This window comes from Halichoerus grypus, chromosome 5, assembly GCF_964656455.1.
Source record: "Halichoerus grypus chromosome 5, mHalGry1.hap1.1, whole genome shotgun sequence".
NCBI classification, from domain to species: Eukaryota; Metazoa; Chordata; class Mammalia; order Carnivora; family Phocidae; genus Halichoerus; species Halichoerus grypus.
In genome coordinates, this window is record NC_135716.1 from 44,859,253 (window position 1) to 44,920,200 (window position 60,948).

Sequence of the window (60,948 nt, forward strand, 5' to 3'; positions counted from 1 at the left end):
TAACTGCTTCCTATACAAAGATAAGAAAGATAGAATCCCATATCCTCAAGGAACTCACAATCTAGAAGGGAAAATAGCGTATCAACATAGTGTGACAAGTACTGAGATATTAGAGTAATGTGTAATGGTCAGTGGTAGTATAAAATGCAAGAGAGTGATCAATTCCACCTGGAAGTATTGAAAAAGATGTATAGATTTGCCTGTGTCTTAAAGTATATATAAACTTTCTCCAGACAGGGGCGCCAGGGAGGCTCAGTCATTAAGCATCTGCCTTCAGCTCAGATCATGAGGGGGTCCCAGGATCAAGCCCCATATCGGGCTCCCTGCTCAGCAGGAAGCCTGCTTATCCCTCTCCCACTCCCCCTGCTTGTGTTCCCTCTCTTACTGTCTCTCTGTCAAATAAATAAGTGAAATCTTAAAAACTTTTTCCAGACAAACAAATGAGAGAAAGCCTTCCAGGCCAAGACAACACATCCAAAGGTTCTAATACCTGAGTAAGCACTGCATATTTAGGGAAACACAAGTTATTGAACATTGGGTAAAAGAGTATAAATGATACTAGAAAATGCATACAAAGGAGTCTAAAATTTGACCTGAAGGCTACAATAAGCCATTAAAGATTTAAGCAGGAGAATAACATGGATCAGGTTTGTGTTTTAGAGGGAAAAAAAGGCTGGAATGAGAAAAAGAACAATTGGAACATGAATATAATAGGCAAGATATGATTAAGACCTCACTTAAAACAATAGCCATGGCATTTATAATGGCTAGAGTTAGGGCAGAAAGAATAGGACTCCTTACCATGAAACATAAGGCCTTGCAAAATACGGTCTCAATTCAGCAGAGTTCCTGGCACATAGTAGATACTCAATAAACTCAATAAATATTTGTTGAATAAATTAATTTACCTTCTGTATCTCTTATCTATTGCTTCATAAGAAACTGTTTCCAAACTTAGTACCTTAAAACTATAATGATTCTTACCTCTCACAATTCTGTGGGTTGGCTAGTTGGTGCTTCTGCTAATCTTGCCTAAGTTCACATATGACTGAATTCAGCCTGCTTATCCACTAGGGATGAATTCCTGTCATAAACTCATATATTCACATGGTCCCTTTCTTTTCATGGGTTCTCTCTATACATGGTGCCTCCCTCCCTCTCACTGGCTCTGTCTCTCTCTATAATATCTCTCTCTCCCTGTCTCTTGGATCTGTTTCTTGGATCTGTCTACATGTGGTCTGCCTACTTTCTTAGAATCTCTCTCCGTGTTGTTACTTCTTTTCCATGGGATTGCCCATCCTCAAGGAGGATAATCTGGGCTTCTTCAACCATGACAGTCTCAGGGCTCCAAGCAGGCATGTCTCCTGCATGAATATTTATCATGCCTCTGTATACATCACATGGTCAAACCTAGTCAATCTGAGAAGAGATTATACAAGATAGTCTTCCAGGAAGCATGATTCCTTGGAAGCCATTATTGTAGCAACCACACATCTCTTTATTTTACATCACTCCCCCCTCACAGGAACCCATTCGCATAGCCCACTGTTTTTCTCCCAGGTTCCCATACATGTAACCAACTTTTATGCCTTCTTAACTTGGGCCAGGCTTCTCCTCTTACAGTGCTCCCCTCTGCCTTGGGATATTCTCTGCCTCAAATAGAAAGTACCTACTTTCACAAGTCAGCTGCAATGTCTGAGAAGCCTTTCCTGAAATCCATACAGAAGGAAAAAGCTCTCCTTCCTTTCTTTCACTTTATTCATAAATTACAGTAGTAATCTCAATGTGCCAGAATTATCCACTGACATGTCTTTCTCTAGCAAGAATTTGAGCACCTCAAAGGTAGTCATTGTATCCCATTCATCTTTGTGTTATTCAACAATTATCATCAGTTATCTTCATTCTTTATGCACACTTTCTCAATAAACATTTATTGGGTGAATGATTCTGTTCCTAACCTATATGCAAAGGGTTATAAATCATTCTGTAGAGTCTTCGTGTTATTACAGAAATAGCCTAAAAAGAAATTATACATATTAAACAGATTTTACTCAGAAACAGAGACCTGAAAGAGGTCTTAGAACTTTACATTCCTTCTTGTAAACATGTAAAGAAGTGACGATATTGACTTAGGAGTTAGAACCACATTTCTCCTTAGAGAAGGAAATCTCTTGATAAGTCAATGCAAGATATAGCATTTCCAGGAATGAGATTCTGACTACCTTTCAAAAAACACTGATCAGGGCCCAAAACAATCATCAGTATGGAGAATAATTCCAGCATCCTTGGCAGAATCAGCAAAATGATCCACAACTAGAAACAGTTTCTATAGAACTTACTTGAGATTCCCTACTTCAGGGAAGAAAGAAGACCCTTCCTTGAAAAGGGGGAGATAATCTATCAGAATTCACTTCTGGATCCACTTTGGAGACCCACCCTTTTAGCCTCCAACAGAATTCACTACCTTGGGTCAATTTCCCCATGTGGTACTGTCAATCAAATATAGTTCAAAGAGCACTCTAAATCATGACTTTAAACAGTGTGACATTACTATAAATTTCCAGGAGTCCCTAATGAGTGATAACAGCAGCCTGCCTTACAGTCCTCTTAGGGGATGACTTTCTTTTCATGTCTGGAAATTTGTACCAAAGGGTTTAACAACAGTCTTAGGAGTGACATGCAGCAACTTCAGGTAACAATTAGTCACTGGTTTATTTATCATGTTGTAGCAGAGACAGTAACACTTACCGAATATCCAAATATTCTATCTATATATTATAAATTATCTATATCTATGTATTATATTCCCAGTCTCTCTGCACCTCAGTGAAGACATACAACCACTTCTGGCCAAAGATATAAGTGGGAAAAGCCTGTATATGATTCGCCAGTCTCTCTCTTCCCCTGACATGATGTCTGAATGGAGACCTCAATTCTAGATGGTGCCACTACAAGACTGGAGCCTCCATCAACCTGGGTGCAGAATCCTTTATCAACTACGGTGACCTGTTGCAGAAGCAAGAAATAAACTTCTGTATGTTAAACCATTGAGATTTGGAGGTTGTTTGTTAACAAGAATGCAATTTAGCCTAGTCTGGTTAATACATATTACTCAAATATTGGATTTTTTTCAGCCATCTTTAAAAAACATTTCATCATACATTTGAGTATCTAATGTATGCCAGGAACTCTACTGGGTATTTAGAATGTTATTAGTTAACATTAAGTACTGTCCTTGTGGAGTTGATATTCTAATCAAGAAAATCAAAATTACGAACAGTAATTGTGACCATTAAGTACACAGAACATTGTGTTGTTACAGGAGGTACATACAGGAGATATTGTAATAAAAATATTAAGGATAGTATTATTATATGTTTTTCTAAAATCTCAAAATTAGAATGTGTTCACTTTAGTGAGAATATATAATTTATTTACATTTGATTCAAGACTTGCTTCAAGTTACTTAAAATGTGCAGCATTTTGAAAGGAACACCAACAATTTTAGCAGGTTTGAGGAAAGGTAAATGAAGAAGTAAGTAGTCTACTACTTCACCAAAGGCCACTGTCATGGTGAGCATAGTAATCAGCCTGTGCCTCTTGAGAAAAGTCAATCAGCAGCAGCTTTCAGTCATTATTTGAAAGGTGTGTAGAGGGCAAAACCAGATTTCTGCTTTTCATTTGCTAAGATGGAACACTGAGTGAAGGATGTCAAATTCAAGTCCTTTAGGTTCCAGGAAGATAATAAAAGTGTAAAGTAAGACTGACTTAAAAAAAAAAAGTATTAACTGTTAATAAATATTGTTTATTTTTATTGAATTATAGTTTGAATATATATTATAATGCAAACATGTATTATAGTTGGGATTATATTTTAAATTGAACCTTAAATATATATATTTAATAAAGAGAAGCTATTAAGTATTAAATTTGTCTTTCCTAATGAATTGCTTCTTTGATTTAGAACTGGAAAACTCATCCTCTCTTCTACACCAAGATGGCCATGCCTAGTTGAGTATTTTATATTGCTACAGAATTCAGCCTTTAGTAGGGAGTTTTATTCAGAAAAGAAAATAGCTGTTCACAAACATAAGCACATCTGGACATGTATAAAATCTTTGCACAATGGTTTTTTACAATTAAGAAAATTACCGTACAAAGGCATTTGTAGAATTCTAGTATTCTAGAACTTCTATTTAGTTTTCAGAAAACATTTATGCAATTCAGAAACTTCCATTTGAAGCTCTCTGTTCTCATGATTAAAGTTAATTGAGAGAGCTTAATTTGATTAAAACTAAATGTTAGCACATCTTTATAAACTTTGAAATCAGAGAATATCTTCTGGAATTCAGTTCCTTTTGGGGGAATATAGTTTAAGCCATAACTGTTACTTCTGGAGCCACTTTCATCAAAGGAACATAAACCACAATATTCCTTGTCATATGAGTTTCCCATATGTTTTGCTTGACTTGGACACATAAATTCATTGGTAACCACTTGTGAAGTTCCTTTTAAAGGGTTTAGATGAGTTGTAACATTAACCAAAAAGCCCAAGATTCATCCCTGAGTCTCTGGTGAGCTGAAGTAGAAATTTTCCCAAGACGACATGAGCAAACCAATTTCTTTCAACTCTTGAAAATAAGAAACTTTTCAATGCAATTAAAATGTCACAACTAAGTTACTAGACTCTGCATACAACAGACAACTTACTCAATTGTGCTTCCAGGGCATCAAATCCAGCATTGAGCTCTCTACATTTCACACCACAGAAGCACTTCCAATTTGTGTCACTTATTCCAACAAAGACAGTCTCCATTTTTTTTTTTTTTTTTAACCATTCGGTACAAAGTAATTCCTGGCAAATTACAATGTGTCCCTCCAAATTTTACCATCTGAGATTTTCATCTCAGAAGTTTGATGTTAACCTGAATTTCCATGGAGGTGCCACCTTATATTAGTCACTCCCTAATATTTCTTAGCCAGTCTCCATTAAGCGTTTCAAGACTTCCTTAACACAGTTTGTTTTTTGATGTTATACCTCTTACGGGCTTTATATTCAAAATTTCTTCAGTCTCATGTATATTTTCATTTATAACACGTACAAATACTGCTAACCAGATGATATTTGTTACATCTGGGTTTTTGTCAGCTGCAACAGAACATGACATAAATATTTTAACTTCTTCCTCCAACTTATCTTTTAAGATATCAGCTATTTCTTTGACAATCGGAGCTAACATTTCTTGTTGGAATTAAGTCTTGATGCCAATTTATATTTTCATAGGTACTACTTAACTCAATTTTATGGCAGTATTACTCAGATTTTTTTTTTTTAATCTAAAAGCAAGCCCAGTAAAAAAAAAAAAAAAATTGGAATCTTTTCCCAGATCATTAAGTTCCTCATCAAATAAGTTTTCCATTTATCGATCATATTTCTTACCATGATTGCTTACATAATGGCATTTTAAGTTGTATTTTTGGACAAAAGCACATTTTGCACATCAAACACATAGGAATAATCTTCACTTTTGCAAAGAAGTATGCTCTCTCCCATATGCTACCCTCTCAGCTTATCATTCATTTTCCCTCTTTTGATAAAGATAAAAATACAAGAAATCATTCATCTTCTCTACAAAATAATAGAACTGCAATGATTTATGGCAACTGAAATTATGACTCTATCACATAAACAAAAAGGAAACTATGTTTCATTCTGCTGCTGATACTTAGCTCAAGAAATCTGGCCAGTGATGCCAGTGCTTCTAATTTTTCAATGAAAGGCAAAAGCCAAGGATTTTCTGTAAAACTGCCCAATTTTTACATGTTGAGAAGTAGTTCAAATTGTTTTTAAAACATTGTTCAGTCCAAACAACAAAAGAGCCGGGGCTGCATCTAGCCCATGGCTGGTTTGTGGTCTCTGTGCTGAGTCAGGTCTTTTTATCACATGAATTCAGAACCTTGTCCAACTACTCTACATCTTCCTAAACTTACATTTGGCTGCAGAGCCTGATCTCATAAATTCTTAAGCAAATCAATTATGCATAGCCATTATCCATCAAAAGCACTGCTTGGCATTTAAAGAAATGGTGAAACAAGGGATTCATCCAGTAACTTATCTACATTATATGAATATACCACCATCAACAGACACTGAAATATTTCAATGTGTAAAGGAATTTTAATAAGGAACAGTATTTCAGTAATGGCCTGTATAACCTGTCTCACAAATGGATAGAAAATCAACATACTGTTCTTCCCCCATTAAAACTAATAGCACTTTTCTTTCATCATATGCAGTCAAAAACAACTTGAAGAGTTTTCATCGTAAGTCTGTGCAGTAGTTCTTACACATCCATATACAAGCACAAAGAATATCTGACTTTTATATCCCATGAGAAACCAGCGTGCAAGGATTTGGCCACCTGAAATTCTTCTCCAAATAAAAAGCTAAGCTAGCAAGTTTATTATGATTCAATAATTTATTATCTGTAAGGTCATCAAACTCAACTATAATTTAACATGTAAACATCTAGGCCAATGTGGTCCAGGAGAGAAAATCTTAAGGAAAGGCCAGGTAATTAAGCTTAGAGAACTAAAAGATAAGAAGTAAAAAAAATACAGTTGATAGTGTATGTTACATATATATATATTAACTGTTTGTCTCAGAAAGAAGGAGCGTATTAAGTAGTATATAAAATATAGGTCTTGAAAAGTTACATTTCCCATTAACTACTAGTATCTAACAATATCTTCTATCATTAAATGTTTAGTCTCAAGGGAGACATAGTGTTATACAATAAGAACTGACCAATGTGATAATCCCTTCTTTCTAAGACAAGACTTTATCCTTGGGTTCATGGATGGACAACAGATTCATGAAGTCCCTGAAATTACGTATAAATGTTCAAAGTACTTAATAACACCAATTAGTTTAAACTTATTTTTATGCTAGGAACTAGAATCAAAGGAAGAATTTGATTAGTATTTCTAAGTCTAAAATAAACAAACCCTATTTAAAACAAAATAACTTTCAGGTAAGTCATTAGTCATTATTTGGCTACATGCTCATTAAACATGCAGTAAAGAATTATGGCAGTTCAATAAATTCATTAGAAAAGGTAGAATACTATAATAAACATGAAATCTGTTAACATTTAAAAAAAAAAAAAAAGAAAAGAAAAGAGAACATGTAGTGCAGGATGCCTGGGTGGCTCAGTCGGTTAAGCAGCTGCCTTCGGCTCAGGTCCTGATCCCAGGGTCCTGGGATCGAGTCCCACATTGGGCTCCCTGCTCAGCGGAGAGCCTGCTTCTCCCTCTCCCTCTGCCTGTCTCTCTGCCTACTTGTGCTCTCTGTCAAATAAATAAATAAAATCTTTAAAAAATCTTTTAAAAAAAGAAAAGGTAGTACACTGTTGAAAAAAAAATAAGGATTAAGGAGTCAGAGATCTATGTTCTATCTAAGTCCTGCCACTAACTAGTTACATGAAAAAGAATAAGGTGCTTAAACTGAGCTCCTATTCCTTCCTCTGTCAAAGATAATAACAATCCCCACCTCAAAATGACTACCTTTTGAGTTTTAGAAAAACCTGAAGAACATAGTACTTCCTAGCACCTAGTAGGAACTAACAGTAAGTTTCCTTCCTCCTCTCTTTCCTTTGAATACATGCTCTTCTTAATTGCCTAAAATATCCAGACCATTCATTCCTGGTAACTACGAAGCCCCGAGGTAAGTAACCTAAAAATATCCATAAGATACACAAACACCTCAACAATATCCACCAAAAAGAACCTAGTAAACTTTAAGCCATACTTAAGCCAAGAAAGGCCCCAATTTCATATGACAACTTTAAAAAATAGTAGCAAAGAAGAATAAAAACTTCACCAAACCTAGGGTGTGAACTCCACTTCACAAGCACAAAGTGAGCCACAAAGGTAAATGGAGAACATTCTGAAGGGTAGTACTAACTTCCTCTAGTACTAGTTTGTGGGGCTGAAAAAAAGTCATGAAGTCAAGAGTATCTTTTCTGACCAAAATAGGTTTGGGGAATCACTAAAGAGACTAAACTAATAGATTTTGGGAAACCTACCAAAGCCCCTCAAGTAAAGAATGTAACCACATTTGCACCCAGGCTTCACTTAATTATGTGCACCTGAATGAAATAGAGCTTAGCCACCTGAAAATATCCTCCACTGCTCATGGAATAGACAACTGTAAGTGAGGCCTGAGGGTGAAACTGTGACCACAGTAGCACCTAGTCCCTACCCCTCGAGAGAGAAAACGCCCATTAAACTATGAAGAGAGAAAATAAAGATCAATGTTATAAGAATGTATATGGCCAAATTTGCACTATTTTAAGAGACTATATCTTTCCTACTTCAGAGGAATTAAAATATCCTTTCTTTCATAAAGCTGTAATAGTAGATAATAGCTTTTCAATTAACTTATATATTAAATATAAAAATTAACAATACTATGTCTTTCCCCACTTTTTAAAACTGGATCTTCCATGGGAAGGTCTGGAACTACTAATCTACCTGCTAACATTAATTATGAATCTAAGTTAGTCATTTTCATCATTATCAACATGACAACAGCAGATACTTAAAAATGAAAAGAAAATCAGAAGCCAAAAAAGAAGGTACCAAACTAGGGGATTAGAACAAATTACTACCAGTGAATATGTAATTCTGGAAACAGGAGAGAACTTTTTAAAAATTCTAAGAAGTCGTCTCAATGAGATGTGAGAATATTGGATTGTATTTGGTTTTTTTGAGTAAACATCTATTTTTTAAAAAGAGCACAAGAGAAGGGCAGACATTTCAGTAATCTTAAAAAAAATGACTGGCTAAATAGATAAATCAATAGAAGTAATGATTTTTCAGAAGAGTATTGCTCTGAAAACCCAGCCCATGAATCAGATGTTGAGAAATTCTTTAGAGAAAAGGATTATGATTCTAGAATTATGTACCAGTGAACTATTATTTTTGTGTGAAAGTAAACATTTGTTCAATAAAAGAATGAATTAATATAAGATGAATGAATTCATTAAAAGGTACAAAGTATCACAAACCTATAACAATTGTGAACACTTGTAGCAAATGCTGTTTCATTCTTATTCAGGGCTGACTTCCAACTGCCAGACACCTGAATTATGTTTATTTGTTTCTTTTCTTAATGCTGGTTTTCTCTGTCTACCAGAGCCCACACTGATTGCAGACAAAACAGGCCAGAAATTCTGGAGAATTAATACCTGACAACCCTGGAGTGGGTCTCAACCAATTGACTACAGTGGATGCATAAGTATCCCAGCTCTCTCACCAACTTGGCAAAGATAACTCTGAAGTTAGTTTTCTACACTGGCTCCTGGGAGTTCCCAGAGGCAGTGAGCTACAGTTGCTCACAATGGTAAATTGCTTGCTAACGCACCCTTTAGTAGCCTCCCTAGTTTCTCTGTCCCAACTCCCCACTCTCTTACCTATACTTTCTAGAAACTGCTTGCCCTTGAATCCAAGCTAAAATAACACTTCTGCTCCAAATTTATAAAGAAAAGCATCATAAATACATGAAAGAAGATGGCATGCATAACTGGAAACTGAAAACTTCCTCAGAAGTTGATAGGCCAAGTAGGCATAAAATAACAAACCAGGAGACTTGAATAACAAACTGCAGGTTTGATATAATGAATTATAAAGATGAGGACATTATCAAACATCTACCTTTCCCCTAGAGCAACAGACCAAGATAATATCCCAGACAAATTCAAAGAACAGACTAATTCTAAGTCTTTTTTTTTTTTTTAAAGATTTTTATTTATTTGAGAGAGAGGATGAGAAGAGAGAGAGAGCACATGAGAGGGGGGAGGGTCAGAGGGAGAAGCAGACTCCCTGCCGAGCAGGGAGCCCGATGCGGGACTCAATCCCGGGACTCCAGGACCATGACCTGAGCCGAAGGCAGTCGCTTAACCAACTGAGCCACCCAGGCGCCCTAATTCTAAGTCATTTAAACTGTTATAGAAAATAGAGGTTTTCACTGTTGATTTATGAAGCTAGTATAACTTTAATAAAAAACTAATTGACTTTGTATACCCACCTGTGAGCTCACACCCACCCACATACTCAATAACTACAAAGAAATCTTTTGGGAGTATAATGGGAAAAAAAAAATCCTAATTAAAATATTAGCAAATCAAATCCACCATTAAATCAAAAGCACATTGCAACATGACCAAGTTGACTTTATTCCAGAAAAACAAAGATAACCGAACTTAAGAAATTCAATTCTGTAGTTCATTATGTTGACAGATCTATAGAAAAACATTTATTTCTAAAACTGATAAAAAGCATCACGTATAATTTACCTATTCCTATATTACAAATAAAACTTCCTTAATGTGATTCAGTCTAACAGGAAAAAATTAGCATCATCATACTTAATAGTGAAAAAAATTAAAAGCACTTCTACAAAAGTCAGGGATAAACAAGGATATTTGTTATCATTTCCATTATTTGATATTGCTCTGAAGTTTCTAGTCAATACAATGAAACAAGAAAGAGAAGACAGGTACATATAGATAAGGAAGCAAGCAAACAAATTATCATGATTTGCAAATGATATAATTTTCTACCCAAAAAAAAGGCAAGAGTAAAAATTCTGAAATCCGTAACAAAATTTAGTGACTAAATTACAGTATTAATACACAAAATTAGTAAATCCTAAACATTAGTAATAATTTTTAGATGTTTGAATTCAATCGTTGTATTCACAGTCCTATTGAAATATAAGCTATATTATTCATAGAAATAAACCTAAAAAGAACCATATAAAACCCCTGTGAAGAAAACTATAAAACTTTACTGATACACATAAAAGATTCTTAGATGGGAGAACTCAATACTGTAAAGGTTTCAGTTTTCTCCAGTACAATTTATAAATTCAATGCACTTTTAAATTCCTAAAGAACTAACAGAAATGGAATGTAGTAATGGTATGGAATATACCAAAACTATGGTTAATTTCATGAAGAAGAGTAAATTTATGAGGACAAGAAATTTTTGCAGGGGGAGAGAGAGAGCAGGACAGGAGAAAGGCAGTAGGGGCAGAGAAAATGGGAGAGAGAGTATCTCCATGCTGGGCATGGAGCCTGCTTAAGATGCTGGGCATGGAGCCCGACGTGGGTCTCAATCTCACAACCCTGAGATCATGACCTGAGCTGAAATCAAGAGTCAGATGCTTAACCAACTGAGCCACCCAGCCACCCCAAAGATAAGAAATTTTCGAAAGAGAAAAATAAGGAGGATATGTTCTACTGGGCAAAATTTATTAAAAGCTATAATTATTAAAACAATATATCATTGGCATAGGAATAAACATAGAAATGAAAAAAACTAAATAAGATCCAAATCCATAAATATATGAAAACTTTCATATTATAAATGTGGCATTTCAAATCAGATGGAAGAATGATGAATAAATATAATAAATAATTTTGCACAGCTGGGTAAACACTTGGAAAAATACTGAGTCTCTGCCTCAGACCAAATCCAAATGTATTAATATTTAAGTTATTTTATACATAAAATTATTATAGTCAAACAGAGGAGTATATTATTTTAATATTTAAGAAAAAAGAGGAGATCTTTCTTAGGTATAAGAAATCCAAAACTATAAAGTTATATAACTATACATTAATTTAAAAGCTTTTTAAGGCAAAACCATTATGAACAAAATTAAAAGATAGCAGAAATACATCACAGTGTAGACAGGCAATATACCTAGTATATAAGATTCTAATATTATGTACCATATTATTATGTTATAATAATACAGAACAGATTGGTGGCTGCCAAAGGCAGTAGATGGGGGGTAAGCAAAATGAGTAAAGAGGGTCAAAAGGTATAAACTTCCAGATATAAAATAAATAAGAGAAATGTAATACACAGCATGATAACTATAGTTAATAATAATGTTTGCATATCTGAAGGCTGCTAAGAGAATAAATCTTAAAAGTTCTCATCACAAGAAAAAAATGTGTAACTATGTATAGTGACAGGTATTAACTAGACATATTGTGATCATTTCACAATATATATACAAATATTGAATCATTATGCTATGCATATGAAAGTGTATAACATTAATTTTACCTCAATAAAAAAAGAAAAGAAAGAAAAGAAAGGCTTCTGCATAGCAAAAAAAACCCCAAAAAACAATATGATGAAAAAGTAACTTACTGAGTGAGAGAAAATATTTGTAACCATATATCCAATAAAGGGTTAATATCCAAAATATGTAAAGCACTCATACAATAACAAAAAAATCTGATTAAAAAATGGGCACAAAACCTGAATAGATATTTTTCCAAAGAAGACATACAAATAGCCAATAGATACCTGAAGAGATGCTCAACATCACTAATCATCAGGGAAATGCAAATCAAAAGCACAATGAGATTATCACATCATACCTGTTAGAAGACATATCTGCACTCCTATGTTTACTGCAACATTATTCCAAGACATGGAAACAACCTATGCGTCCATCAACAGATGAATGGATAAAGATGTCACTGATCGATCTCTCTCTCTCACACACACACTCACATGTGCACACGCGCACACACACATACACACAATGGGATATTATGCAGCTATAAGAAAAAAGGAAATCCAGCCATTTGAGACATGGATGGAACTTGGGGCATCATGCTAAATGAAATAATCCAGACAAAGACGACAAATACTGAATAATATCACTTATATGTAGAATCTAAAAAAGCCAAACTCGTAGAAACAGAGTTGCAATGATGGTTACCAGGGACGGGGGAGCAGGAGAGTCAGGGAGATGTTGCTAAAAAGGGCAAACTTACAGCTAAAAGACAAAGAAGTTCTGGAGTTCTAATGTACCACATGGTGATTAGAGTCAAAAGTACTCTAACTATATACTTCAAAGATCCTGAGACCAGATCTTAAATGTTTCCCACCACAGAAAAGAAATTATAATTATGTTATGTGATAGAGATATTAGCTAATACCATGGTGGTGAATCATATTGCAATATACAAATGAAATATGAAAAAAGAAAAGAAAAATTGAAAAATTCCTTAATCTTAAAAATTCAAATAAAAATAATATCATATTGTCTTTTAACCTACCAGATTAGCAGTTTTAAGACGCATGGTGTGAGACAATAGACACAGAAATAGTTGTGATGATATGCAGTTTGAAAACATCTTTTAGGATAGCCACCTCATTATGTTTCAAAATTACATACTATTTGATTCAGTAATATATGAGAAAATAGTCAAATAATAGAACAAAGGTATAAATACAAAGATGTTTATTGAAATGTTACAATCGTAAAAAAATGGAATGTTCATCGTGGAAATAATATTAAATAACTTCTCAAAACAATCACTTTTGTATTAACTTGAAAAGGGGTCTACAAAATACATTTAAGTTAAATAAGCACATGCATTCTTATATATATATATTATGTATAGTTATGATTATATGTAAATATATATGTATAATTTTAAAGGATGGAAGGAAATATACTAAAACATTAATAGTAAATAGCTTTATAAGGGGAGATTACAAGGGAACTTCAAATTTTTCTGTTTCATTTTTTACCATGGTTTGTATTATCAGGAAAATATCTTCCATTTTGAAACAAAAATAAGAATTATCAAATTTTAATATTTTGGAGTCATTTGACTCACATTTTTATCCCTGTCTTTCCAATGAAATCACTGACCTAAATAAATATTTATATCATCTATGAGCAGCAGTAATAGGGGACTTTTTAGAGCTTGTGAATAAAATTGTGATTTTTTTAAATTTTATTATGTTAATCACCATACACTACATCATTAGTTTTTGATGTAGTGTTCCATGATTCATTGTTTGCATATAACACCCATTGCTCCATTCAATACCCTCTTTAATACCCATCACCAGGCTAACCCATCTCCCCACCCCCCTCCCCTCTAGAACCCTCAGTTTGTTTCTCAGAGTCCATAGTCTCTCATGGTTTGTCTCCCCCTCAGATTCCCCCCCCCCCGTAATTTTACCCTTCCTACTATCTTCTTCTTTTTTTTTAACATATAATGTATTATTTGTTCCAGAAATTGTGATTTAAAGCAAAATAAATTTTTAATACTGGAGCCACAATAAAGCTGAGTTTTGATGGTTTTAAAAAAAAACTTCTGGGCGCCTGGGTGGCTCAGTTGGTTAAGCGACTGCCTTCGGCTCAGGTCATGATCCTGGAGTCCCGGGATCGAGTCCCACATCAGGCTCCCTGCTCAGCAGGGAGTCTGCTTCTCCCTCTGACCCTCCTCCCTCTCATGCTCTCTGTCTCTCATTGTCTCTCTCACAAATAAATAAAATCTTAAAAAAAAAAATTAAAAAAAAAAAAACAAAAAGAACTTCTAACAAAGTAAACATTATAGCTCCAAGGTATCTGAAATTCTTACCAAAGAAACTCTACATACAACAGGAAAAAATAATCAAGTTTATGTTTTTGATGGATTTGATGATTAATATTGAACAAAAATCAGCAGAGGATACAATCAGTGACTTAATATGTTATAGATAACAATGACTGAGTTTAATGTTACAGGCTTTTCAACTAGTTTGGGCATACCTACTCATTTGCTCATTTACATTTTCTAGCTACACATGGAGGTAATTTACAGGATCAAAGGAATGTGAATTTTCATTAGATTGATCAAAAGCACTGGATTTGTTCTTTCTGTCAAAGACACACATTAGTTTTAATGGAAAGAACATATGTAAAGGGGGGCCTGACTAGCTCAGTTGGAAGAGTGTGCAACTCTTGATCTTGGGGTCATGGGTGCAAGCCCCATATTGAGAGTAGAGATTACTTAAACTTGGAAGGAAGGAAGGAAGGAAAGAAGGGAGGGAGGGCATGTGTATGCCAAGTGACTATATTTTGTTAGTCTGCTCAAACATTATGAAACTACTGTAACATTTTCATTTATAATAAAATTTTACTAACACAACAAAAAGGTATGCACATTTTTCATACAAAAAGGAGTACACTTAACAGAGTGTATATTAACCTATATACAATTCTATGAAATCTAACCAATCAGCCAACCAAGTGCATCTTTTAAATAAATGTTCTATGTCTAGCAGTGTAAAATATTTTTATGTTCCAAACATATATTTACCTCCTCAAACACAACAGTTAGTAAAAACAGCACTGTCTGCTACATAAATAATGTTTAGTCTTTGAAAGTTTGTAGTTATATAATTATCCTTTAAATCAATCTCAGGTTTCATCTTGATAGACTAATAAAAGGGATTTTTGTGACAAATATAAAAAATATTTGAAACAGTATATTTACAACACATTCTCCAAGAGCAGAAATATTGAGTGGAATATTTTTATCTGGAAGATATGGGATGCTGTGTTTAAATTCATTTTCTGTGATGAACAATTTAGTTCCATAAACAAACTCTTAGTTGATTATTTCTATTTAGTAAACTAATTTGCAGATGTGACCCCAGGTTACAGAAGCAATATTCCTAACACCTAAGTCTACTCAATAACCAAAGTGCCTATTTGTCATTTTGATTAAATAGTGGAAAAAGCAGCCAATTTGATGAAAAAAATCAGCTAACAGTTATTTGATTTTAAAAGCCAAAGCAATAGGGTTCTTGAGTAAATTTCCACGTCAAATTTCTCACATTGGTTAACTCTAATTGTGTCAGGATAAAATGATTAATTAGGTTGGATTATTGAGAAATATTGTGGAGGAATAGAAACTCACAATAAATGTTCAGTTAGTTGAGTATGACAAAAGGTAGGAGAAGAAGAGAACATTAAGAGGAACACATGAACCTTCTCATTCAAATCTTTCAACAGCTTAGTTAAATCTTATTATCCCTATATTAGAAATAAGGAAAAAAGCATAAGAGAAGTGGAATAATTTTTCCAAATCCACAAAGGTGATAAATGCTGGATTCAAGTTTTAAACCCAAGTTTCTGACCCAAACTAGGTTTTCCCCTCTTCACCATGCTGCCTCCAGAGATCAAACCAGCCAGTAAGTACAGTGTAGACATTTTCAGCAATATAAATTCATTTTATCTCCAAATCTATTTGAATGTTACATATGAATTACTCTATTTTAAAAAAGTAGTACAAGTAGGTGGAGCCCAAGGCTCTTGGGTTAACAAAGAGCCTTTTTAAAAAGATTTTACTTATTTATTTGAGATAGAGAGAGGGCATGAGCAGGCAAAGCTCCAGGCAGAGGGAGAAGCAGACTCACTGCTGAGCAGGGAGCCCAACAAGGGGCTCCATCCCAGGACCCTGGGATCATGACCTGAGCCAAAGGCAAACGCTTAACCAACTGAGCCGCCCAGGTGCTCAGACTATAAGATTTGGAAATAATAACCCATCTCTTTCATGCACTTGGCTAATAATCTTTTAAATTCTCTATAGTGACAAAAAAAAAGAACAAAATATTAAGAAAATAAAACTTCCTATTTCAGGTTTATCAATAGTTGATTCAACTTCAGAGTAGGCTGGGGAAAATTACTTTGTCTGCCTCAGACTCAGTTTTCTCAGCAAGAAAGGATATAAAATATTGAGCATTTTATTGCTATCTCTATTTCTGCTAAAGAAACAAGAGGGAACAAAGTTAGACACTGGGAGAAATTATGACATCCTAAATAAAATATCTCCCTCTCAAGAGTTTTTTTTTTTAAGATTTTATTTATTTGACAGAGAGACAGCAAGAAAGGGAATACAAGCAGGGGGAGTGGGAGAGGGAGAAGCAGGCTTCCCGCTGAGCAGGGAGCCCAATTCCGCTGGATCCCAGGACCCTGGGACCATGACCTGAGCTGAAGGCAGATGCTTAACCAACTGAGTCACCCAGGCACCCCCCTCTCAAGAGTTTTTTTAAAAACAAAAATAGCAGTCTGTTCCAACGTCACCAAAACTTGATGGAAGAAAAGGAGAGATGGTAAAATGGCTGGCTTCACCTGATGCTCTCCTGGAATTAACAATTCCTTTAGAATTCCAGTTACTTCTTCTAGGGTATTATTAATACCCTACTGGCATAAAGAAGCTACTGCATCTTGTTATAGGGAACTGTTTTTCCATTACCCTTATTACTGCTCCTAGTACATTGGTTTGTTCTGAACTTCTTGAATCACAGTACTGTATTCTCTATTATTCTAGGTTCCTGTGGTTGCAGTATTCTGCCTATTTCCCAGTAAGCAATGTAATCTCAACTTTTTCCCATTAATAAATCACAGATTAGAGAAACTCACTTGCTAATTTGCACTAATGATGATAGGGAACATTGACAATTACATTTTGTAGATTAGAAAATACATAAGCAAACACGATTAGAACTCAAAGATACTGTTTCACTAAATGCATTTTTTCTCAGCAATTGTTTATTTATATAAATGTCCTCTGCTCTAACCATGCCATGATAGTGAAATATCACTAAGTATTAATGACACTTTAAACCATTTAGTCTTTCTAAGCAATGATATGAGACACTCTGATTTTAAAGTCTATGTGTTTCTTTTCTCCAGCGGAGCAAGAACAGAAGGAAAAAGATCTAAATTCTACTTGTAAGGAAAGTTTCATTTTAAGTGAAGGTCATTAAATGCTGGAATAAGGATAGAAAAAGGTCAAAATAGAACAAAGAGGTGTTTTAACTACAGAATAGACTTTCTATCCTCTGGTAGGATTCAGTTATGGTTCAAGGACTATCAATTCCTATAAATTTAAAAAGTCTTAATCTGCACCAACACATTAAAGAATGGACCATTCTTACTTCTTCAATTTATAAGTAGAGGGATGAGACAGAGGGATGGAATGACTGCTCAAGACAATATCATTAATTTGGGAATCACCAAAATTAGAATTCCTAGGTCAGACTTAATTTTTTTCACCTTGGAAAACACATTTTCACAGTTATAACTGACAAAAAATAAACTTGTGGTTTGGGGAACATGGGTTGGAGAGTTGATGAAAAACCTCAATATTTATCACTCTAGGAAATATTGAAACTACATTTCTGTTTTTACCCTTTTCTCTTTACACAGTACTACTCCTGTTAGTATTACTGTATGAACCCTTATTCTTCAGAGACCTGATTATATGCCAGTAGCACAGCTTGCTTGAATTTGGGAGTTTGTATTAAATAAAAATGACTTTGAATTCCAAATTTAAAGATATATGAAAGTACATGTTTCAAATTTTTACTTCATCAAGTTTTAAAATTAACTTTTAGAGCTAAGTCAAAGGAGTTGCTTTTGTCTCTAATTTGATGGATGGTTCCCCAAAAGAGTTGGCAATAAGATCCATCTAATCTAAATTTGAATTCATACTGTTATTTGGAATAAAGATAATTCAGACTACCATCAAGGAATTCATCTAATAAGGGCTTTTTAGGTAAAATTCACAACAATGAAACTGAGAAATTAGAAAAAAAGTCTAAAACTATGCATTTCTTTTATGGCAGAATTTTACAAGGAGAAGCAAAATTATTTTAACATGTAAGACTAAAGTAATAACAACAACAAAATCATGCTTCACTACAAAAGTGAGAAATTAACAGGAAGAAAACTTCAGGTCAAAGTTTTATGTATATGTAAAGCTACATATGTATACTGTTAAAAACAAGACAACTAGCCCAAAATGGAGTATTTATGCTAAGCCCATGTCAACAAACCAAGACTTAACTTGATCATAGTCTCAGCTCTCCTGGAAATGTAATCTTAAACTAGTAAGTCAGGAAATCGCCCAATCAGCATTAGTTCGCTAATCTGCCTGATAGACTTCTGCCATCCTCTAAAGGAGAGTAACCTTACAATAACCAATCTGCTTTTTTTGTGTAGTATGACTTCCTTGTTCCTGCTTCCTTCTGCCTGTAAGTCTCATTTTGTACAGCAACTCAGAGCTCCTTTCTGTCTGTTAGATTGGATGCTGCCTGATTCAAATCAATTTTTGTTCAAATAAATTCTTAAAATATTTAATATACTTCAGGTTATCTTTTAACAGTTCTGATATCAGAGGAGGGAACCAAAAGAGACTCTCAGAGGTCCCCAGGAACAACAAGCAACAAGATGTAGGTACCGGTGGAGCCCCTTGAGCTCGCTGCTTTCTCACTGTCTTTGAAGGTCATGGGTAAGTCCCATTCAGATCCTAGCTCCACAGCTTTTGCATTATGAGCATTCAGACTTTGAGCATTTCTTTTTCCAAACTGGGTCCAGAAACAGGCTGGAGTCAGACTGGGCCAACTTAGAAATCAGACTGGGTCCAAGGACAGAATGGGTCCAACTTGGAAACCAGACTGGGTCCAGAGATGGACTAGGTCTGAATGGGAAACTGGACTGGGCCTGAAGTCAGACTGGGTCCAACTTAGAAATCGGAAATGGTCCAATTTAAGCTGGACTGTATTCAGTGTGAGGTGAGGCCTTAGATGGATAAAACTTCAAGGCTAAGCTAGCAAGTCAACCTTACCAAAGAAAATCTTGAATTACAGGGGCCACAGTAGAGAACTTTTAACCTAGATAAGCTTACCCATTTATGAGGTGTCCTAGAGAGAAGGGAGTCTCAGCCAAATACTCACCATCAAGTGTGGAAGGAAATTTATTTTTCCTCCTCTACAGTTTCTGGTAATTAGGATGAGAACTGCTGGGACACCCCACTCACTCCAGAGCCTGCAGACATCCTGAGAAAACTGGCAGAAGCCAGCAAAGGATGAGAATTCTCATCAAAGTCAGCTCTCCCGGATCTGTCTCCGGTGCTGCTTGAGAGAGGAAGGTAAAAAATTTCATTTTGTCCCGTCCTTTCCAAATTCAGATTGGCAGACCATTGGAGGAGGTCATCAAGAAAACTTGACTGCCGGTTGACCTGTGAGCCTCACCTGGGTAATGAGAGATTCCTCACTCACTCCCCTGTCCTTGGAATGTATATTCTGCCCACTGTTCCCACATTTGGAGCCATTTTCAAGGACGCAGACTTGAAAGAACAATGTGTTGGTTAAGACCATCTAGATGGGGACATAACTGAACACAGGTTGAGTCCTCTACAGAAACTTTTAAGATTCTGGCAGGCAAGTGAGGAGATCTACTTGTCTTGCAGCCATCAAAGACAAACTTCCTATTTAAGTTCCCTTGCTCATAAAACCTGTCACTTACCATCTGGAGTGCCCTACCTCTTTTTGGTCTCCCTTTGCTCTCCATTATGGGGGCTAGTTTCAGATTTCACCTGGAAAGCTCCTGAGGTTTTAAATCAACAATTGGCAAGCCATCCAGGAGACCAAAGAAATGGGTCTTGGGGAAATGACCTCTGCAGGGCACATCCCAAGTTGGCCATCAGCCTCTATGGGGAGAGGAGTGGCCTGTATGCTAGATGCTTGTGGATCACCTGAAAATGCTGGCCAGTCTAATATGCTTGTTTAAGGAACTGTACATAGCACACTGTGGCAAGGAAGGGAAATGAATGGTTGCCACAGTGGGCTGGTCTCTACTGTGGACAGTATGGTGGCCAAAGATACCCAACGAGAGGCTGAAACTTGAATTAGAAAGTTGAAAGAAGAGCTGAGATAAGAGAAGGACATGCAGATGTCCACTGCTCTTTGCTAGCTTCAGGGCTGGAAGACAGGTGGGAGGGTGGCAAAATAAGTTGGAGACCTTACTGTGTCATTTTGCAAAGCTAGGAGGGTACAAACTACCTTGAATTAAGGTCTCAGTGCTTGTGACAAGACCTGAATGGGATGCTAAAAGATGGAATTCCTGGAAAAGTGAGGACAGCATAGGAGGGGATGTTGTAATGGACAGTGAAATGGACAAAATGCCCCATGCCATCCAACCACTAATACAAAGAAAAGCAAAAGCACAGTAACAACAACCCGAGCCAGTGAGACAGCTCCAATTCAGGAAACACTCATGATGAGAGAATATATACCCCCTGAAAAGCTTATTGATATAACTGCTAAGTTCCAGGAAAAGGCCAGGGAAATTATTAGGGCATGGTTGGTATGCTATGGGATATGAGGGGACAATGGCATTTCTCTAACTGGGCAGGAAGCAGAGAAGATGGGCAACATTATCACATACGCTGCCCTCTGGCAGTAAGTGCATGGCATTCAGGGGACTCAAGGTACTCACTCCCTCATAGATTGGATTTTTCTAGACTGCAGGGAGTCTTGTCCCAATGAGGGGAATCTCCCTGGGCACATGGGACCCTGAAATCTATGGAGGAAGTACAATAAATTCTTAGAAAGTTAAGAATGAGAAAGGCCATCTATAACCCTAACTTTGAAGGTGCTGATCCAGCCACATTTACTTCAGGAATGAAAGCCAAGACATTCCAGTCCTCCCCTAGCCCCTAGTATGGGATGCTGATCCATGCTGAGCCCATGGAACAAGACATTTATGATAGTGGACAACCCATTGCTGATCTGGGAGAAACTGACAAATTCTAGGAATAGGTACAGGGTGTGGGAAAGACCCAAGACAAATAGGGAACTTGAAAAACCAGAAGGCTATCCCAATCCCAGACCCTTTAAAGGGTCTGATCAACTCTTAAAAATTTTTAATGCCTCAGTCTATATTTTAACAGTTCACACACATGTGTATGCATGTACATTTATGGGTATATGTATATATGTAAATTATATATGGATATATATTTGCATATATAAACATACATAGTTCATATTTATGTACAGATTAAATAGGTAGATAAATCCCGTTCATTCTAATTTTCATCACATGTCAATCTTCTCTCACTGTATCCTAAATTTTATATTATTAGGACACTCTTAATAACCAACAAAATTCCTAACCAGGCTATGATTTCTGGTCACTTAATCTTTGCCTACATAAAACATTACTAATAATCATATAAGGTTCACAGATTGGATATAAAGTAATATTGAAAAATCTAGTCTTCTACTAACAAACAAAACTCCTCAGCGAATAAAAAGAAACCTATTTCAGTTGTTTTGCAAAGGCTCTCATTTCACAATTTCTGACAACTGCAAAAGGAAATAATTCTTCTCTATTTACACTTCACACCCACTAAGCTAATGAAAATGCCAAATTTGTCATGTTACTGAGCCCCCAAAGTGGCTAGCTAAAAATAAGTGTAGGTGATGACATGGTAAATTAATCTCTTGGGGGTAATTCCACAGCTGAGTAACAAATGCACACTAGCACATCCTAATTACACTAACTAGTTTCCCTATCATCCCCCATGGCAGTACTGACCTAGTTCAAGTTCACAGGGGTCAAGTGATGAACTAGTTAACCTTTTCAGGCTCTGTACTTTAGTTACTGCTTTTTTCCATGTAACATTTTATTGAAATGCCAGTCATATATTTGTTTTTGAATCACATGTAATTGACCTATTTCCATAATAGGAGCATTTGGAATTACACAATCCGGAATTTCCAGTATTTGTTTCAGGGCTGTTACTCCTTAGTAAAGATCCCTCTAGCTCCAATGTGTTACTAAAACGACTATTTTTCTCAAGGGATAATTATGACCTCTTGGAGGCCTAACTAACAAATACATTAATGGAATTATGTTATGTACATGTAAGCAAAACCTTTTATTTCATTAGTTGAAATCCAAATGTTCTGAACTCAAAATACTTTTGTTTTAAATTACCAAACGCATTTATTTTACATAAAGGCCAATGCCTTCTTTTGTCCTGAGGACTATCTAGTATATACAAAATTTATTTGGGCTAAATATTGGGAATATTTTTATAACTAGTCACAGTGATCTCAGTAAGCTGAACATAATGTAAACATGCTGATAACATAGCCCAGTCTCAAGTCCATAAACACTACTCAAATATATTCATTCTATGTTTATGATGAATGTTCTTCTCTCCCCATTTCCCTCTTATCCCCCATTCTCTCCATGTTACTCTTACAGGGACTATGTAGATAAGATATGGAAAGATCATGGGATGGATGTTCAAGTTGTGGTGCTCCAATGTCAAAATCCCCTTCAGTGGGGAAGACTTTCCAAGCCACTAGTTTCAGAATATCATAGAATTTTAGAGTTGGAGAGGACCTTAAATGCCAGTTAGTCCAACCCCCCTTTTGTTTCCTGAATTTCATCTTCAATGACCAATGACACAGAATATCTACCTACCCAGATTCCATTTCTGGAGAGTTTTTACTTTTAATCTTTTTCTCACCTTAAAATTCCTAAATTGTCTATCCATTTGGCCTTCTAAAGCAACTTTTTAATAAAAGGCAGGATGGCAGGCAGATAGTGTAGGACATATTAAGGGCTGAAGAATCCAACAATCCAGAAATGCCAATCAGAGCAGGAAAAAAAAAAAGAGAAGAAAAGAAAAGACAACTCTCTCTAGCCAAAGGATCAAAAAGGGGCTGCCTAGAAAAACAGTAAACTTTTAGACAATAATCACCATACTGCATGCAACCAAACATCACAGAGAAAAGAGAAACCTATGGCCACACTCCACCCCTGCCAGGAAAGGCTAGGTGAGAAATATTGACTTCCACCCTCTCCTGGCTATAACAAGGTACCCCCTGACTGGGGTGGTGCTGAAGAAGGTGGAGTGGAGAGGTAGAACCTTCATTCCTGCATGGCAGTGAGCAGCACTCCCCACAGTGTCAGTGCAGGCCACCTGGGCAGCAATAACAACCTCTCCTCCCCTCACAGCCAGTGGCGTCAGTGCAGATTTGGAAAGGAGCTTCAATTCTCACTGATCTCCAGCAATAACAGGAACTCTACCTGTACTCTAGGCTGTCAACAGAGGCTGAGTGGAGAACCTCAACTTCCACCCCCATGTGCCAATAATGAGACTACATCCCACTCTGCCCACAGGCACAGTGGCAGAAGAGGCCTGTGACACCATCAGGTTTAAATAAAATTTATAGTCTCATTATAAAATACCCAAGATGTCCAGATACAGCGGAAAATCCCTTCTCATACCAAGAACCAAGAAAATATCAAAATGAATGAGAAAAGACAGCCAACAGACACACACAGAGATGACCCAGATGATAGAATAATCTGACAAGGATTTTAAAGCAGCCACATAATAAAAAATGTTTAAATTAGCAATAACATACCACCTAGGTGGAAAAATGGAAAGTTTTGGTAAAGATATAGGAGGTATAAAATAGAATTAAAAGAAATTTTAAAATTAATCCAAAAAAATTTTTTTAACTCAGCGATAGGCAAAATAGCAGAATGGGAGACCAGAGGAAAGAATTCATGAATTTGGAGATAGAATAAAAATTACCTAAATTGAGTAATGGGTAGAAAATAGACTGAAAAAAAGTCAAACAGAGCTTTGAGGTCCTGTGAGACTGTAACAAAAGAGACTATAACAAAACATATTTATGCCATTGGAGTCCTTGAAAGAGAGGAGAAAGAGGACAGGCCTGGGAAAGTAATAAAAAAAAGATAATAATGGCCTAAAATCCCCAAATTTAGTAAAAGATATAAAACCTACATATTAAAGAGGCAAAACAAACAAGATAAACCCAAAGTAATCCATGCCAAGACATAGTATATTCAAATTTCTGACAACTACAGAGCAAGAAAAAAATTGAAAACACAGACACCTTACCTAGAGTGGAAAAACTATTGGAATGAGAGCTCATTTCTCGTCAGAAACCATAGAAACCAGAAGAAGTAGAAAAACCTCTTTCAAGTACTAAAAGAAAAGATCAATCCCAAATTCTATGTCCAGTGAAAGTATTTGTAAAAACTGAAGGAGAAAGGACATTCCCAGATGAAGGAAAACTAAGAATTTGTCACCTGCAGACCTACTCTAAAAGAATAGTTAAATGAAGTTTTTGAAACAGAAAGAAAACGATGTAGGAAACCTGGAACAACAGGAAGGAAGATAGAACAATGGCAAACATAAAATTATGAGTACGTTTAAGGAACTTCTCTCCACTTGAGCTTTCTAAATTGTGTTTAACAGTTAAAGCAGGACACTTAACATTGTTTTAAGAATTACTAATTGAACTGAACATGTATATTTATTGGAAAAATCCAGCTTTTAAAAAAAAATCAAACTTAGGAAAGAGCTTAACCTGAAAACCTAAAATGTTGAAGAGAGAACTCTGACACCAATAAAGGATGATATTGTAGTTCAGTTGAATCATATATATTTAGAAAAGGAGTAAAGAACTAAAATTTAGTGACTGACACTGTCAAGAAAATGTAGGGTTTGGAGGTTGCTGAAGATGGCTAACGTCTGAGCTGAGAAGGGCTGAAAAAGACATACAGGTTATATACGTGGCTCTGCAACTGTTAGTTGTAACCTGAGATTCAGTTTCCTGAAATCTGAGAGAATTATGCCCAACAATTTTAAAGATCCCTAAAAATTCTATGATTCTTAGTTTTGTCCCCCCACAGAATTCAAAATGTCACATAGTAAAATGAGATGATTTTGTGAGTATATAGGTATATATTGGTGTTGGGAAGATAGGGTTCAGTTACAACCTACAAAAGGAAAGTTTATTAAAACTACTGATGGATTACAATAACCAGTGCATCTGCCTCCCTCCCTCTCTAAAGGTGCCATCCTAGTATCAGATCACCAATCAAGATCTAGTATCTAGCAGCTGTGTGTCGGATGGAGTTGGCTCTAACTGGCTATCAAGAGCCAACACTTAAAGGCTGAGGAATTTTGCAAGGCAATGGTTAAACCAATGGCAGCATGAAACTGGCTACAGTGGGAGTACTTACACTACAGAAATGGACAAACAATATAAAACAGAGCACTTTATTCACAGAGCAGTTTACCAGCACACCACAAAACAGCAATTTTCCTTCCATAGACTATAGATTTATTCATATTCTGGCTCCTGCTTACTTTTCTGGCTTCATTTTTTACCATCAACATCTCTCCATTCCCCACATTAAACCCTTTAGCAATACTTAAAATGTGCAGGGCCACAAGCACTCTATGCTCCCTCTTGCCTCTATGACTCCTGCCTAGAACACCCTCTGCCATCACCAACACCACCATCCCCCTGCATCCACCACCATCACTAGGCCTCTTGTATTTACCTTCAATCCTACTTTTACCTAGAAATTTATTTCATGTGCTTATACACCATCTCCTCTGGGAAACTTTCTCTGCCCCAGCTGACTGAATTGGGTACCCTCTGTACTCTCCCATAGTACTTAACATTATCTTTTCATAACACACATTACATTGTGTTGAAATTCCTTGTTTACTTTTCTGTGTCTCTAACTAAAGAATAAACCCCTTGAAAATAGAGATCTTCTGATTCAGCATTGCATCCCCAGCTTCTACACAGTGGAGGGCACATAATGATTGTTGGAAAAAACCTTTATTAACAAATTCCAGACCAGTATTTGCTTTTCAGTTTCATTATCTTCCACAGAAAAACATTTCTAATTATATGAATGGGATAGATTAGAAAATAGGATTTGCTTCATGGCAAATCATTTCAAATTCAACTTCATTAGTACAAATATATTTCATAAAGATAAAAATGGCTCTTTACATATGCTTGCATATATATGTGTATATATATAAATATATATATACATACACACACACTTAGTACCTATTTATAGATAAAGCTCTGTCTACTCATCTTCAAATAATTTTTAAAAATGCTCATCATCATTAACATTATGATTATTGGTGATTTAGTTAATCTGCATTTTCATGGCAACAAACACCATAGTGCTGGGTACAGTATCTCTAAGCACATTCTAATTTCTTTCCATCTATCTATCAAGATATTTGTTTACTACTCATCACTGCTCTCCCTGGGCACATACATGATGTTTTTTTGGGGAAAAAATTTTTAACAGCATTTTATTCAATGAGATTAAGCCCATAATGTAAAATCTCTCAGTCTGAATTAGCCCTTACTATACCAAAGCTCTATTATTCCAAGAAACAAAATAGAATTCAATTTTCAAATTTCCCCTACTGCTAGAGAACATTCTTAATGATCTGTTTCCAGTAGATACACTAGCAAAGGTGCTAGAATAAAATTTGTTTTGTGTAAGGTGGATTCTTTTTGTTTGCTTTTGTTTTGTTTCATTACAAAACAATTTTTGTAATTTTTGTAGGGACCTTAAAATATTCCTTTTTTCATCCTCCATGAAAGCATTTTTCTGCAGGAGATTTCTTCATTTTTGTGTCCTAGCTAGTTGGAAGGGGACATCCTCAAGGTCGCTGAGACTGAACTCAGTTTTAATAATCACAAAGTACCTCAAAAACATAAAGAGCTCTTATCATGATCAGTTGCCCTCACCTTCATGGTTTACTTCATGCTGGCATTGTCTGAAATGCAGAAATCAAAAGATCATTCAAAACTGCACCTCTAGCTAATGAATTGTGAACCATGAATGGAAATTAACAATAACCATCTAATAATCATGCACCAATAAAACTGCCATGGAATTTTGCTATCATAAAGGACATGAGAATGGTTTCCCCAGTCAATTACAATGGATTGGGATTAATGCATCTTAAGATAAGAATCTTGAATCTAATTAAGCACTTTAATATATTAACCTTAATAGATGCTTATTATAACTGAATTACTGACTATTTGATCTGGTCAACACCCTACCAGGCTCTTTACCTGTGGTTCCTTTTTTATCTCACAATACTATGAGAGAGATATCACCATTTTTACATATTTTAGAACTACTCTTAACCAAGGTCACAAAAGTAACCAGTAGCAAAATCAGGATTTTAAGCTAGTATTCCTAACTGCAAAGCCTGTGCTTTTCCTATTATCCTACAGTTCCTAATAAGGAATATGTTATCATTTAATGAATAATGGAATAACAGTAAAAAGTTGATTTTTTTAAATCTTATTTCCATACACTGGAAAAAAAATTGTCAGACTGGATAAAAAAGCAAAACCCAACAATATGCTGTCCAAAAGAACAATACTTTAGATTCAAAAACTACAGATAGATTGAAAAAGGATAGAAAACATGTATAATGTGCAAAGTACCTTAACATCAAATTGACTTTAAAATAAAAAATATTACAAGAGACAAAGAGGGAATTTTTATAAAGATAAAATCATCAGTATATCAGGAATATATAACAATCATAAAGGAATACACATAAGAACAGATTGTCCAAATACATGAAGCAAAAACTGACAAAGTTAAAAGGAAAAAGAGATAATTGAACATGAATAGTTGAATATGTCAATGACCCACTCTCAATAGTTGAAAGAACTTCTACACAGAAATTCAACAAATATATAGAAGATATAAACAACAATATCTACCACTTGACCAAACTTACAATGTTAAAGCAGAGCATCCAATGACTGTGGAATACATGTTTGTTTGTTTGTTTGTTTTCAAATGCATATGGAACATTATTTAGGATAGACTATCTGATGAGCCATAAAACAAGTCTCAATAATTGTCAAAAGACTGAATTTATACAACATATATTCTATGCCCATAACAATTACATTAGATATCAAAAACAGAAATAAAATAAAATTGGAAATATTTGTAAATTAAATAGTGCACTACTAAGTAATGCATGGGATAAAAAAAATTGCAAATGAAATTTTAAAATATTTTGAACAAAATGAAAACAAAAGTACAACATATCAAAACTTTTGGGATAAAGAAGATGTGGTCCATATATAAAATGGAATAATTCTCAGCCATCAGAAAGAATGAATACCCAACTTTTACATCAACATGGATGGGACTGGAGGAGATTATGCTAAATGAAAAAAGTCAAGCAGACAAAGTCAATTATCATATGGTTTCACTTATTTGTAGAACATAAGGAATAGCATGGAGGACATTAGGAGAAGGAAGGGATAAATGAAGGGGGGGGAATATTAGGGGGAGATGAACCATCAGAGACTATGGACTCTGAGAAACAAACTGAGGGGGAGGGAGCTGGGGGGATGGGTTGGCCCAGTGTTGGGTATTAAGGAGGGCATGTATTGCATGGAGCACTGGGTGTTATACAAAAACAATGAATCATTGAACACTACATCAAACACTAATGATGTACTGTACGGTGACTAACATTACATAATAAAATAAAATAAAATTTTTTTAAAAAGTGAAATTCAAAACTTCTGGGATGCAGGTAAAGCAGTGTTTAGAGGGATATTTATAGCTTTATTTTATTTTTATTTATTTATTTGGCAGAGAGAGAGAGAGAATACAAGCAGAGGGAGCTGCAGGCAGAGGGAGAGAGAGAAGCAGGCTCCCCGCTGAGCAGGGATTCCAATGTGGGGCTCAATCCCAGGACCCTGAGATCAGACCTGAGCCGAAGGCAGATGTTTAACCAACTGAGCCACCCACGCACCCTCTTTATAGCTTTAAATACCAATATCTAATTAGAAAAAAATCTCAAATTAAACTTCTACCATAACAACCAGAAAAAGCAAATTAAACTCAAAGCAAGCAGAAAGAAAATAATAAAGATTAAATTAGAAACAAATAATAAAGATTAATCTAGATTAAACTAAAAAATGAAAACCAATAGAGAAATATCAATGAATTCCAAAGTTGGTCCTTTGAAAGTTATCAAGTAAATTGGCAAACCCTTACCTAATCTGGAAAATAAGGGGACATTCCTAGCATTCCTACCTAAATTAAAAGCATTATAATAGGATATTATGAACAATTTTATGCCAAAAAATTAAACAACATTGATGAAATAGGAAAATTCCAAGATACAAATTATAAAAAAAATTATCAAGGAAAAGCAGAAAATCTGAATAGGCCTATATAATAAGTAATGAAGTTGAATTAGTAATGAAAAAGTATTCTCAAAAGAAAATCTCAGTCTTAGAGGGGGCTCTATAGATGAATTCTAGAAAATATTTAAATAAGAAATAATACCAATCCTTTAAAGATTCTTCCATAACAGAGGAGGAAACACTTCCCAACTCATCTTATAGGGCTAGTAGGACTCTGATACCTAAGGCAAATAAAGACATCATAAAAAAAATATTGTTCATGAATATAGATGCAAAAATATTCACAAAAATATAAAATGTTAAGGTTTTAAAAATTAACAAAATATTAGCAAACTGAATTAAACAATATATTAAATGATTATACAGTATGACCAAGTTGGTTTGATCCTAAGAATATAAGGTTGGTGAGGCGCGTGGATGGCTCAGTCAGTTAAGTATCTGCCTTTGGCTCAGGTCATGATCCCAGTACAACATATCAAAACTTTTGGGATAAAGAAGATGTGGTCTTCCCTACTCAGCTGGGAGTCTGCTTCTCCTGCGTGTTCTCTCTCCCTCTCTTTCTCTCTCTCATGTGTGTGCTCTCTAATAAATAAAATCTTAAAAAAAAAAATGTAAGTTTGGTTTAACATCCCCAAAAAATCAATTAACATAAATACCATATTAATGAACAAAGGACTAAGAACCACATGTGTGGTTTGCATGTGTGGTTTGTGTGTCTATGTGGGTCATCTCAACGGACAAAAAAGTAATTGCCAAAATCCAAAACCAACTCATGATTTTTTTATTGCAGTATAGTTGACACACAATGTTACATTAGTTTCAGGTGTACAACATGGTGATTTGATAACTCTTTATACATCATACTATGCTCACAACAAATGTAGCTACCATCTGTCACTTCACAATATTAGTACAGTACCACTCACCATATTCCTTATGCTGTACCTTTCATCCCCATGACTTGTTCATTCCATAACAGGAAGCCTGCACCTCCAACTCCCCTCTGATAACCATCAGTTTGTTCTCCATATTTATGCATCTGTTCCTGTTTTTTTTGTTTTTCATTTGCTTTTTTTAGATTCCACGTATAAGTGAAATGAAATGGTATTTGTCTTCTTCTGTCTTATTTCACTTAGCATAATTCCCTCTAGGTCCATCCATGTTGTTGCATGGCAAGATATATTTTTTATGACTTAATAATATTCCAGCACACACACACACACACACACACACACACCACATATTCTTTGTCTAATACCAATTCATGATTGTAAAAACTCATCATATCAGGAATAAAAATGAGCTTACTTTAACTGTTAAAGATATCTGTGAAAAAAATCTATAGCTAATGTCATACTTAATGGAGGAATACTGAACACTTTCCCCCTAAGGAACAAGGCAAAAATGTCTGCTGTCACCAGATCTATTCAAAATGTGCTGGAGATTCTAAGGCGTGCAATGAGAGGCGGAGGCATATAAATAAGGGGGAGTGGGAGAAGGAGAGAAAGAGGGAGAGGGGGAAAGGAGATAGAGGAGAAGGAGAAGAAAGGGGAGGGGGCAAAGGAGCAGGAAATGGAGGAGGAGCGAAGCACATACGCAAATACCTTAGAGAAAAAGAGTCCCGAAGAACCAAAAAAAGATTGAGTACAGATGGGGCACAAAATATAATAGAACAAGTGTACTGGAAAGACATTTATTCTAGAAAAAAAGTCAGATATCAGACATTGTTAATGACTTTGAAATTCTTGAACAGTACATACTCATTTCATTGATTAACTAGTTATCCATTTTCAATTTCCTGGTACATTTTTTAAAGGCTAATTTTTTAATTCATTGCATGTATTGAGAACTTTCCACCTTGCATACTTTTAAATGTTACAAAGGTCCATTGGGGGAAAAAAGTACAATTATAAATTCAAAGATATTAACATATAATAGCTTTCTTCTAGTCAGGTATTAATTCAGATTAAAATCAAGATGTGATAAATTTCCTCCCTGTTAGTAGCCAAATATAGTTCCTGAATATAGTTCCTTTTATCTGGGCCTTTAAAACCACTTTATAAATAACTGCATAATCCAGTTGAAAGGCCAGGCAGAGAAGATAGAGAACAGTAAGCTACTCAGTTACTTTACAGACAGAAGTATTATGTCTTGTGAGAGACCAATAAAGAGCAGCCCAGCAAGATCTACACCTGTGGGGAGCTGCTGATGGGCAACACTCCAGGAAAATACTGAAGAAGGGAAAAGATTTCCCCCTCAAAAAGAGAATAACATAAGCAAAGATATACTCCAAATATGTAGATTTTTCCGGCTGGAGAGTTTGGACATTATGGGAATGGTGTTGGAAATAAGACTGAAAGTATCTTGGATAGGTGTTTGGATTCTAGGCTGAGGGATTTAAATTCTATACTTCATGTAAATAGGTACCCACTAAAATTGTGTCAAGCAAATTCAATTTCGTCAAGTTTAAAATACCATTGATTGAAGATACCTGATTATCATGTCTCAACTTGACAATTGTGGAATGCTAGCAGAGATATTAAAATGTGAAACAATATGAAGTTCAGAATTGATGTAAGTTATCAATTGCAGAAGTCGGATGACTTTAGATATCTGGGGGGGGGAACTTAGTAAAATCTGTCTTCTGTGTTTTATATCCCTTTATCTTCATAAATCAAAGGATCCTGTGTCCAAAAAAGTAAAAAGACTTAATGAAAATGAAAATATTTGAACGGTATTTACTAGTGTTTGTAGCTCAAAAGGTTAAATAATGGGGTTAATGAGGTCATGGACTTCAGAATTATCCTAAGTAGGCCAGTTAATCACTAAGAAAAATCATTTTTGCTCAAGGCCATAGCCTATACTCCTCACTCGGTATCTGTTTTGCAAATGCACACTACTCATCACAAAAACAACAGGCCAAGCAGAAGCACAAAATTATAGAATGGAAGAGTTGGGAAAGATGACAGAAGTTATAAAGTAAAATCTCCCCAGTGCATGTATCCCCTCAACAACCCTCCTCACAGCCTGCCATTCAGCCTCGACCTCCATATTCTTTCCTGCTAAACTGTAACCCTCATGAAGACAGATACTCTGTCTTCTTCACCACTGTAGCCTCTTGAATCATATACTGAGGTCAATAAATATTTCTGAACAAGTGAGTGAGTGTTCTTGTGGGGGAATTGTACCACCCATGTAGTAGTGCCCATCTTTGGGGGAGAACTCAAATCAGAAGAGAAGTCTGTTGAAACTACACTAAAAGCCACCTCTGGTGCCTTCTGGTAAAGTCTGTCCCCTCTTCCTTATGTAAGCCTTGCAAATACTTACAGGCGACTTCTTCTCCAAGCCAAACTTTGCTATTTCATTCCACAATTTGCCACATACCGTTGTTTCCAAAACTTCCTACTGTCCCCTATATGAGCTACATTCGGTCACTTCTTTTTCTAAAACTGTGACACCCAGAATGAAATATAGTCCTTTCACATTGTTGTCTAGCTAACCCAAAGTACAGAATTCTCCATGACTAAATCTATGCAAAATCCTCCAATCCTTGGGAAAAGCACATCAAATAGCAAGATGATGCTGATGAGATATCCTTCAGAGAATGTAAGTGGGTAAAACCGTGAACTCCCCCCAAGAAAGTTTAATTCATTTATTAAAGGCACTTCTATGAGGGGCTGGAATGCAAAGAGAAAGTGATACACTATATTCCCCTTGCAATTGGATCCATACTAAAAGATTTCTGGGAGTTTTCTTTTCTGAATGGAAGCTAAGTGCATTCATTAAACCTGGGAAGTTCTGAGTATTCCAATCTGCATAGTGAATTGGAACTGCAGTAGCCTGAATATGAATGGAGATGAGGTAATTCAGTAACATGAAATGGGAAATGCAGTTTAATTACCCTGGAAAATTTTTTTGCAAATAAATTACTTCTACTTTTATGACAATACCAGGTCATGAACCCATTCACCTTAATGTTGGGTACTGAGGACTATAAAGCAAGTCATAAAAATGCTCTGTTAGCTATGATTTTAGAAACTCCAATCTTACAGAAAAATCTTTCTTACTATTAAAATCATTTGTAGTTCAAAAATCCTAGAAATGAAAGGATTCCCATGCATTTTAGAAGACCCTTAATTAAGGAACCAAAGAATTTGGGAACAGTAATAAAAAGTATTTATCAAGTTGCTTCAAATCTATATAGAATATACACTTCTTTACTGGCACCATAGAGTAGAATTTATTCTAGAAATGGCTGAAGATAGTCTGAAAAGAGATATTCTTCTGAAGTGAGAGTGGGATAATAGACCAATAATAGTCCTGAGGAAAAATATTGTCTATGGAATTATATTTCTGCTATTAAAAAAATTCTGTATATGTAGTGAGCATGCACATGTACGAGAGAGGAATTTTTTTTTTTTTAAGATTTTATTTATTTATTTAAGACAGAGAGAATGAGAGAGAGAGAGCACATGAGAGGGGGGAGGGTCAGAGGGTGAAGCAGGCTCCCTGCCGAGCAGGGAGCCCGATGCGGGACTCGATCCAGGGACTCCAGGATCATGACCTGAGCCGAAGGCAGTCGCTTAACCAACTGAGCCACCCAGCCGCCCCGAGAGAGGAATTTTTACCCCTTAGAAAAACAGAAGGCAAATTTTAAGAATAGTGAATGCAAATTAAGAGAAATAATAACCTACTTTTACCCATTAGATTAACACAAAGTTTAAAAGGCAATAACACTCATAACTAATGTGTGTAAGTCATCCTCAGACTCCATTTGAATATGAGTTGCTACAAATTGGGGAAAATAATCTGTAAATGTGTGTTAAAATTTTAAATATGCATACTTCTTTAATAATGTTACTTTTGGGGACTCTGTCCTGTTGTAATTACAAACACATGTATCTAAGATAAATTGACAAAGGTGTTTGTTGCAGCAGTATTTGTCACATTAAAGAAAATAACAAAGAATCTGAATGTCTATTATTATGGTTAATAAATATATCACTGTTAGGAAAGTATGAGTTAGATGCTGGTATTAATATTAGAGAGATGTCCTTGAATTAGTAGTAAAATTTAGAGTAATATACAGAATATAGCCTCTTTTCTGTGAACCAAATAACAACAATAAACCCATACATGTATATTTGCATGTTTGTATAAGCATAGGACATTTAATACTGATTACTTTGGGGTAGTGAGAGTATTAAGAGGTGATTTAAAAGGGGGCTTTAGATCTCCATAATCTACATTAGTTCCCTTAAATGCTACTCCACATGAACATAAAAAGTAAAAAGTGTGCTTGCTATTTGTACACAGCTACAAGAAAGAAACCCATTCCTTTCTCACACTCCTACCATGAAATCACCACACCTAAACATTGCCACATGGAAATTCTAAAGTCATCATAGCTTTAGAGAAATGGAATGGAAAAGAGATGGCTTTCTCACGTACATCTTTTTTTTTTAAGCCATGTAATATTTTAAAATGAAACTCGTAGAAAAAAAAAAAGTTGTGGTGGAACTATTTAAGAATTTATACTGAGTTTGTGCATGTGTGTGCCCACGCACCCATCAGGGGGAGTTAAGAAGTGGGTTTCAGGAAGGAAATCAGTCGTAATTAACAAAAAGCATATAAATGTTAGTTTTCTTTTCATTGGCTTGTTTAATTCATGTGCTTTTTTTTTTTTTTCTAGCTTTCTGCCTCAGAACTGTACCCAAAGTCAAGACATTGCTAGCATTAGGACCATAAAGGGTCAGAGTGCTTCTTCAAGGCATTCCATAGTCAATACTTTTTCACCCTCTTTTCAAAGTTTATCCTCCAGTATTTGCTTCCAAGTTCACATACCATATTTTTCATACAAAGATCCTGCTGCTAATATGGTGGCAAACAGGAAATTTCTTAGAATTAGTTTTCCAGGAGTTATGAAGAACTTGCATCAGCTAATTGGTCTTTCACTCCTATGATCATTTCACCTTATAACCCGAAGTGCCCTCCATGGAACAAAGTTTTCTCTGTGCTTGTTATTTAAGTAAAGCTAGATAACTTAAACTTCAACTCTCACAGGCAGAAAAACAAGGAGGCTTATGCAGGCATATTAACTTATGCATACTTCTATTATATCCACATGTACTGTCATCTGTGTGCATGTGACCATACCCCCATAAGTCTAAGCTTCAAGAAGGCAGGCACCATGTCTTTTATTTTCCAATGTCTAGCAGAATGCTTGACATAGTAAGTATCAATAAATGTTCACTGGATGAATACAAATATAAATAACTGAACATTTAATGAACACCTATTTACTCCAAGAATAGTTATTTGCCTCTTGTGTAAACTAAGAATAATAGTATTGCTCCACATAACACTCTCAGTCACTAAAAGTGAGAATCAGATAAGGTAACTAAAATGAAAATAATTTGTGTATTGCCTGCCAAGTATTATAGAAGAGAGAACTCCATTGAGAAGATTATTGAAAGAGACCAGCTTTCAAATAATGGGTCTCTGAAAAGGATACACATAAAAAAATCCATGAATCCACTACTGGGTAGAGTTGTCGTCTGAGAAACATAAATTTGAGGGTTCTCATACTTAATTACACAAGGTTAAAAAAATAAAATTTGGTGAATTCACTTTAATTCACTTTAAGTCTATATTGGCTATATTTGGATTTTCTGCTGTTCCTTCATTTTGCTTTTGTACCATTGTAAATCAGATACTTAAGATATGCCTTTAGAGGACCTTAAGGTCTCAAAAGATTCAAAACCAAACACTTTAGAAGTATTTATGTAAATAATAAATTATCTAAATTTATTACATATTTAAAATGTAACATGCAATCAGTTAGGTAGGTTTTTCCAACTCTGATGGTCACTTCCAGTTCCTGAAAAATTCTTCAACAAAGATTGCTTGGCATAGAAAGAAGAGATATACGAGTTAAGGCCTCCAAATGGGGTGCTGGCTGGGTCGCTAAACCACCTAGGTATAAACTTAGACCAGATTCTTGGTTTCTCTTTGCTTTGGCTTACTCTTTCTAAACTCATAGGAAGGAAACCATAGTATCTCTAAGATCACTTCCTTCTCTAACATTTTAAGATTTTATAACTTAATTTTATCACTTTCTAGTTATACGTCTACTTCAAGCTGGAAAAAAAAAAAAACAACCCACATAATCCTACTTCATCATGTTGGCAGGTCTTGTGCATATAAACCATCTTAAGAAACATTCCTAGGATGACTCTCCAGTACAAAATAGAGTGGTTGATACCAATAAATTAATTGTACACATTAATCAAAGTAACCTAATACTAACCTAATACTTTCACCTGCCTTTGTTTAAACAAATACTAAAATGTCTCCCTCCCTCCCTCCGTCCCTCTCCTTCTCTCCCTCACACACACACACACACACACAACACACACACACGCATTATTTATATGGTTGTATTCTTTATCAGCTTTCCTCTTACATCTGAAAATCAAAACCTCTTTATGTTATTTCACTATAATATTCAGGAATGAGGATACTTTATGGATTAAGAGAATGTGGGAGAAAGGGTGTTTGTTTTCAGCCTTCAGTCTCTGAGCTAAGGATCTCCCACCACCTGCTGCTTCCTACACTTTAAAACTCCTGCTCCAGCTAGCTTTCCTGCGAGGAGAGGAGAGAACTGGGAGGGGAAAAAGGTTGGTGCGAGCTAGAGGCGGGAATGAGGAATGGGAGGCAGGAGGAGGCGTGGCCCGGCTCGGCCGTCAGAATAAATACTGAGAACTGGGTGCGGGGTGTGGAGAGAGAACTCCGGAGGACCGCCCGAGCCGAGCAGCACTGAGGACAGCTCCCGGCAGCATCCGCCCCCGTCTTCCTCCGCAGCCCAGATCTCTTTCACACACACACCCTGAGGATCTTGCTCACCCCACACTCTCACTGACACACACGCATACTCATACACGCAGACACACACTCGGCTGTACGATGGCAGAATCCCACCTGCAATCCTCCCTGATCACAGCCTCACAGTTTTTCGAGATCTGGCTTCATTTCGACGCAGACGGTGATTATCTTCTCTCTTTTTAACTGTTTGAAGACCCCTTTGTCCCTGCCCTTTTCCACCCTTTCCCCTCCCCCTGAGCCTCCTGATCCTATTATCCCTCGTTTCTTTACTTCTTCCCCCACCTCTCTAATCTTGTCTCTCCGGCTGGCTGCCAAACCATCAACTTTAAAGTTTATATATATTTTTCTATGTTATCCCAAAACCTTCAACTTTTTTTTTCTCTCCAGGAATGTTAAGAATAGGAAGGCGATGGAGGAGGGGAGTGAGAGAACAAGCAGAGATTGGGGGACACTGCACCCTGAAGTTTCTATGACTACATTTAACATCCGTACCATCCTCCTTTGCCCTTAGTGGGTCCAAACTTTGACACACCGAGAGAGCAGCGCTGCCGGGCTTCCGCATCCGCATCCTTTCAGGGTTAATCAATGTAGAGGCAAGAGAGAGCTTCGCAGGTGGCCAGAACTATAGCTGTCATGGAAATTGAAAGGGGCAGAAACTCAGAATGAGATGTATGATACCTGGGTGCCTCTTTGTCTTTGCAGGAAGTGGCTACCTGGAAGGAAAGGAGCTGCAGAACTTGATTCAGGAACTCCAGCAAGCACGGAAGAAAGCTGGATTGGTAGGTTTAAGTTTGCAACCAAGGAAAAAGACCTTCAACCTTAAAACATAAATATTCTAGAGTTTTTCATAATGAGCCAGCGAGATCAAGTGGTTTCCAGGGAATGTAGACTGAGGGGATGTAGATTTATTGACTGAGAAAGGAGAGGAAAAAGCACCTTTCCAAATTGTGTAGGGGGAAGATGAAAGGGGGAAAGAGAGATCCCCTAAAGGGAAAAACCTTACACTATGAAATCAGAGTTTTTTAAAATATAAATTCTATACTTGTACTTGCTTTAATAATGCTTAAAAGAAAAGTGTGGGTGCATGAGATCTTTTAGCAGATCACCTCCTCTTCGATAGAGTTCTACTAAGTAATTTTTAACTTCTCTTTAACTGCATGAGAAGTGGGGGGGGGGGTAGAAATACATTTCTGCCCCTTGGTGGTCAGGAAACAGATCTGCAGATTACGGATCTCCTGTTTTATTGCTACTTATTATTGTGAGGTTGATGTGGTTGGACAGATAAGAAAATGTTCTGTCTTGACCTTTCTCACTGGGGGAAAGTTGGACAACTTGCAACATAATAATGAGCAAGAACTTAACAAGAAAGCTGTTCATTTCTGTTGAGAGGGAGAAACCCAAAAGTCAGAGACATAAAAAGTAAAACAATTTTAAGAATTTCATGTATTTTAAAAAAGCTAAGCTTTTTTAAACAATTAATGGGGTTTTGAAAACAAGCTATATTTGTGACTTAAGCCATTAAGTAATTAAATAAATGACAATTCTTACCAATTATGAATAACTTCCTGTGGGCATAAATTTACCTGTTAAGATGTTTTCAGCATAAAAATAAAATATACCCAGCTTTAGAACACAGATGGAAAATAGGATGGAACACAGAGGAAAATAGGATAAGAATTTTACTAGTGTATTGGGGTTTATGTAAGACTGCATTTCAGAACACTGTGTTGGATTTGGGCTAGTTAGAGGTTAATGATCTTTGGCCTTTTAACTACTGGCTAGAAATTTTACATTACAGATTATATATAACTTTTATGTCTTTAGAGGAAAACATAGATGTGTGTGATCCTTTAGCAGATCACCACCTTAAGCACTGATATATAGATATATATTTTATAAATATATAAGTTACTAATAGAGTTACCTTTTTGTTCTATCTAAACTGAAAATTGTGTGATACACATCCCTGTATAACATATTCAAAAGACTACCAGAGGACTCTAAAATGCATTATAATGCATTACAGAACTATCGGTTGCTTTCATGGACCGAACGGATTTAAAACCAGATAACACTCTGGGGATAGTTTTACCCAGATTTAATATTATATAAACCTGAAGGTATTGTAGATTGGGATCAAATAAAATAGAAAATGTTTTATGTACTCTCTGTACACCCTCCCCTCCTTATATATTACCATAAATAAATTCATGTATTATTATAGCTCTATATATCTTTGACTAATAAAGCAAAAACAATTCCTTATTTCATTTAAAAATATATATTTAAAATATCTGTTTGGAAAAATCTTACTTGCCATAAAGTTTCAAATTAAAACATTTTAAGACACTTCCAGTAGCTAAATGATTATATTTTAATTTTTCTAGAAGTAATTTTAATATTGTGATTTATTTTCAATTTAGAAATTCAAATATTTAGAAACTACATTTTTTCAGATTTTTCTTTTTCTCTTCCCATTTTAATATTTGTACTTTTTTGTAAACAAATAACTTCAGTTAAAGTTCTAAAGATTGTAAAGTTTTTTCTACTGCCCAGGCTCTAATTTTAAGCTACTGGAAATTCTAATTATTAGATATTAATCAAAAAATAGCAGACTTGAGCACAAGTACAAGATTATATCAAGTTGCTTAATACATTGATTGTTGACTATTTTTCTGGGTTATGTGTATAGGCTTTGGATAGTTAAAATCTAAATTGAGATTTGAATTGAGAGGTTCATGTACTGGACAAATATGTCCCTATACTACTGGCCCCATTGTAGTAAACCTTTTACATATTTCTTCTTTTTTAGAACATAAAGACTAACCTTAAAAACCAGGTTTCTTTTCATTTCTGGCCACAGGATAACAAATTTCATTGTATTAATGGAAGCACTGTTTGGCATTTAAAAAATTTCACTAATATAATTATAAATAAATGTAACATTTTTAAAAAAGATTTTATTTGAGAGAGAGAGAGCGCATAAGCAGGGGGAGTGGCAAAGGGAGAGGGAGAAGCAGGCTCCCCATTGATCAGGGAGCCAGCTATGGAGCTCAATTCCAGGACCCTGGGATCATGACCCAAGCTGAAGGCAGACGTTTAACCAACTGAGACATCCAGGCGCCCCAAATGAAATATAACAACCCAAAATATTTTCAAAATTACCCTTTTATACTAAACATGGTATTTTGTCTTTAAGTGTGCATTTTTATAAAGCTTTATTTTATTATCATTGTCATTGTATTTTGTACTGTTTAAAATGTAGATTTTGACATAATTACCACTCAAGAAACTCACAGACTAAATGTCGATTCTGCTAGTTAACCTAGTGGTACTATACGATTTTAAGGTTTAAAATCAAATTCTTTGTTTTTTGTTTACTTTAAGGTATGTGCAAAAACCAAAACTGATGATCCCATTAATGTCAAGGGGTGAACTCTTTCCTTTTCTTACAGTTATTGCTGTAATAAAATTTAATAAATGCATATTACAATTAATCCATAGAAAAGTTTTGTTTTAAAGGCTACTTATAATTAAATTGCTTGATTACCATTTGTTACCTCAGTTCTAAAGATATTTACTTTGGTTCAAAAAGGATTCTGCAACAATTAGTAGTAATGATATTCAGCCTCCATATAACTCAAACTATATTAACCTACCTATCCCTAAAGCAAACTCATGGGATAGATAATACCATCTTGTTAGTTATGAAAAAAATTGAGACCTTAATACACTTTCCCAAGGACATAGAATAGGACATTAGTAAAGCCTGACCTATTTTAAATTGGCTTCAGTTAATGCAACAGGGCTATCTAAAATGGGCTATGTTGGAGACCCAAGGGTATAAATTCAACTTCCTGAATACTAGTTCTATATTCAGATCACTAGTTTACAGTTCATGGCCCTCTGTCAATATGTGAAGAGATTATGTAAGCAATAGAATAGATTGGACAAAATAATTCAAATGAAATGAAAGCATTCATTTTGTCCCCCTTAAACATATCTTCTTGTACTAAAATACATGGGAGAGAAAACATCTCAGAAAAAAATGGAAACACTGGAAAAACCACTCCCTAAATTATTCTGGGAGGCAAAGATCCTAAACATATAACCAATAGCTTACACTAAGGTTATCAAAATTGTCTGTCTCTAATGAAAGTAAAAATTGGTCAAGTTATTTTATTATCTTATTTTTTTGAATTTAATTGTTCAATTTATTTAGTCAGTAAATGCCACTTCTGTGTTGGAAACACAAAGACACTGGAAACACTGAAGAGTGACAATGTGAGGCACTCTTCAACACTCAAATTTTTTGCTTGTCCAAACTGAAAACACCTATTATTACTTCCCATGGATAAAACATGTTAAAATAAGGAAAGTGTTATAGGGCAATTAGTTGTAGCAATACAAAAGAATCTTTCCTGAAGCAAGAAATGTTTAAAGTACATTTTATTTGAATTCACTAAGTTATGAACTCAATAATTCTGACTACCTTTTTAAAGGATAGCATATTCTCAAAACTAATAGAAGATAAATAAGTAATTGATTCAGAAATGATAATCATAACCCTTTCATTTGAAACCAGTAAATACTGTGTATCAGTTATATCTTCAATTTTCATGAGAATCGTTCATCGGTGTGCATAATTCTAAATGGTTTCAATTCCAGTTTTTCTAACACCATCAGAAGCATAACTGATAGTTTTTAAAATAAACTTCTTACCTTCTTTTATATAATTTTAGGAGTTATCACCAGAGATGAAAACCTTTGTGGATCAGTATGGGCAGAGAGATGATGGAAAAATAGGAATTGTAGAGGTAAGGAACTTACGCATTTTTCTGACATACTATTAATCAATGAGCTTCATTTTGTACTTGAATCCAACTCAAACAGGATATGGCAAAACCAATTTTGAGAGGCTTATTTTGCCTAAGTAAAATGTTATCTTCTCTTCAAAAACTTAAAATCAAAATGGTCAGAAATGAAAGAGACCTTAGAGTTTGCCTAATCCAGAGCCTAAATTTAATACATTATGAAACCAAAGTGTGGAGAGGTGAAATGATTTGCCTTTGGTCATGCACCTGTTTGCTGGCGTAGGTACAGGTAGAAGCCCAGGTCCAAGATTTCTGGATGGGTACCCATGCCATTACATTACCCTGCCTCACTTGGATAAAACACCAACCAAGTACATGGTTCATTGGCATTTCTTATTAACAGTGTAAAATTTTCTATGTATTTGTAATCCCTATGACGATGGCAAAAAGCTGCATCCTGGTTCCTGAAATTCTATTTTAGACTGGCAGTTGACCATAGTAAAAACAAAGAACCAAAGAACTTAACTAAAATTAATGAATATTTTATGATGTTATAGGAAAGGATTTCTTTTGAGTCTCTAAAAGATAAAACTGTGGGTGTCAAATCTTATCTTCTGATGAGGACTATTCCTATGGAGGACAACTTTTGTTTATGAATCAAGGGGGCCAGACTTTGATTATGCATCAGTTCTTTGGCATTCTCAGATTTGTGCAAGAGCTTTCTTTCTTTACTTTCTTTACTTGTACTTTTTGAAACTCGGGTGTCTCAGCTACTTTATCTCTGCAACCTATTAGAGAAATGGAGTGGACAGCTTTGTCCATAAAAATTAATAAAGTTATATTTAAAAATATGCCAAATCAAAAGAATAATTATATTATAATATTTTTTAGTGTATTAGGTTGTGATGTATTCTGGCTGTCAACAACATGTAGTAATAATTTACCTTCGATTCAGAGAATTGACCTGGCTTTCAATTAATTGGTCTTAAAGGACATCTGTCATGTCATTGTGAAATACTTATTTTTAAGCAGCACTACAAAAGGAGTTAAGAAAGGACATACTATTATTACCTTTGTAATTAAAACATTTCCCTGGAGTATACACTTTCCCCTTTGCCTATGTATAACTCATTACAATATAAATAGATAAATTAACAGTACTGGGACATACAGATTGACATAGAGGGCAACTAATCAAGATATGAAATCATTAAGGATAAGAAAATAACTTAAAGGAACATAAATGAGATGAGGTAAATCTATTCAAAACGAGTTAGAAAATCAAAAATCAGTGAAATTATAGATGTGGTTATTTCAAAGTTTGGCAAAGTTTATAATTCCAGTAGAGGAAGAACCATCATCTTATATTTAACATACTTCACCTTAAAGGACTCCAGTGGTCTCAGCTATTTATTTTACTTGATTTCTTCAGTGATAGTAGATTAAACAATAGTATAAAAAGCATGATCCAATTCACATGCATGTCACACTTTTAAAAGGACTCAATGAATGTTTTGAATCCAGGTTTTACTATACATTATGTAATATAATCACTTATGAATTCTAATTTGAAGGCATATTTGAATGAGAGGCTGGGGGTCACTAGCAGATGCATTGTCCTGGAGGTTTGAGGAAAGAAGTTTCTCTAGAAGTTTGAGATAATAAACTATTATAGAAAAGTTTTGTGTGTGAGAAAAGATAGGTAACAGAAGAGGATAAAGACGTTAACAAAGGCTAAAATGAAGAACTGAGGAACTTTTATAGTAATCACAATAAGAAAATTTATATTAGTATGACAATATACAATTTCTAAAATACATTCTCTCATTTGATCCTAATGACAAAATAAAGCAAGCCTAAATATAATATAAGGACCTATTTTTATAGCTGGGGAACCTAAGGCTTCAATAGAGTTTGACTAAAGTTAAAGAAAAAATAAGAAATAAATGGTGAAACATCTAGAACCCAGCCATGTTCCTCTAAACCACTCTGCCTTTTTTAAATAATAAATAATCTGAGCATTTTCTGCATTCAGAGAAAATAGTTTCAAGCTTCAATTGGTTGATTACTTAGGGCAGTTTAAGCCTCGTTGAACAGGATGCACAAAGTATAGGGGCACCTGGGTGGCTCAGTCGTTAAGTGTCTGCCTTTGGCTCAGGTCATGATCCCAGGGTCCTGGGATCAAGCCCTGCATTGGGCTCCCTGCTCCACAGGAAGCCTGCTTCTCCCTCTCCCACTCCCTCTGCTTGTGTTCCTGCTCTTGCTATCTCTATCTCTGTTAAATAAATAAATAAAATCTTTAAAAAAAAAAAAAAAAAAAAGGATGCACAAAGTATAGAGAAATTATCCAGCCAAAGCATTTGAAACATGATTTGGGCAAAACTTTCAGATCAGCTGAAGAAGAAATAGTCTAAAAGGAGAGAAACTTTCTAACACATTCTTATGTGTCTCACTTAACTATTCCAGGACACAGAATTTTTTGCTGGATGGGACTCCAGGGAAAAACTAGCCAAAATTCCTCATTTTAGGATGAAGAAACTGAAACCCAGAAAGGTTAAATGATGTGTCCAAGGTCCCAGGGTCAGGGAGTGACTACACGTGTATACAAGCCTCGATCTAACCATGATTCCAGAATTCTTTTCATTAATCTGATTTATCAGCCACATGCAAGGGGAGGGGTGGAGTGGTGATTAGTTGGAGAGAAGAGAATTAGAATGGGAGAACAGAAAGAATGATCACTGCAGGAGTTCATAGGCATGTTGATTTGGTCTAGGGTGGGTAAGTAGGAGTGAAGAGAGTAAAGAGGTTCTGAAAATCATTGGAAAGAAGAAATTGAAAGTTACAGATTACATGTTGAAAACGAGGAAAGGAAGAGTGGGAATGCCCAAACTTATAACATGTCCTCTAGTGTCACCAGGAAGTTGTATAAAATGAAGTTCATCTTTTCTTTTTCCAACTTGACATGTATCACTTGCTAAGAAATCCTATATATAATATGGGACACAAATACGCACACTCCAGCCAGCCATGATGGAATGGGAAACCCCATGTTTTCCAAAATTTATAATAAACTACCTACTCACATCAAGATATTGTAGCTTAGTGTTCAAAGGGAAAAGAAGTTAGTTGTTCCTATATATTTAATAGGTATAATGATGGGCTTCTCAAAATCTAATCAAGGTAGGGGCACTTGGGTGGCTCAGTCGTTAAGCTGCCTTCAGCTCAGGTCATGGTCCCAGGGTCCTGGGATCCAGCCCTGCATTGGGCTCCCTGCTCCACGGGAAGCCTGCTTCTCCCTCTCCCACTCCCCCTACTTGTGTTCCCTCTCTCGCTGTGTCTCTCTCTGTCAAATAAATAAATAAAATCTTAAAAAAAAAATCTAATCAAGGTAAACCAAATGATATTCATGTGGTAATCTGCTTTCCTATTGGAAATAAGCTAAAGTGATTTGACTTTAATTGAAATATGTTGTTCAAAAGATCAGAAAATATAGTGATTTTCAAAGTTCTATCCTGAAGTGGACTGACCTTCCCAACAAGCTTTTGCTATCTAGAAATATGTAAAATGAAGGGTAGTATATAGATGTCGTTCTTCTGAACTTTTAAAATTTCATGTCTTTAGATTTTAAAATTCACACAAATATAGTTCATTTACAAAGAGACTGTTAATATGAACTCAAAACAGGAGCACTGAAATTCTGAGATACTTTAACAAATACCATGACAGTCAAAAAATGTTCTAAATTTATTCAGACTAATAGCTCTATTGCAGGGAAGGCTGATTAAAATAATTAGAAAGGAAGACTGAATGATTCCTCAGATAATATATGTACCAGAGAAGAAATTTCTAGTAAGTATAGATATTTCCCTTACTTGGATATCAACTCTCTCAGCTTTTCACCTGATCCCTTGGGCAACGTGCGGGGAAACTACCATCCTCTTCAATTTTTTTGTATCTATTTGTCCAGGTCAGTGTATCCACTGGAAAAAAAAAAAATAGATCTAAAAGCTATTTAAATACTAAAACTGTAACATCTCTCCCAGGGAAGCAGACACTACTTTCCCTCTTTTCTTCCACAGTAGGATTTGAGCACGTGAGTTTAGCTATAGTGAATGTAATTTTTCATGGCAGACTACTTGTCGACTTCAGAATTTGGGGAAATGATGGACAGTAAGTCAGATTAAAAACTTCCCTCTGGATAAATATTTTTAAATGATTAGGAAAATGTTTTTGATTGGAGATTTTAAGGGAGGGTGATGGTTAAAGACAAAGGCCCCAAAAGTCAAGAAAGTCAGACGGTCGGTTTTCAAATCTGGTTCAAACTAAATGATAGCAGTTCATTTATTCTCTCTGCCTGTTTCTTTGTAAACAGGGATGGTATTTAAGTACCAACATCAAATGTGATAAAGCATGTCAAACAAATACATCAACCCTGGCATACTTAAAAGCTCAATAAATGTATTTGCTATAATTATTTTTTTAAAAAAACTGAAAATCTACACAATTCTTCTGAAGGCCAAAACTTTTAATCACTTCTTATATAATTTTTCATATTCAAATATTAAACTCAACTAGCCTTAAGTTTATATAAGATTATTTGCCTTCCAAGTTTCCTGGAATCATTTAATTGCCTAGGAAAAATACTTCTCTGGTTTCCAAATGAAAGAACTGAATGCTTTGCTAATATGTGTTGAAAGAGGTTAGCATATACCATGAATGTCTTTAGGATTTAAGAATTATGCCTCATGTGTACTTTGACTTATTTAGCTCATTTATGTTTTTAGTAAAATTTCCCTTTGTGTGCGCTCTCTTTGCACCTAATACTTAGATTTATCACTACATCTCCTTTTTTGAAATTGTGGGAATAATGTTTGAAATTATCTGCCTCCCTATAAGGTTCTTACCCACAGTGACTATGAATCCCCAGTATCCAGCACAGTGCCTAGTAGGTTCTGAATCATACCTATATGAGATATAGCAAAGAATTTCAACCTACTCCAAAACATAAGACGAGGTTTCTACATTGTGCCTAGGAATACAACAAAGATGTAAAAACCCTGTGACATGCTCAGTTCCCTGGGAAGCAGATCTAAGTAGAAAATTATCAATAAGGAAATTTATTAGGAAGTGCTCTTGGGACCATACCTGTTGAGGGGAAATGAAAAGAACAGGACTGGGCAGAGGGAGAGAGTGGGCCATGATACAGTCTCAATAGGGGCTTCAGCTGACCCTACAGTGGGCTCGAAAGCTGCAACGGCCCTTCACAGAAGTCCTAAATTGAGTAAGAGGACTGCGCCTTTTTCTCTTCATGTGGATCAGTCATAGGACACAGTGTCTTTGGGAAGGCAGCTCTCTTCAGCCTAGATAATCTCCCAAAGGTACCCCAAAGGCTCTCCCAAAATAACATTCCCAGCACCTAAAGGGAGCTCTGGGTAGATTATCACAATATCCACCCCAAACCTATCCACAATTCAGTAATAAGTCAGTAATAATTATCTCCAAAGGAACTTTATTTACAGCCTATGCTGACCCTAGACCATAGTCAGTTGCCTTCATTCATAAGTTCAGTAAGGTATTTACTGACATTTTTGCAGGTTCTGGGCAAAGAAACAGTAATAAGACACAGACCCTATCCTCAAGATGTGTGTAGTCTTCATACATCTAGGGGAGACAGGCAAACTTTTATATCCCCACTCTCAGTGACACACACCAGTTCTCACAACTGAAGCTCCAAGGAATTCTGGTCACAACTATCTGCCTTCTACTTATTGCCTTGATATTCTTCCTTATTTTCCAACCCATAACAAAGTTTTGGGAGTTCATAAAAGATCAGGCAGGCAGCCCAAGGATTAAGAAATTACCAATAACCTTGGATCAGGCAGTATTGAATACTTCCATGGACAGCAGGGACTTAGCAAATGTGAGAATAAAGCAGCCTTACTTGACACCTTCAATAAAAGACCTCTCCGACAATGGACTCTGAAAAACAAACTGAGGGTTCTAGAGGGGAGGGGGTTGGGAGGATGGGTTAGCCTGGTGATGGGTATTGAGGAGGGCACGTTCTGCATGGAGCACTGGGTGTTATGCACAAACAATGAATCATGGAACACTATATATAAAACTAATGATGTAATGTATGGGGATTAACATAACAATAAAAAAAAAAAAAGACCTCTCCTACTTTGTAGATATGCTCTAAGACACTAGATCTGGAGAGTTACTGCACCCAGCTCTGAAATTTAAACATTGATTCCCAATATATTGATGAAAGCATCAACAGCAGGACCATTACATTGTGAAACACACCTTTAAAAAGATGATTTATGTTCACTATAGTTACATCCTATCCACACGTATTCATTGCTTCTCTTTTAATGGCTGGCTTGTCTTATTATAATCTTTTAAATGTTTGAGATGCATTCTAATGTCTTAAATAGGATGGCTCTATATTCAGTTTAACATTAACAGTTCAAATTAATAGATTGAAAATGTGCATGTAGATATAATCTGTATCTTTTTAAATAATGAAACCGAGGAGGACCAAAATGGCATGGGAAAAGAAATACACATTTATACTATATATGCAGAACAATTTTACTGCCTCTATATTTAGCATTTTAGAGACCTCTAAACTTTATGCAAGTTATATGAACTTTAATTTTTGAAACAAAGATGGTCAAATTTTCCCTTATTTTACATTTAGTAATTGCTTACTAGTTCATTCTTTAATTTTTTTTCCTCTATTCATGTATTTGGAGGATTTTGATAAGTATAATTTTTTTAAGAAAAATTATTTTTTGGTGAAAATACAGTTATTAAAATTCAAGCAATATAGAAAATTGGAATGAAGATAGTAAAAACAAATACTGTAAAACATGTTAGGTAGCTATTTTTAATGAAGTAAAATTATCAACCAATCCCCAGCATTTATGGCAGACATATAACATGCTGAGCACCACCCTGGGCATTCAGGAGATGCAGACAAAGCATGGTCCCTGCCCTCCTGGAATGGATGGTCCAACAACAGCTTACAAAGTGGTATCTGACAAGTTACATACCAATAACTAAAAGAATTGGCATTAGCTATTTCTTATTTCCTAAATGAATGCTTATGTTATTGCACAACTATACTAGTGACCTTTATTCCAAAATAAGAAAATGTCTTCTGACAGAGTCATATTAACATTCTAGTAAGATATATGTCCCTGTTCCTTAGTTTCACCTCCATATGTAATGTCTATAAGCTGAATGGATCTAAGTTGAGGTATTATTTTAAAGACCTAAAAACAAGTTAAAGGACATATTATATGGGCATAAAAAAACAGAGATTACTTGCATATAAATTGAAATGATCCATTTTATGTTAAAAATTTTTAATATACCTAAATGGGTGAAATTTTTTTTTAAAGGGACAGGGGGAGATAAACTTTCCTATAATTTGGTAGAAATTTTGGAACTAATACTGAACTGAAGGTTGATCCATACCACAGGTGCTTGGTCTAAAATCCAGGGACAAGGGTCCATGCCTGAACTTCAAGGAAATTAGATGAAACATAGTATGTGTAGGTTCATTCTTTAATGGTGAAGACGTAGTGATTCTAACAGATTCTCAAAGTCCTTTTGAACCCAGTACATTTAAGAGACGTTGGTTTCTACTTCAACTCCTTATTTTAGTGATGAGGGTACTAAGTTCCAGAAGTGGCTGAGGGAGTTGCTGGGGACCACAGCTAATTAGCCGCTGAGCCAGGAATAGAACCCATGCCTGCAGTGGGGCCATCAATCCAGCTCCTTCCCTCCCTCCCTCCCTTCCTCCCTGCACGTAACAGATAGATTACAGTCATCTTAAAATGGGATCTGGAGCCCTTTGTTCCAAAAAAATAAATAAAATAAAATAAAGGAGGGGCAGTACTAAAGTTATGAAATGAGAACTAAGGACACAGGTCATGAAGTAGAGATCATAAACCCAAGCCCTGGATTCTGACAGTGGACATCCTCTTAGCTAAAACCAACAGTTTGAGAACTGTTTTTTCCTATTACTGTTCAATTTCCACTCTTCATCGTGAATTGTCTTTTCCACCTCTCTTTTCACTGCCTTATAACGGTCTTCACTTTATCTTTTTTTTTTTTTTTTAAGATTTTATTTATTTATTGGGGGGGTTGCAGAGGGAGAGGGAAAACAGACTCCCCACTGAGCAGGGAGCCCGATGCAGGGCGCGATCCCAGGACCCTGGGATCATGACCTGAGCTGAAGGCAGACGCTTAACGACTGAGCCACCCAGGTGCCCCTGTCTTCAGTTTATCTTCCCTGCTTCTCTTAGGCTTTCTCCTCAGATCTGGGAATGCATTTTTTTCCCTTCCTTCCTTTACCCTACATTCGCATTTCTCATAGTTTCTTTCCTCCTATGTGACATGTATGTCCCCACATATACCACATTCTGTGCACCCTGAGGAGAGCAACACTGCTCTGTGGCACAGAAGAGATGAAGGGTTCAAGCCGCTGGGATGAATCTGCGTGGATGTCCAGCAGAGGAGTGGTCCAACCAGTGCTAGCTGAGCTTTTTGAGCACACCTGCGGCGGCCACCTCACTGACCAGACAGCCCCATCACGCAAGGCCTCCCAAGCTTTGGAAAAGACAATGGCTCTCTGAGGGAACAAAGTATCAGAAAGGGAAGGTCAACCCAAACGTTTTTCCTCTCCTAGTTTTCTAGGCAATAAAACTGCCTCTAATAAGTATATTCAAGAAAAATTTAGCAGGAAGTAATGACAGAGGCTTGCTTCCCTTACAACTTTTTAAATCTTTTTCAGTTGGCTCATGTATTACCTACAGAAGAGAACTTCCTGCTGCTCTTCCGAGGCCAGCAGCTCAAGTCCTGTGAGGAATTCATGAAGGTAAAACAGAGCTCTGTCCAGGAGGGAGGTCTTCAGAAAGCTACTTAGTGTAGGAAAATTGTTGGCTTTTTTTTAATGTGTTGGGTTTTCCTTATCCAAAATTACTTACAGACATGGAGAAAATATGATACTGATCACAGTGGCTTCATAGAAACTGAGGAGCTTAAGGTAAGCAAACAAAAACCTGTGCTAAGTTTTTTTCCCTTTTAAATAGAATTATGAACTCTTTTTTTAAAAAACCTCCCACAAAAGAAACTTCTGTTGAGCAATGGCACATTTTCACCCACTCTTCCACATTGTTAATGAAGTACCCGATTAAAAAAGGGACTTCAAGTACTTCTTCAAATTCTACTCAGCAATGCAAAAAAATTAGCATTTTCTGTGGTATAAACAAATGGTTATGCTAGATAGACAGATATAACAATATACTAAGCCAAATAAGATGCTCCTTTTCATTGAAATTTGCCATTTTACTTTATAAATTAAATATAAATAGATTTCTCTTTCAAGAGAAAGACAAAGAAACAATTTTGTTGGACACCTACTATATGTTATGCACATTATTTTATCTAATCTTCGTGACAGTTCTGAGATTAGTACTACCCTCATGAGGAAAAAGATTAAGAGAGGTTTAGTGATATACTGAGGCCACACAGAAAGACGACGCTGGGCTGCAATATTTAAACCCAATCTCCTCTGCCTCCAAGTCTCCTACACATTCCATAAAACTTCGTGCCTCTCAACAAGAGCAACAAAGTCCTAACATAATCTAACTTCTGAAAAATTCTAACTTTGAAAATGAATTTCTCAATTCATCTCTCCCAGATGTACAGAGGAGCTGGTGGGGGAGGAAAGGATACAAAGGAGAAGGCAAAGAGATCTAAAAATCAAGTTATTCTGTCTGATTTTTTCATCTTTTAAATGGGGATAATAATACCTTCCTCTCAGATTTATTGTGAAGCTCAAGTAAATTCTGTATGTGAAAGATTTTGTGAAATACACAAGGTACAATACATTGTATTATTCACGAACTCAATAATTTACTAGTCTTTTAGAAGTATGGCAACATTCTTTCTCTCATTTCCTTAAATCGACCCCAAGATTTCTCAGTCCAGAGACCCTCTTTTGTCAATCTTCAGGATATAGAGTAACTAAAAGGGAGGCAAATTAATACTTATGTGGCAGGTATAATATTAGGTGCTTGAAATTATTTTAAGATTTAATCCTCTCAGAAAACCTGCAAAGCAGGTATTATTCCCGTTATACAGAGAAACTGAAATTTAGAGAGATTAGATAATTTTTCAATGTTACCTAGCTGCTCATGAAAGAATCTAGACTATCGGATAATGCTAATAATATTTTTTCTGCCACAACACCACATGCTTCCAAACTTCAGTCATCAAGAGCTACCTCTCCTCTTGTCAAGTGTGGAAATAGGAATATCAAACCCAGTTTCCTCGTCATGGTTTAACATGGCTTGAGTCACATAGTCACATACAATTTTAGAGATGGAACTAGGACATTTGCACCACAGTAAAATTCCTAAAACACAATCAACAGCAGCCTCTTGGAAATATAAACATTTCTAATGTGAAAACAATATATTTTATACAAACTTGCAGCACAACCTGGAGCTCACAAGGTGACAGTTAAGCTATTGTGTTTTTATTCCATAGGACAAAAAAAACAATCTTTTAAAAATCATTTCAAGTTCATCATGAAAACCTTAGCTCATTTCTAATACTGACCTTCTTTGTTCTACATTTTATTCTCAGAAAGAGATTCTAAATAGAAGTCCTCCTCTCTGGGGAATTTTGAAGATAAGTTGGTATTCTTTTTTAATGGATCTTTCAAGAAAGCTAATTTTAAGATCCATAATAGAGTAAAACATCACTTGCTCTCCGTCACGACTTTGAATCTCAGCGTCCCGAGGTTTCTCCCAGGCTATTTTTGTGACCACCATTTTAGTCTCTGGTGAGGCTTTTTAACCCAATTAATCTCTGACAAAAGACTCATAAGGCTCAAAAATAAAATTCACCCCCAATAGATAACTTTGAATTTTCCATGCTTCACTTTGGATTTGAAATGGAATGCTTGAAATGAAAATACATTTAATCAAACCCAGAAAAAGGTCTCCTCCCTCAAAAAGAATAAAGTTAAATCAGCCCAGCAGAACAGGTACGTTTGGGAAGAAGATAAACCACTGCAGAACCAAAGAAACCCAATCCCTCAGTGTATCCAAACACAGTATCTACTTAGTTTTCCACAACTGCATCAATTCATTTTTTGAAAAAATAAAGGAGTCTCAAATGAACAGCACTAGACAAAATTGAATATTATATGCCTAAGTGCTCACACTGTCATTTATGTGGATTTTGTAAAGCTTTTGATTTATTTCTGTTCAAAAAAATTAACTCCCTCCTAAACTCCAACTCCAAATTAATAATTATCTTTTTTTCATCCTTCCCACAATAATCTGTATTTTAATATGATTCGCATACCCTTCAAGGATTAGAGAACATCATTTGTGACCAACTGTCTTAGTCTGAACAGCCAGCTGAAGCGTTCTAACCAAGGTGTTTGGGACTGCATTCAGCCCAAAAGCTACGTGACTGGCCCTTCAGAGAAACAAGCTTCCTACTGTCTATAAGCTGATGTGAAAATACAGTTTGTGAGGCAGAAAATGCACTTGAAAATAGAGGTAGCTCTCCATCTGGCTTACTAATAATTTTCCCTCATGTTACAAAGGCAGAGAGAGGGGCCCTTGTGTTTCTTAGAAAAAAGCCATATGAGATTTTATGAAGATATCATTATGTACAAATGCACCCATTGGGCTGGCTGGTATACAAGCTTGTACTCACATTCCTACACAGTGCACAATCCAGATACACACTGAAGTCATAAAAGCAGCGCAACATAGACCACAACAGATCAGGTCTCAGTAAAAGGCAGATATTGTACCTGTCAAAGGCAGCATCATGGCTGGAATGCCAAGTGAACCAATCTCCCTTCTAAGGTCCTCTCCTTACCCAGTTCTATCCTCAAAAAGAGGCTTTCTTTGCATTCTTGGGACGTTCCATTTCAAGGCGGCTGAAATGGAAACAGATTGTAAGTTACTTGTGACATATATCTGAGTGTTCTTTGTCTTAACAGAACTTTCTAAAGGACCTGCTGGAAAAAGCCAACAAGACTGTTGATGATACAAAACTAGCTGAGTATACAGACCTAATGGTAAGACTGATCTTGGAGAGACAGTAGCCAAGACCCTATGAAATATTACTGTGTTCTCGTTAATTCTCAAGGCTATGGAGGATGAAATAAATAAACCATGTGGGTATCACATGCATACAGTATCATTTCACTTGAAAAGTGAAATATTTAAGGATGTTTACATCTTGTAAGGCTGAGTGCTGTCATCATTGGATTTGAGGCTCAACACATGAGCATTTCCTTTCTTGTGGAGGTAGATAATTTATATCTATCAAAAGATCATTCATTTTTCTTACAAAGCCAGTGTAAGTATATCACTAAATTATATAATTTATACACATGGAAGTTACATTGTAGATATATAAATTAGATAACTAAAAACATTTTGGAGGTTCTGAATCCATTTTTATCATGACTCACAAAATCATAAATTTTGTTAGAGTTTAAACAAAACTTACAGCTACTTTATTCATTGAGTGACAAAAAAAAAGGGTATTTTAGAATACTGTCTTGGTGCTTGGGTGAGGAGTTCCAAATGTACCCTGACACTGATGCTATGATAAAGTGTAACCAAGATCTCTGATAGAATATTGATAATAGAGGGGCGCCTGGGTGGCTCAGTTGGTTAAGCGACTGCCTTCGGCTCAGGTCATGATCCCAGGGTCGTGGGATCGAGCCCCGCATCAGACTCCCTGCTCTGCAGGAAGCCTTCTTCTCCCTCTCCCACTCCCCCCTGCTCGTGTTCCCGCTCTCACGGTCTCTCTGTCAATTAAATAAATAAAATCTTTATTAAAAAAAAGAATATTGATAATAGAGCCAAGGAAACTGCTTTACACATAGACCTTTAATGTTTTAGGGATGAAAAAATTTATGAAGTTCTAGATAGAATAATCCAGTGCCCATGAATTTCATTAATTTCAAGTAGTAGTTTCCTCATTTTGACTCATAGCATTAGGACTATAGGAAAAGTCTTTGCCAAACTGATTCAGCTATGGGCCAATATTTTGGCAACATTTTAATTTTTGAAATTCAGGCAAAATTTTAAATTGTCCAAATCAGTACATATATTTATACATGCTTTAAGTACTGTAAAGGTAGTGAATTCTTACCTTACAGGTTTACATAAATAACCCACAAAACAAGTGTATATTATAAAAATTATGTTCTATTAGATTGATAAAGGAGTTAGACTTTTTAGTTACCCTGGAAAGTCATTTTATACAAGGTTTGATTATAAACCTGTTATGAGGTTTACTTTCAACCTGTCAGCCTACTTTTATGCAGGGGGGAAAAAAGAAACCACTAGAACTTTACTATTGTCTTATTCACTATAGAATATTATAAAGTGGGACTAATCTTTAATTTCAAAACAATTAAAAATTTTTCATTGCAAGGAAGCATCCTCTTTGATCCACTTATGGGAAGTGGACAATAACCTACATTTCTCAATCTTCTGTTTTGTGCCAGCCTTATGGGATGTCTATTTAAAGCAAAGACTCCTTTTGAGGTAGAAATTTGAAGCAGTCTTTTAAAAACTACTCAGATGGGAGTTTTCCCCCTGTTGGATTGGCCTGGCATATCTGATTCAATGTCCAAACCAGTTCAAATCCGAGATGCAAATTAATCGAGAACTAATTAAGATTTAAATATATATGTAGGGAAATATTCCCCTATGGACACTACATTGCGTGATCAAGTGTCCAGTGTCTTGGTAGACAGTTTGATGATATCAGAACTTATGGTCAACAGTTTATAAAATGTGTCAGTATCAGACCCTGAAAAAATCTCCCTCCTACAAAGAATTCGTACATTTCAAACCATAGACTGTTCTTTTTCTCCCTAAAGAGACTTCACTAAACCTATACCCATTATGATCCTGATCATATTCCTTTTTGAAAAAACAAAAATAATGTTGTGTAGCATGCAACCTTCATTTTAATACATCTCATCTATAGGCCCTCCATGTATTACAGTACAGCAATAGTTGCTACTTTCTAAAAATATGCATGCTTCCTGAATAAGGGTATGAGTTTATTTATATCTGGATGGGTCTTGGTGTAGGATGTGAATGTAAGTGCGATGAGGAGGTATCTAGTATCCAAGGGAAAATAAATCAATTGAAAATTAGTCAAAAATTCTGTTCTCTAAGAATTTATTCATACTATCTGCCTATTGCTTCTCTTTGTACTTTTATGCTCTAAAGGAGGGAGACAAATATTTATTTTCATATCATTGTTTGGAGAATTTTAGAGTATGCTATATACTGCCAGACACCATCTCTCCCACATCTTGACAAATATACATATTTGCAAGAAATATAAATTACGGTATTCTAGAATCTAGCTAAGATCACTATTACCCTGTTTGACTATTCTATATTGTCCTGATAAACTTTGGCAATTGACCCAACTTAAAGAACTGAAAATTTGCACTCCAAGTTTAATAAAAGCTAGTTTCTAGAATTTTGCTGTCTATATGAGTAATTGATAACTCAAAGTACTTTACTTTGAATTTTCTTCTCCTTCCTGCAATAAATCATTCTTCAGTGGTTACAATAATAACATTCTGTCTTTCAGCTGAAATTATTTGATTCAAATAATGACGGGAAGCTGGAATTAACTGAGATGGCCAGGTGAGTTTAGGAAGTATACAGGTATTATAATAAGTTGATCCTCATCCAAAAAAAATCTAATCTATTAATATTTCTCTCTCAAAAGGTTACTACCTGTACAGGAGAATTTTCTTCTTAAATTTCAGGTATTTCTCTTTTCCCTACCATAAACAATATTTTCCTTGAAAAGTTAGACTGTGGGAGATTTGCCAAGGGAAACGCAATTAAATATAATAGTAGCACTTTAACCTTTGCTCTCTTTATCATCCAGGGAGTCAAAATGTGTGGGAAAGAGTTCAATAAAGCTTTTGAGTTATATGATCAGGTAAAAGTTCTTTCTTATCTATAATTTGATTGTTTAGAAGAATTTGGAAAATCCTCACTTACAGAGGGGAAAAACCCTCAAACTCAAGGTCCATATTAAAAGAAACGAGCTATTAAAATTACTCAGCCAATTTATTCTTGTCATAGGAAATGTAGTACGGTATGTCCCAATTAGATGTATCTTGATTCAAGTCCCATGCTACAATTTATCTATTTTGAGGCTTTGAAAAAGATACCAAACTCCTCTAAACCTCAGTTTCCTCATTTGTAATCAGGAGATCATACCCACTTTACAGGGTGGGATGAGGATTAAGTTAGTTGAAAATATCCAGCAGAATCCTCCCCCATGTAATAGATGGTAACATCATGTGTATGAGGAAAGGTGGTTTGTGGTGTCAATAGTTACCATCCTTTATTCTCTTCTAATTTCTCTCCTCCTGGACCAGATCGGTCCTCTGTGGGCTCTGGCACAGCCCTGCCATGACCTGGTGTGACACAGGCTAGCACATGGCTTCCCCAGGCCTCAGGGTCCTCGTTCGCATGAGCATATTTATGACCAACTAATGACTCCAACAGGAGGTGATACTGTTAACATAAAGTGAAACATTATATATGAAGGTACTTCAAAAGATTCAAAGTGTTTTATAAATGTAAGGTGCTGCATGAGAGGCAATTCACATGTACTTTGGGCCTTTGGAGCAAGTAAGAATTTTGAGGGTCTGACATTAAGATGTTGGAATATCTGCCAAGTATGCAGGAGGGAGACTTTCTGAAGAATCAGCTATTACATTCCCCATTATTGTCCAGTTGGTTGTATACTGGTTTATTTCTGCTCCCTCAGGATGGCAATGGATACATAGATGAAAATGAATTGGATGCTTTACTGAAGGATCTGTGTGAGAAGAATAAACAGGTAATCTAGTGACCATGCCACTTACTTCTTAAGCAGACTATAAGGATCCATCCAGAAGTACCACACATCCTTTTTCGGAAATCTACTTTAAAGATTTATAGAGCAGAAGTAGAATTCAATTCTTAACCTGATTTGGTACTGGCCCAAAACAGTATAACTGATAAATAGATTTTAAAACAACCTTGCGATTATTCACATTTGGGGAAGAATTTAATCTAGCTCTTAATGGATTGATGTAACAAGCAGTTTTCATCCTACATTTTATCACTTGACAGTGGTTAATTAACTTCCATATTTAGCTGGATAACAATGCCATCTATATTCTATACAGGATCTGGATATTAATAATATTCCAACATACAAGAAAAGCATAATGGCTTTATCGGATGGGGGGAAGCTGTACCGAACGGATCTTGCTCTCATTCTCTCTGCTGGAGACAACTAGATTTGGTGACCATGACCATTTACTAGCGATACATTGTATCTAAAAAATAACTGTGCACTATAAGGGAGTAGGCTGTATTTTTTTTTGTATCTGTAAAATTTAACTGCACATAGATGATTACCCAGGATATGTGGCACATTCTTTTCAGCTTGTTTCTACAATGTTTGTAATGTACAGTTTTTGTAACTACATGACTGAAAAAGGAGAAAGTCTTAGGCTTAAGCCAGCCAATAGACCCAATTGAAAAAAAAATAACTGAACATATTCTTGCTTTCATAAATATAGTTGGACAAGATTTCCCTAAAAATTCCATTAGGATTAATCTATAAAATTCTAGTCTCTGATGTGTAAATGCACATTTGTCACTGATTAGGAGAATTATACCTAACAAGTTATCATTTCAGACAATCATAGGTCTGTCCCACAAAATAGTCTTAAGCTGTATTTCCAATTATTAGGAAGAATGTGCTTTTGCATCTAAAAATACCAAAATATCGATCAATAGTTAGTTATTTGTGGCTCTATGAGGTTAACAGTCTCACTAGACAAGACTTAGTTAATCAACAACACGTCTACTGCTTGAATCCATACCAAGCTATTGGTTCAAGTTAATCTGATGACAAGGAAAGGTAGCACCAGATGAAACATAAATCTGTCTGATTCTACATCTGTATTTCCAAGAAGCCTACTGTCAGAGAGTATGACCTTAATCCATTTTCTAAACTGTTTTCACGTGTTGCAGATTATATTCTAGTCAATTGCTGTTTTTATGTCATATTGTGTGATCTCTGATTAAATTATATATGCCAAGTATCCTGGTGTCTACTTTGCATACTTCCTGATTTTCTTTCTATGTATGACTGTCCATTTCCACCAAGGGTATCTGCTGCCTCTGAAAATATTTTTTTCTAGCTATAACAACTATTTTTTACTACATAATTAAATTTTAATGTAAAATTCATAGCACCCTGATTGTTGAATGTTATATCATCAATAATTTTGTGTAGTCTGTAAATTCTATATATTTCATATTGAGATCAGCATTCAAAATAGGTCTATTTCTATCTGCAAATAGTTTCAAATGAGTTTAAAATAACATCCTAAGAGAAATACAAATGTAATCATTTAACTTATTTAGCAAGGGAGATTCTAAAAACACTCTTTTGACCTACATCCAAGTCAGTTTCATAGATTTGTAGCTAGAACATCCTGTGCTGGTTACACTTGACATGTAATAGGTGGTAATTTGATTCTTTGATTGTGAAGCAAAGAGCTAAGAGATATGGGTCTGTATGAAATTTATAGTTACCACCAAAGAGTTAATGGCTCTGGGTCAGTTTAAATGTCCCCAATTCTATAAATTCAGCACTACTTTTCTCAATTCATAGAAATCACAAACAAAATAAAAGTGAAGTATCTCTTTCCCCCAACGATGAGCAGAAAAGAGACTTGCCAAAAAATAAAATTTATCAAATAATGTGTTAGATTGGCTTTGCTTCTAGTGTGTAAATGGAAGCACTGACCTTAGGTTGAATTTAAGAATAAATAAAGAGGAAAATAACTTTAATCTCTTGTATTTTTGTTTCTTCCTCAAAAAGTCAGTTGACATGTACCGGTAATCAATCCAGGTGAAAATGTAAGATGCTCAAGTTATTATGGCCTAAGAAATCTAAATAAATGTCAATCTGCCTGATCAAGCGAATTATTGGATGCCTTAACAGGAGCCTCTGACATCAAGATTTACAAAGAAACCTCAAAAAAATCCAAGTATTGGGGAGTTCCTTGCCCAACTGACATGATCAAATAGTTCTTCGTGAAAGATTTTCTCCAAAGTAGGAGGGATACACAGATTTTCTACATTCATCTGTTCATTACAGATGACATGCCTGTTCATTATGACGTATACACCAAAATAAGAGGTTTGGCACTCTTAAAATTGTAGCACCAAGAAAGAAAGAAAAACAACAGCTACAGAAAGTCTGAGAGGAGTATATCTGGGGGACTTTGTAGAGAGCCAATAATAATAATGGTCATGAATCCAGCACCTGGCCTATTATGGTGAACTTTAACTCCTGAGCACTATCAGGGAAAGAAATTCTTACAACTCAG

General features: G+C 35.6%; 1 protein-coding gene across 1 annotated transcript; it reads left to right on the forward strand.

Moving 5' to 3' along the window:
* Nucleotides 1-37,502: 37,502 nt before the first annotated feature.
* On the forward strand, nucleotides 37,503-59,652 carry CALB1 (calbindin 1). Its single transcript, XM_036105651.2, has 11 exons — nucleotides 37,503-37,792; nucleotides 38,335-38,411; nucleotides 42,375-42,449; nucleotides 51,253-51,336; nucleotides 51,448-51,504; nucleotides 54,490-54,567; nucleotides 57,123-57,178; nucleotides 57,264-57,303; nucleotides 57,429-57,482; nucleotides 58,323-58,394; nucleotides 58,726-59,652. Exons 1-11 carry the CDS (start codon nucleotides 37,714-37,716, stop codon nucleotides 58,837-58,839), a joined length of 786 nt encoding a protein of 261 aa, XP_035961544.1. The 5' UTR covers nucleotides 37,503-37,713; the 3' UTR covers nucleotides 58,840-59,652.
* The last annotated feature ends 1,296 nt before the right edge of the window (nucleotides 59,653-60,948 follow it).

Coding starts and splice junctions, on each gene's coding strand:
- CALB1 (XM_036105651.2), top strand. CDS start 37,714: ATGGCAGAATCCCACCTGCAATCCTCCCTGATCACAGCCTCACAGTTT. Junction 37,793..38,334: donor GCTTCATTTCGACGCAGACG/GTGATTATCTTC, acceptor TTGTCTTTGCAG/GAAGTGGCTACCTGGAAGGA. Junction 57,179..57,263: donor GAATTAACTGAGATGGCCAG/GTGAGTTTAGGA, acceptor CTCTCTCAAAAG/GTTACTACCTGTACAGGAGA.